This window comes from Cupressus sempervirens, chromosome 5 (genome assembly GCF_028749045.1).
Source record: "Cupressus sempervirens isolate cs-2001-9-10 chromosome 5, ASM2874904v1, whole genome shotgun sequence".
NCBI classification, from domain to species: Eukaryota; Viridiplantae; Streptophyta; class Pinopsida; order Cupressales; family Cupressaceae; genus Cupressus; species Cupressus sempervirens.
Window position 1 is genome coordinate 791,383,162 of NC_143122.1, and position 72,089 is coordinate 791,455,250.

The following is a 72,089-nucleotide window of genomic DNA, read 5'->3' on the forward strand; positions in this document are numbered from 1 at the left end:
ATCATGGTTTTTTGGAAGAAGTAAGGTGCACTAGGAGTCTTAATCTATTCCAATTTTTGTTAGGCATCTCGGTCTACCCTATTCCAATATGATGGTTGGGTCATGGTTTTTCATCTCCTTCCTTGGCTAGGAGTTTTTGGTTGGCTTTTGTTATATTCATAAGTTCTATATTTCCAATAAGTTCATAAGTATCCTTAGTTCTTGCTCCAATTGTTCCAGTTAGCTATCTACTAGCCCTTAATAAGGTCTTTGTTTCGGCTGTAAATCTTCTGTAATACTATATCAGAATGTATCCAAAGGATGTGTAGACTAGTTTCATTTTATTTTGAAGATACTTTTGCATACTTGTAATTAGTTGTACTCATTATATGTATGTCAATATTAATGAATAGTATGTTATACTTTCAGTTTGTCTGCTATGACATTTGATAGTTACAATCTTTTATGTAATGTTTATCATGATCTCCATTATGATTTGGTTATTCTGAGAAAAGTAGGATTAAAAAGTGGCATTCTAATTCTTAGTTGAGTAGATTAATTATTTGCATCCAAGATTTAACAACTAGTGTTAATCATAGCAAGGTGAAATATCTGTACTTAGAAGAGTACTTTGTTATTAAAACCCTAAACTGGATGGTTTGTTTTGATGTATTCCTTGTTCAATCCAATTCAATTGTTTGCTGACTTACCTAATCAAGCTTAGCATGTTAGTATTAAGTCTTATGAGATAGTTGTATGGGGAATGGATTTAAATATAGCTTAGGTCTTTCGTTTCGGCTTAAGCCTATCTCAGCTAGCTTTGTTTGGCCTTCTTGAACAATTTTTGCTTTGTTTGTAGCTTGATGTTTTAGTTATGTTTCTTTGGTGGCTTGGTAGGAAGAGATTAATATATTGTGTTCTTTAGAGGAAGCTAGGGTTTACCTTTAGTCTTTGATATCATAGGAATTGAAATGTGGTAATAGGATAATTTAGGATAGGAAAGGTTATTTAAGAAAGTATTGAATTCAATTACAACCCCAAAGTGTAATTATTTTTTGGAAGGCATTGCCTACTACTAATCTGATGATGACTTTATGGATTCATTAAATGAAGAATGGTAAGATAATTAATATTAAATGAGGTAGATGACATTGTTTAAATTATTGTAGGATGTAATAACTAATAAGTCTAAAAGAAAAGGTATACTATTTTATCCCTTCCAGGTTATCTTAATTTTCATATTTGATGAGATAGTTAATTTCATTGCTATTATTAACCAATCTAATTGTCAAGGTAGTAAGGCAGTGGTGAGTTTAGCTTTCAGCAATGGATGGGTGCATAGTGTAGTGGCTAGTATGGTTCTCCGACAACAGGTCTATGTTTGATATAAGAGTCAACATATTACTCACATTTATTGGACTACAATCCACTTTATTGTATAATAACATTTGTAGTAATTTAACTAGGGTATGCCCCTTTTATGTTGTAATAATAAAGGACCATGGTCATGGGCTAGACTGGAGGTTTTCTTCTCCATTATTTCCTACTAGTGCCTGTTTGAACAGAGGTACTTTGATGTAGTTTTATTTTTTATTTATTTTTTTAATCAATATAATCAAGGCTTAGGCCATTTACTGATCAAAAAGAAATTTAAAAATTTAAAAATAAAACTTTACCTTTAAAATAAAAAAAACATGTTTTATTGAATTAAATATAACAATTCAAAAATAAAACATTAAATTTTAAATAGAAAACCTATTTTATTGTTTAAAGTTTAATGAATTAAATTTAACAATTTAAAAATAAAGCTTTACCTTTAAAATAAAAAAACCTATTTTATTGAATTAAATATAACAATTAAAAAAATAAAACATTACATTTCAATTTTAAAAATAAAATATTACATTTCAAAAATTAAAAAACCTATTTACATTACATTTCAAAAATAAAAGAACATATTTTATTGTTTAAAATAAAAAATCTATTTTATTGTTTAAACCTACGTGAATTAAACCCGCTCATGCATGTGACCTTGCGTAGGAAATTTTTTTGTTGTACTGATCCAGTTGGACCCAATCCAGCCAAATCTGGTATGGTCAAATTGGATCCGGCCAGAACTGTCTATGCATCATCTGATGTGGCGCTTCCTTTCATGTTTTTTGCAATTCTAAAGAACTTAACACTTCAGAGGCCAATTTCATCATGAGAATTAGGGTATCAAAAAAAATAAAAAATACCATTGGATAGAACTTGAAGTTATAATTATGTCAATATATTTTTTTTTTATAGGTGACCCAATATCGATTACAATAATTGCAAAATAATGCAAGTAGGTATTTCAACATTGAAGATGATGCACATTCAGAAAAATATTAAACTTAGTAGATGGTAACGAAAAAATTTAAAAATGATGCATTGTTCTAGAGGACAGAGTCCTCTTTAATAATATATAACATTTGTAATGGTTAACATAGATTTACTAGGGAAAATATGGTGGGAACTAAAAACTGTTAAATTATGAATAGTTCAACTTTAAATAGCTATAACAGACAAAATATACACTATTTTGAAAATTTATTTTTATAGTTCTAGGTACATATGTCATCAACAACATAGTTCAAATTTAGATGAAAATACATTTATTTGCAGTTATTTCTATGGTGGGAACTATAACCCCTAATTTGCTCAATTTTTTACACTATAAAAAAAGGTCATTGAAAATTATAAAAACATACTATTTTTATTTTTTTAATTTTTTTAAAAATAACATACATAAAATTTATCCTTTTATACACATTTCATCAATTTACACCAACTTAAAATTCGAAACAGAAATATGACTTTTACATTGTTGAAGTTTAACACTTTTTTTGATGTTAGCCTTTTCCTTTGTAAAAGGGTGACACATGTTTGTACTTTTACCTAGTGATGGCATTTTCATTTCACAAGCTAAGTATTTGAAAGACTTGTTGGAAAGGTTTGGATTGGAAAGTTGTAAGTTTTTTGGTACACCAATGATAACTGATCACGAGTTATCTAGCAAAGATGAGACACCTATAGTTGAACAAAAGAAGTACAAATCCATGATTGGAGGTTTGCAATATCTGACTCACAATAGACTAAATTTAGAAAATGCAGTTAGGATTGTAGCTAGATTTCAAGCTAATTGTAAGGAGTATCATTATGCAGTAGTAAAGAGGATATTCAGATATTTGAAAGGAACATCATATTATGGCCAGATATGGTATGACAGATCAAGTGATTTCACTTTGTGTGGTTATACTAATGTAGATTGGGCAAGTAGTATGGATGACAGAAAAAGCACCAGTGGTGGAGAATTCTTTCTTGGAGGAAGTTTGGTTTCTTGGCTAAGTAAGAAAAAGGATTATATTTGGTAGATTAGAGCTAAGGTAGAGTATGTTGTAGTAGTAAATAATTGTAATTAGGTTATTTGGATGAAACAAATGTTCAAGAATATCTAGATTGATTTTTTAGAACCTATTGTTATATATTATGATAACACAAGTACAGTAAGTATGTCTAAGCATCTTGAATTGCATTCTAAAACTAATCATATTTCTATTAAGTATCATGTTTTGAGAGAGAATTTTGTAGAAAAGGAGATTAAATTGGAGTATGTTAGTACTAAAGATCAGATTGCAAATATCTTTACAAATCCTTTACCTAAAGATACATTTGGGTACTTGAGAGGTATGCTTTGCTTTATGCCCTTGCCTACTTTAGAGTAGATGATGCAAAGATTGCATCATTCTAGTGGTACATAACACTAATGTTGATGCTTCCCATATGGGGGAGTAACTAAGATGAGAAGAGTCATTAAGGGCTCTTGGTAATTGGTCTTGAACTGTGTCTTTGGACACTTGAGTGGGTTGAAGACTTCGAGAAGAGAATTGACATAATGAGGCCTTTTCCATTGATGTTAATGGGGGAGGTATGTACATGAAAATAATTCTCTAGTTGAATGGGGGAGAGATAATTGAACATCATATTCATGTAAGGAGAAGGAATATCTCTGTGGGGGAGATATAAAGAATGAAGCACTATGATGTATAGAGGAGAAGATGAGAGTTGTTTAAGTGTGTGAACAACTAATGCTAATCCTAGAAGATACAGAATAGAGTAGTGTTCTAGAGAATTTAAAATTTGAGTGATGAAGAAGATTTGAAAATATGAGAATACTAGCAACAACAGAGTATTGTTTGGTATTCTTGGAACCTAGATGTTTTTTATCTATGTTGTCATTAATGCCAAAGGAGGAGATTGTTAGCATGAATGCTGATGGTATTCCTTTGAGGGAGTATCCTAAGCATTTGAGAGCATGTAGCAGTATTGGCATGTTTTATTCATGACTATGTTTGTCATTGGTGTCAACATAGCAGTAATTATGTGAAGACTAACAAAGTAGCAGATAGAGATCATGATTGTATGGATAGAGTTTTGATTGTCAGGTGACGTGTAGTTAAGGACATGTTCTATACTATGTCCTAATGATAACTAATTCACCCCACCCCCCTCCCTCTCATTTACATTGGTAGACTTTATATTCTAACATTCATAGCATAATAAAGAAACCATACTCTTACCTCTATCAAAAACATAGTATGAACCATAATATACAATATTAAAAGTATCAACTTGTATGTTTTTAAACTGAAAGTAAACATGAATGCTTAGAAATGCAAGGCTAGTAATAAAAGTCTTGTTTAAATTTTAAAAAAAATTATATAGACTTTTTCTAACAAGAAAGAAAAAATTATGAGAAAACATAGAAACTAATTTTTAGAATTTCCTCCCAACCACTTGTATAGGAGCATAGCAATTCATTCCTCCTTGAGTTGTAGTCCTCATCTCTCTTGGCCTTAGTTCCAATAATTTTCTCCTACAACATATAGAGAGTGACAAGCATGCATGCATGACCTTGATAGAAAACTTGTTAGAGTCTACCTAGTGAACCCATCCACCTCCTTTTACTCATGAACAATATCTTCAAACATCACCAACTAATTTTTATCTTTCCTAGCATCCCTCCCACATTAAGGAATATAGTGTCCATCTCTTGTTATGACATGTTAGTTGTTATGACAATTAACATTCTTGAGTATATTAGGACATGAATTGAATCCTTTGATGATATATTTGAACACACTTACAGTGATAAATTCTAGTGTGATAATGGATTTTGTAAACTAGATCCAAATATTCCATTTTTAATATAAATATAATATACATGAATTCTTTGACTCTTTCAGCTGCATTTTGGCTTTAAAAATAAATCCTTTCTTTGAAAATGTGTAATCCTAACAACATTTCCTAGCTTAAAATTTGTGTAAATCTAATAAATTTTCTATCAAATTTTCTTCAATGTATTGATATTTTAACCATTACAATGCACCATGTAGGGATACAATATATAGAGAACACAATAATTTAATGGAAGACCAAGATCAGCCAAAACCAAAAGTAGCCAGATGTACAAATGATGAGTTATGAAGAGTGGATACATGATGAAGAATTTAATAATGAAAAACATAAGAGCTCACTTGAATATACTAAGCCTAGGTCCTAAAACTCAAGAAGAGGCCTAAATTATAGATTGTGAAATTGAATTCTAGACTAAATTAAATTGATGCATGACTACACCCCTTTAATTGGGCTCTTTGGTCAAGCCAACCAATCTTCAGAAGGACTTTAAGGAATATTTGTGAATTGGGCCCTCTTGTGTGATAATTAAGTTTCAAATAAACAAAAGTGTTTAACAGATTTAATGAAATATGTTTGGTCAAAGTAGGACCATAACAATATGTTTGTTTGTATTAATAGGCGTCATGTGTGTGTGTGTTTGTGTGTGTGTGTGTGTGTGTGATTTTCATTTAGTTTATATGAATGAAATATTTATTTATAGATGATTAATAACAAGAAATCAAGAGTACACAATTCCCTTTCCTCTTTTTTAATATAAAAAAATCAGTTGGACTATTCATAAACAAAAAACTAAACCAACTATTCAAAATAGAACTATAGTATAACCAAATGGTCTTATAGATCATCACAGTAGTAAAGATTACCAACATTCTACTACTACTACACAAGTTATTAGTAAAAATAGTATCTAAAGTATTCATAGTCATGCAAGGTAGAAAGACTAGAACAAAAACAACAAATCAAAATACCATGACTCATTTCTTTTTAGCAGAAGTTTTAAAAAGTTTGGAGAGTAAAACTCTCAACTAGTCATCAAACAAGAACCTTTTATGAACCAACTATAAATATGTTAGATACATTAAGGATAAAAACCTTTTTTCATATAAGTCGAAAGTGATAGTATAGAAAAAGGATCAATTTATTTTGTCTTGGCCTTTTAGTCAAGTCTAAACCTTAACATTGACCAATTTTCCCCAATGTTAAATTAGTTAATCATTTGTCAACTAAGAATGTATAATTTATATAGATATGTCTGAGATCATTAATATATATTAATCTTACATTGAAGAAAAAATGAAAATCCAATACCCATAACATAAATTACTTTGCTTTAATATTTAGAATGTTAAATTATGTTGTATTATATTGTCATTGGTTGATTTAAACATCATATGTTAATGAGTGACTCCTAGATTTAAAGTGTTAAATAGTCAAAATTAACTATTTATTTCCAAGCTTTATTTTTTTCTAAGCTTATTTTAAATTAATTTTTATAATAAAAATATTAAATAATCAAAATTAACTTATTTTTTCCAAAATATTTTTTTTTAAATTTTAGAATGATCATACTTTATTTGACACCTTTCTTTTTACCTTTCATTTAAAAAGAGTAATAGAAATTGAAGAATTCTCTCATTTTAAGGGTATTTTTTATTTCATTGATAAGAACAACTTGTTATTTTCGGCTGCTATACTCCATTCTACACAAAGTCTAGTGCAAAAGCAAGATAGAGAATCAACAAAGAGAGCATTAGAAGAACATAGTAGTGGATAATACTTAATTTTATAAAGTGAGAGAAACTAATATATACGAACTGGTTATTGAGGAATGGATTTTTTTAAAAAAAAGTTGTGGAGTGGTAATTGGTTTTTAAGCATGCATTATTATGTGTATATATTTATTTATCATATTAGATTTATTTGGAAAGGGATATTCACTCCCAATTCAAAGAGTAACACTTGACTTCCTTGTTGAAGTTGTAGTTGAACCATTAAGAAATTCATAACAGGATATTTATTTTCTATATAAATTAAAAATTAGTAAGGTAAAGAGAAGTAAATTTAGTATTATGAAATGGTATTCTTGTATTCTTGAATCAGAGATAACTTAGGCCTCATTTGGTTGTAGGAATTCGGGTAGAATAAGAAATTCCCAATTTGTGCATTCACCAATATCGTGTTTGTTTGCAATGCACCAAATTAGAATTAAAATTCAACTCTCCTCATTTGACCTCAAATTGGGAAGAGCGAGATAACTAAAAAGCCATGGAATAAGAATAAGCTATGCTTATTCCATATTTTTAAAAACTCAATTACATGTCTTGTCAGGTTCGTGAAAAAGAAAGGCAAAGCGAGATTTTCCTTCTTTTGCCACTCAATGCTAAATTGGAGTTTTTGACATTCATCATCATTGAAGATTTGTACAAGGTTCATTTCATGGAGGTATTTTCTTTTGTTGCCAACCAGAGTCGACATGGTTTTTTCCGAGGAATAGAAGCAAAGGTGTTGGTTTACTTGCAAGATTTATTGATTTCTAGGAGATATATGCATAGAGGAAGTATTCATCTACAACTAGGGTTCCCTATACTCTCTAGGCTCCAGGTATGATGGTATAACTAAGCTAAGGTTTGTGTTATACAAGAAAATATCATACATTGGGAGAAAGGACTAGGGTTTGTACTAGTTTCTCAAAATGTTTATTATTTATAAATTCATAAAGGGTGAAGGGCCATGGGAAGCATGCGTGCCATTTTTCTATTTAGTTGTTGTTGTATGCTCTAGAAGTGGTGACTATAATTGCTGCTATTTATCTCAGGTTGATAAGACCTCATGAATATATATGTATTTTCTATAGTTGTGAACTCATTTGTTGGTGCAATAAATTAAATATTATGTGCTTCAATTTATATGATGAAGTCATTGTGTTTTATTCAATGCATTTTTCTATTTCTATTTGATCATTTAAACCATCAAACAAATTATTGACAAAAAATTATTCAGAGGGAATATTGCAAAGGATTGGTGTGATGATCACTCTGGGGCAATACATGGAATGCTACTATGATATTATTATAGTTCCATTGACATAATTTTAATTGTACAAATGTGAATGGGTAAAACACAAGTAGAGGCTTGGGTAATACTAGGGGGTGATATTAGCCATATACAGTGCAAGATCCAAACTTTTAAAGCTTTTTTGGGGTTTTTGTTTACTTTGGATTTATACAATTAAGATTAAACCCATTAGTTAGTAAATAAAAATGATGTCTATGCTATTTCATATTTTAGCTACCTAACAATGCTTTCTAAGCATAAAACTTAAAATAATTTGTGATAACTTATTAAATAAAGAAATTTATTTATAGTGGTCATAAATTTTATTATTATTTTATGTGATGCCTCCATTTAGAGAACTTCACTAGAAAGGAGATAAATATCTTGTTTTCCAAAAAAATTGTATATAGTTTAAAAATTGTTCTATTGGAAAATTGTTTTAGGTGTTATTACTATTAATTTTTAGACAATTGTTTACAACTGCAACAAGGTCGTTAGGGTTCAATTGTTATACTGATATATTAGACAATCAATCTTCATGCGATTTAAAGTTAAACATAAGCCATTGATTAAGATGACAGTTTAAATTAAAAGGACTAAAGATTTGTCAGTTTTCTAATGTATGGAGAAAGAGTTCCAAACAAACTCTTGTTGGGCATTAACCTGCCATTTTTAGGGTTTTCTTCTTCTTATTGGTAGCTGCTATAGGTGCAGTACTCTTTTTAAGCACCAATATAAGAGATCAATCTTTCGCATAAGTTTTAGTTTCTAATGGTTGTGTTGGTGACCATAGCATGGATTGTGCATTTCTTTTGGTCTTATGCTATGCTCAATTATTTATCTAAAATGTCACAATCTTTCATTTGCTCCTGCTGAATTGATTTTCTTTGCAATTTTGGCAAGCCAATAAACACATTTTTTCAAAATTGATGATAAATATTATAAAATCAAACTTGAAAGTAGTTATTAATAATTGGTAAATTAGATTGTGAAGTATGCACTATTGATCACACTTTATAGACAATGATTATGGAACTTCAATATTAGAGGTTTTCTCTTTAAAAGCCACCTCCAAAGATTTCACTTCCAAAGATGTTTGTTCCTTGTTTCTCAAGAATTCCAAAGATCTCACCTCCAAATATTTCTCTTTATTGATTCCTGAGAATTCACAGTCATATCCATGAATCTATTTTTCCTTCAACTTTTTGACATCAGCTTGTTGTTTGGATTTGAAGTACTCCTCATATAACTATGGCATTAAAAGCAAGCTGAGTGGCATTCAATAAAGAGTATGTGGAGAGAGGAATATAAGAGACTCCCCATGCATCCATGTAATCTTCCATCCCTAAAAATCACCCCAATCGCACAACAAGCAAGGAAATGGTGGAAAGTAAGATGTTGAAGATGTGGGTGCCTTTTGTATCTTATGAGGAGAGGCAAAATGACAATGGGAAACCCTGTTGTTTCTAGCCAAGAACACAATCATCTACTAGAACCACCATGGATGAAGTAAAACTTGCGTGACAATGGCCCTACTGTAGTCCCAATGCACAAGGCCAAGCAGTTCAACAACATCACCATCCACTCCATCAAGCACTTCCTTTTCTCTACCTAGCTCACCTTTAGATCCATTGTTTCTATATCCAAGGATGGAGGGTGGTCCTAATACCCTCTATAGCCTACAACATTGATGGATTTAATCAATACGATTCAGGGATTCCTATAAACAAAGGATTTCCTTAGTTCTTGTCAACACTAAAGCCCAGTAGTCCCCTGGCTATATAGCATGTTGAACCCTAACAAAGATCCATGTTTTTCATTTGGTTGATCTCTAAGATGCCTATATTTCCACACTTAATTTATTATATCTTCTATAAAACATTTAGGCCCATGCCATCTACACAATCATATCTGTCACTCTAAATTTTCTTCACTTAAATGAAAAACAATGGAGACTCTAATTACAAACATCTAGGTTTCAAAAATGACAAAAATGAAGTAGCTAAAAAACCTATATGTTAGCTTGCATTGTTGTGACAAAACATTTGCTCTTTTTCTCAAAATAGTGATTTCACTAATCCCAAAACTAAATTAAAAATAATAGGTTATGCTACACTCTCATTGCCATGACAGATCCATCAGTTGCACAACTGATTGTGCTCCAACTTCAAGGGTCCATAGAGTTTATGTCCCACTCTCTCAACACATTGTTTGTGTCTAAGTGCATCTCTAATGTAAATTAGAGCTAAAAATGTAGAAGGGGTTAAATTAAAAACCCAGTTCAAATTCTGACTGAAACATAGATTTGAATACCTTCATAGTTTATTCCCTTCTTACATAGGGATGCCAAAGTCTCAATCACCCCTAGCAGGATTAAATATATCACAAGAATGAAAGAACATGTGTACCAGTCATCCATTGTAAATGTCAAAATGCTATGCAACCCTACTTAAGAGACATAGAACTTACATTCAATAACGTAGTAAATGCAAGCATCCCATTACAAAACTTTCATTATTCTTAATGTGGGTATGTTGTACAATTTATACCACTCCATTAAGCTAAGCTAATCAAGCTTAGTTGATTCAATTAATTGGTCTTGGTATTGATGATGTTTGGACCTAAAGGCTACTCCCATGTTTGTCATTATGTCACTCTTACTACCTATCCTCTCCTCTCCTCTCCTCTGCCTCATCTTATTATGTTTTGATTAATAATCTCGATGTCAGATTGAAAAGTGAGGGGTTGAGTGTCACATTTCTCCTTTCCTTGATGAATTGTTATAGATGTCGTACATTGGCAATGTACATGTTACTTTCAAATCTCCACTAAATATTTTCAACTTTTAGATGGACTTTATGCTGAGCATTTCTTGCAAATTGTCATTAATTCCATTCAATGAACCAACTCTCATCCCATCATTCAAATCATTTTTGGCATGGCCATAGGATCATACTTGGCCACTTAAGTATTTTTCTATCAATTATGTTTTAGACAATTCATCATGCAAGCTGAGGGAGATATCATTTTCTTTGGAATCTTGAGGCCCCATTTGTGAACTAAGAATGTGTGGTTGGTTTGACATTTGGATGGATGATAATGCCCTTCCAATGATAATTGTTAGCATTGTTTCTTAATTATAAAACCCAATACTTCAGCCATAAGAACTCAAATCCTTCCACCCTTGGACTAGACTTCACTTGCTACATGATTAGGTCTAGAGGTGAACTAACTAATAGCTATGAAATGTGAATCTTAATGTAAAGTATGACATTAGTTGTGTTATGGTATTGTTTGAGTTCTATGTCACTATATTGTTGCACATTCATTGCTGACCTTTAGTTTCATTAATATAACAGAAAGTTGGGTGTATACAAAATTGCCTTCTAAATATAATAATAACTTATATAACCTATTAAAATGTATAGGGAAAGCTTATAATTTAAAGGTTAATATTAATGTTAGCAAACTAGTTTTTGTTTCATATTTCACTCTCCTTATCTTTGGCACTAATTTTTATCTTGGTCATTGAGGGATCTTGCTAATGATCCAAGGATTCATGGTCTCATTGGTAGGAGGACTAGAATCATGCTTGCTCTTATACCTGATCTTGTTGACCTTACAATATCCATTGTGGCATCTGCACAAGAAGCAAGAAGAGAGAGGCATAAGCACAGAAGAGATGAAATCACATTTTATAGGTGTATTATTCATTCAAATGAGATTGATTTCCATGACTAACTTCATATGAGTAGAACAACCTTATTTCATCTATCCATTATTCTTAGGAAGTAAGGAATCATTAGAGATTCTTGCAACATCACATTAGAATAACAACTAGTGATGTTCCTCCACACACTTGGGCATAATTTGAGGAATTGTAAGATTACACATAATTTTGGTCACTCGGAAGAGACAATTAGTAGATACTTCCACAAGGTCTTGCGGGTTATCTTAGTGCTCCATGCTAATTATATGTTACTTGCTAAGCTAAATGTTGCTCCTCAAATTCTTGGGAAGGATCATTTTTATCCCTACTTCAAGGTACATCTCCTATTTCCACATATTTGTTATGTTGATTATTACTCATAATAATATATATTTTAATGCAAATTTGTGATTTGGAGGATTGTATTGGAGCAATAGATGGAACCCATATACCAATTACTATTGATGTCAACAACCAAGCTAAATATCATGATAGAAAAGGAAACCTATCATTGAATGTTATGGGTGTGTGTTCCTTTGATTATAAGTTTCAATACATTCTTGCTAGTTGGGAAGTGTCTGCAACAGATAGTCACATTCTTGCTTCTACTTTATCTAGATCATATCCACTAGTAGTTCCCCCCAATATGTGCAATCAACTTGTTAATTTTTAGTTCCTTTGATTTTATGAGAGACGTGACAAGGTTATAACAATATACTTTTGGTACATTTGTGTAGGAAAATTTTATTTGGTTGGTGCGAGATATCCAAATGTACTTGGATTTCTAGCCCCTTATCAATGTACATGCTACCATCTAAAGGACTTTTGCAGAGAAATTCCAATTAACTTTCCACAAGTGCTATTTAATCACTAACACTCCTCACTTCAAAATACAATAGAATGAACATTTGGCATTCTAAAGCAATGTTTTCCTATCTTGAGGCATGCAACATTGTATCAAATCATGACATAGACTAAGATTTTCTTAGCATGTTGCATGTTGCATAACTTCATTATGATAGAGGATGACATTCCTTGTCAAGTTGAAATTGAAGAGGATGAGTGTGATGAGATAAATGTACCCATACTTGAGACATATGGGATATCTTAGTGAGATAGAGATGATTGGGGAAAATTTTGAGATGAAATAGCTCGGAGGATTGGGAAGATTATAGAGTACATGCTTAGTTTTAGTTGGAACATTACATTTTGTTGTAGAATATATATAGATATTTTTGATATATATAAATTGACACTTGTGTGGTATTTCAAATGAATGAATTATGTGATATTTTTGTCATTATTATGGTAGTTAAAGATGAGTGAATGAATGAGTTTTTTTTCTCAACTTGTATGGTTATTGTAATGGGAACCATTCTCATGTTTCTTTAGCTTACAGGTCTAGTGTTTAATAACTCCTTTCATCCTCTTAATTGAATTTGAAAAGATCTCTCTCGTATAGCCTTTTAAATCTGATGCATATATCTGATTTCTTATTATACTTTTGGCACACATATTTTTCATATTTGATGTAGTCTTTTTTTGATTTATGGATACATAACGTGGCTATAAGTATATTGACTATTGTGAGTTTGTATGATATTTGTTTATTTTATCATCTTCAATGCATACATTGTTATCTTATGACTGGTGTCTTCAATGATATTTATTTTTCATATTTGATGCAATCTATGTTGAATTTTTGGATACATAATGTGGATGTATGTATATTGATTGGTGTGAGTTTGTATGACATTTATTTATTTGACCACCTTCAATGCATACTATGGTCTCAAAACTTCTTATGTAGTTTTTTAAATCTAATGCATATATCTAGTTTCTGATTATAGTTTCACAGGTATGATTATAGTTTATCGTTTCATTTTTCCATACACATTATTAAGGTCTAATATTATATGGTCAAGTATTTTTTACCTCTTTTTGTTTTGTTCATTAGCATGGCTCAAGAAATGCAAGTCAGCAATGCACCTTCTTCTATGAATAGGGTGCTATGGACTAGGGATATGGTGCTAAAATTCCTTAAGTTACTTCAAGAGCAAGTACAACTTGGTCGAAAAGGTGAAGGTGGTTTCAAAAAGGAAGCTTAAACTACCATTGAAAGGCAGTTCAATGATGAGCTAAAGCAAAATCTGACAAGGATAATTTGAAGAATAAATTGAAAACATGGAAAGTGGGATTAGAGTAATGAAAGATTTAAGAAATACAAGTGGCTTTGCTTGGAATGAAGGTACACAATGCATGGATGCTAAAGACAATGTTTAGAATGAGTTTTTGAAGGTAAAATGGTATTTAATATTCATTTTGTTTAAGTATAAATTTATATTTGTAAAGTTAGTATTGAAAGACAACTAACCATTTCAATTATTTCGCAAAATTTAGAGGAAAGAATTCAAAAATAAAAAAGTGTATAAAAGGTATTCATTCCAATACTATAATGAGTTAGCCTTCATTGTGGGAAATGGCATGGTAGAAGGTACTACATCTACCACAGCTCAGGGAACAGAAGAAGGGAACATTATGGATGAGGTCATCAACCCTTATGATGATGGGGATTTCAGTATACCAATTGATCTTGATAGTCATTTGGATGAATACTTTCCTCAATCCAACTAATCAAGTACAAGTGGCAGTCAAAGAATATCACCATCTTTGTCAAGGAAGGAAAAGAGAAAGAAGGTGAGCATGGCTGGTTTGATGGATACCATTTGTGGAGCCATGAATAGGATCCATGAGGGCATGTTAAAGCCTTACATTGTCAAAGTTGATGAAGAGGATTCTGAATCTATTGCAAAGAGAATATATGATACCCTCAAAAGCATTCTTGGGATTAGTGAAGATTCAATGATAAAGGCCTATGATAATCTTTTGGTTGAAACTCAAAGAGAAAAAGGCTTTTTGAGAATGACTGAGGGGGTGAGAGTGAAATACATACAACTTAAGTATGGAAGGCTCTAGAGTGTTTGTTAAAACTATTTTAATTTACAATTACATTTATATTTGGCTACTTCATAGCATGCCTTATGACAATTTGCATGATTTTTAATTAGCTTTATATATGATTTCTTTTAAATTTGATTGTACAAGTAGATAACATGTTAACAAGGATTGTGGTTATTCACCTTACATCTATCAGTTGCACATAAACAATTACTATAACACATCCAACAAATCTATTATGTGCATTCCCTATTATTACTTCCTTCTAATATGTTTTTTCCTTTGAGTGTCCTATTACAAACTCAAGTTTGATCTAGTAGTTTGTAGAGCAATATATTAGGTGCTAGGTTGTGGCTTGCAAGAGTGCATGCTTTGCATCCTAGTTCTTTAGCTCTTATTTGGTCAAGTTCTAATTATTTAGCCATTGTAAGGATTGGCAGGTGGACATGGTAGTGAGTTTGGAAAAGGGGATGTGGATGAGGCTATTAGAATTTTACATAGAGTAAAAAGGTTAAGAATTTAGAAATGGGATACATTATAAGGGCATGGACTTTTCCTTGATCCAAAAATTATAGACTTATTTATAAACCCAACAATACTAAATAAAACTAAAGGGTCTTTCTCTTTGTGTTCTTAAGCCTTATTTAATTGATTTGTAGTAGGAGACGTTATCAAACATTTTAGTTGATTGGGCTATTGATTAGAATAAGTTTTATGGCTAGTTCAGCTAGAACATTAGCCACACAATTGTCATATACTTATGAATTTGTATATTTGAATCAATATGGGTCACATGATTTGCATCATCTAGTTTGTATTCCATTTGTTTGTTTGGTAAATTATTTGTTGATTTTCTAGTTTGGAGCCTCCTTCAATTATTAGCTTGGTTACTTTCATTTTGTAACCAAGAAGAACGCTTTGAACTATTAGATTGAAGCTTTTCCATGTAAACCTTGTTTGTTTATGTAGGGATCTTTTGTAAGCAATTAAGAATTTTTTGGTGGTTTTTGATAACCTCACCTATACCAATTGGATAAAGATTAGAAGCAAAATATTTGTCAAAATGCACTTAAAACTAACCTCTAGGAGGTGGGTCCCAATGATTGAACTAGGGGTCACTGTGATTATAGAGTGTTTGAACTCACAAGGGTTGATTTAATGTGATATTATTTTTGGTTCCAATATATTTGTTGTTTTGAAATGGTTATTTATTCTCTAGGTAATGCAGGTGCACTATAACTATTCTAATTAGTGCATGTTCCATTTTTTGGCATTCTATTTGTCATTATCAAAATTATCTTTTTGATATAACTTGGAACCAGTTGAACACTCATTATGCAAAACATAAAAAAATACGTTTTCCTCATGTTGTTGTGTCAAATACTTGCAAAGAATGCTTTGTAAGAGATTGACTAAATAATGTTCAAATCAATAGAAATGAGAACTAACCTTTACACAGGAAGCCCTTTGGATATTGATATTGCTTTTCAATCATTAGTACATTCTAAACACATTCTAAAGATAGCTTTGAGACAAAGAATCAATATTAGAGTGGAATAGAGAAACAAAAAATCACATATATATAAGCTCCTAGACACATTGAAAAGATTTAAGGATTACATGTTTTCTTCACAACCTCTCACAGTATTATTTTCAGCTTTGTCTCCAATATAAATATTTTTCAATGAATATTTAATGGAAGTCTTGTTAAGTTTTTTTAGCCCATGAATTAAAGATAATCAACAATAATGAAGCACAAGCCTAGTGATGACTAAGGAATCAATCCTACTATAAAGATCAAGGTCACCAAAGAATCTATCATAATACATTTTCATTTGCTTGTATTGATATTGAGGAAAGAAGGAAACAAGATTTGATCTTGACATATTACAGTTCAAAATATCAAGGCTTTGGATCTCTACTTAATGTTGGGGACCCATGAGATAATTGCAGTGAATACTAGATGTATTATAGGTCATGTATATCCTTTGAACATATTAATAACCCCACAATTTGACTTGTGCAAATGAACTACTAAAATCAAAAGAAGTATCTAAGATATAAAAAAATATGCTTCCTCCATCTCCATCCCATCTTCTTTTGGGCTTTCATTTTTCACCACAAGCACCCCCTCATCAGCTTCTATTTCATGAATCTTTCTAGTTGGTAGATATCAAGGGATCACACTTACAACACCCTATAATTGATCTTAATTGGCTCTGATTGCTTGATTATTAATGTGAACATTTTGAAATTGGATGGAAGATTTTTGAAACATTAATGCACAATGGATTCCATTAATTTCAAAGAGGTTTGTTGTCTATTCTTAACACATGATTGTGCAAAGGATAGTAGATGTTTCAAAGCAATACCATTGGGTTTCTCAATAGCTCTGTTCACTATAAATTTAGTCTCTCGAGAGAATCCGGCCTTATATTAGAAGTTCAAAATTCATCCTAATAAGGGAAAAAAGACTGACATGACACTTGACCTTCAAACTACTGTTAATTGTTGTGAAGTAGTAGAATAAGCAATTTTGTACATCTTTTATAAGATTTGCAAGAGATAGATAAATAATTTAATCTTTGTCTTTAGTTACATGTAACATTAGAAACTAATGAGAAAGGATTTAGGACATCAATTGTATAACTTTATAGATTTAATTATATAAATTGATATTTAAATAGGCTTTTAATAATGATTATAAAGATTCTATATAGTGATTTATAAGACTTTTATTAAAGTATGTGTATTTTCATATGACTAATGTATTTTTGATGTTGTAGGGTTGATGGCTTTAATTAATGTGCCAATATGTCAATGTGGTGTTGGCCCTTGTTTGTTAAAAATCTCTAACATACCAAAAAATCCTAGGTGTAAATTTTGGCATTGCCTGAATAAGAAAAAGGATTTTAATACTTAATTTTGTTAGAAATTAGTGTAATGAATAATTAATTATTATACTAGGAACTAATGAAGATTTCTTATTGTAGGGATATGATAGATGTGGACTCTTTGATTGGGCTAGTGATGCACCAACAACAAGTACAATGCGTGATGATGGAGTAGAGTGCAAGTGTTGCAATAGTTAGAAGGCTGAAATTTACTTTTTAGGACATCTTGTTTGCCTTTTAATTGCATTTTTTGTTGGGAACATATGAGAAAAAAGGCATAGCTATAATTGGCATAAGGATTTTTATCGATAACAAAATGACTAATATCAGACTTGATATCTATTATAAACTTTTGTTAAAATTATCTTTACAAATAAACCTTATCTTTAGCCTTCTAAATAAGACTATGTTCAAATATCGTATTTTTTTATATATTTAAAAATAAAATGATTATGTTCATAGAAAAGGAGAGACAGTTGGCATCTCTCTTTATAAGGATGGGAATAGTCTTCGGACTTTCCTTCACTCACAAGTGAAGGCTATCTATCATTGACGAATCTTACCCAAAAATTAAATGATTTTATTGTTGATATTATATTCAAATTTAGTTATATTTAAGAATAGTATTTATAATCAAATTCTTGAAATCTAATTAAAATTTTTAAAAATGTTGTCAAATATTTATAATTTATAATTTTAACTTTTGACTTCGTTAATTATATATATATATATATATATATATATATATATATATATATATATATATATATATATATAAAATGAATTATTAAAATATGATCTAAAACACCAATTAGAATTCATTTTATTTATTTATTTTACATGAATACTATGTTTTTAGAAACTACTTTATAATTTTTCTAAATTAATTTTCTATTTTTAATTGATTGATTGAATTCAAGTCTTATATCCCAATTTCTTCATATATAATTTTTATTATTACATTATTATGTTATTAAATATTATTTTTAACTTGCTTATTTTATCATTGAAGTAATTTTTTTACTTTTAATATTATAGTTTGTTAGAATGTAATTTTCATCATTCATCAATATATATATATATATATAATCTTATGTGAAAAAAAATAAAAAAATATTTTTTTGATAGGTAAACGGTCGAAGCCTAGGTTATTTATTATTATTAAGATTAATTATTATTATGTGTTAATCGTGAGTAGATTTGAACCCAAGACCATCCAGATTAGAGGCTCATAATTTACCGATGCGTTATAGGCTTTTGCCTCTTATGTGAATTTTATTATTTATTATTTAAAAAAAATTATTATATTGATATAATAATTTATGTATAATATAATAGTACCATACGATCTAAATTAATTATATTGACTAATAATTAATAATTAGTTATATAATTAAAATATTTTATATACTATACTAAATTTATTAAATTAAAATTATATCTATACTAAAACTAAAATCGTGTCATGATCTCTGCACAATCTTTTTTCTCCTTTTCTGAGGATCAAGATTTGCCTGTCATTCCCCTGTCAGATGTCACTTTATCTGATCACTATCCTATTTATTTTGGTATTACTTGGAAAAAAATTGTCCCCAAGGTAGCTAAGTCTCAGTTTTACCTCAACACGTCAGTGCTGATGCATGCTTCCACCATCTCACATATCCTACGTGTCTGGAATTTGGAGCCACGTCCACACTCTCAAAGGGGATGGATTCAATGGTGGAATGATGCCATTGCCAGAACTGCATGATTCATGTGCATCTATGGGCATCAAGTCGCCATTTTCAGAAAAAGGGCTTATGCAACTAACAACCTTGCCCTCAGGTAAGCTTCCGAGGCTCTCTCTCTTAACCCCTTTGATATGGATCTGCAAGTTCATCTTACCAAGATTTGACATAACAAGCAAGTTACTGACAACTATGCTTCCTGTGGAGCTCAACTCAAGGCTCATCTACACTGGTTGAAGGTTGGAGACAAAGCCTCAAAGGAATTTTTTCATTCTCTTCGAGCCCGTCATACCAAAGTTGGGATTCAGAAACTCAAATAGGGTACAATTGTTTTGTCCAATCTCCCCGACATCTTGCAAGCATTTTTTCATCATTATGAGAACGTCTTTGCTTTGTAGGGAAATTCAGTTGCCCAGGAAGATGCTCTCCGAAAATCATCTCTGTTACTCCCAACCGCCTTGCGAGGAAGCAACATGCTTTCTGTGAGAAACTTCTTTCCCTCAGTGATCTTAAAGAGGCTACCTTTTCTATGGTAGATGACAAATCCCCTGGGTGTGATGGATTTCCCTGTGAGTTTTACAAGAAATCTCTGGGAGCAAATTGGCCCTGATTTGTACAGAGTCTATCTTGAAGCATATCATTCTACAGGCTTAAGAGCCATTATAAATAAAGGAAATATTAAATGCATACCTAAGGCTAGTGATCTGGAGGACATATACAATTGGAGGCCCATCACCCTTCTGAATGTGGCTTATAAGATAATTGCCATTGTACTCTCTCTCAAAATTAGGCACATGCTACCTCTAATTGTGCGGTCTGAGAAAACTAGCTTCATCAAATCTAGATACATTCTTGATAACATTATTGCTATCTAGGAAGGGATGGAATGGGCTCGCAAGTCCAAACAAAAGGCCATCTTTCTAAAGATAGATTTTGCCAAAGCATATGACCGCATTGAATGGCCCTTCATCCTAGCTATGCTCCAGGCCCTGGGATTTGGTCCCAACTTTATTCAATCCGTGGAGATGCTTTTTGGTGCTGCTAATTCTTGCATTACCATTAATAATTTGTAGTCTGAGGCCTTTGGGCTCTTTTGCTCCATTAGGCAATGTTGCCCTTTAGCTCCAATGCTTTGCATTCTTGCTGCTGAAGGGTTTGGGTTCCTGCTTGCTCATTCTATTTCCTCAAGATTGGTTTGTGGCATTACCTTACCTGATTCTACTTCCCATCTTGTCAATGGGCATTTTGCTAATGATTCCTTCCTTACTCTTCTTGAAGAGGAGGAAAGCATCAACAATGCCCTATCTTGTCTGAGGACTTTTTGTCAAGCCTCTGGCTCTGCCATTCAATGGCATAAAATGCTTTGCTATCGCCGGTCTTTTTTGCAAGCTCCACACTAGCTCAACCAGTTTGAGTGGAAATGGGTCACTCGCAGTGAAGTTTTTCATTTTCTTGGCATCCCTTTTGCCTTTTAGGCTTCCCCTCTAGAGCTTTGGATAATTGTCCTTGCTAAGATTGCAAAAAATCTTGATTACTGGATTACCAAGCCGTTCTCTCTTGCTGGTAAATTCCATATTTGTTCTAAGATTTTTGTGGCCACCCATGTTTTTTATTCTTCCTATTGGGCTCCTTCCAAAGCTTCTTATCTTAAGCTGGAATGCTTGCTCAAAGATTTCCTTTGGGCTTCTGGTTTCGATCATCATGGATTTCATAGAGTCACTTGGGAATTTTATTGCCTCCCTAAAGAATCTAGTGGCCTTAGTCTACTTTCCACTCACAAACAAGGCCTTACTCTTTGTGCCAAGTGGATCATTCAAGCTATTATTGGAGATGAATCTTGGAAGATTCTAGCTTTCCATTGCATTTCTTCTAGCTTCCCTGTCAATGGACCTGCGTGGAAGGGGATTGGTTTTCAAACCCTTCTCATCATGTGTGATCTTGTTGTCATACAGGGGTCATTTTTTATCAAGAGCATCTGGAAAGCCTGGGAGGCTGTCAAGCCCTGGCTTCATTGGGTTGGGGATGACTTTTGTAATGGTCTCTCCTTGAATCAATAGAATATTTGGTGGTCTCCCCTATTTGTCATTCAGGGTAACCCTCTTTCTAAGACCCAAGGTGCCAGTGCTCTTTTCTTTTTCAAACATGGCATCAAAATTGTCAAAGATCTCTTTTCTAGAGTCACTATGAGTTTCAGGACCTAGTAAGACATCCAGGTTCAGTACCACTTTATCCATGCAGATCAGTAGACTTTTGACCTATTGCTTTCCTCCATCCCTATACATCTAGTGCACAAGGTTGGAATTCAGACTGAGCGTATCTTGACACTCCTTTTGCCAACTACAAGCCCAATAAGGGATACTGATGGCTTTTGCCCCATCTTCGGATGGTAGACACGCTCAACAAGAGATGGCATTTGCAATCTTCACTTTCTCAATGGTGAAAATGCTTCAATACCATCTGGTGCACTATTGCTGATCCAAAGATCACCCACTTTGCTTGGTGTCTTGCCTTCCAAGGTCTTCCCCTAGGGCCTCGGCTCAACCACATAGGGGTTCCTGATCCTAGATGTCCCTTCTGTGGTCAACCTAAGTCCTTTCTACATATTTTCTAGTTTTGTAAACATGCACAGAATTACTGGCACTAGATTCATGATTTTTTCAAGCCTTTTAGGCCCAAACCATTTTCATGGCACGTGATCTTGCTGGGTGATTCCCCCAAAATTCCTAGAAAGTACTCCCAGATCTGGCATACATTTAGGATGGAAATTTTTTTTACTCTATGGAAAGATAGAAATGTTGTTTTATTCACACACAGCTTTTTGGATGTTAACATTGCAATGTACACTAAAGCTTGTATTTGTAACAATGTTATTATGCAGATACAAGTGCAAGCTAATAAAGTTTCCCTAGAAGTTTCTCACCTGCAGGAGCTGCTCAACCACTAGGGAAATGCCCCTTGCACTATGGCTCGAGTACCTCCAGATGCCTTGGCAGACACCTCAAAGCCTTGTGGGTGTCAGCAGCGGTGTCACTCCTTAGGCCACCACTCGCACACTTTGCACTCGCAGGCCTCCAGCCATCACTCTCCCAATGGTGGGGCTGGTAGCTGGAGGTGCCGCTCTGCCTCCCCACCCCATGGTGGCTCTGGCTGGTCCCCACCTCCTCCTCTTGTCTCTTGTCAAGATAATGCTGGCAAATGGCCCCGCCTAGCGCTGGCAATTTCTCCTCCGTGGCCTGATTTCAAAGATGCAGAGGCTGCCACTGATTCCCCTACTACTGTGCTCCTGATGATGGCTAGTTTGTGCCCAACCTGCCCCCCAATCCCAAAAATGATTGGGGTTTCAATGACAAAGATGATCCTCTGCCCTCGGCTACTACTGCTTTGGCAGCTTGAGGTTGCTATATATGTTTTTTAATATTATGAATAGTTGCTTTTTCTGGCTAATGTCGTGTGTTTAGTTCTGGCTTAGGCCGCTTGAACTCTCTCACGGGGTGATCTTGTATCCCTCGACCCCTTTTTTGTGAATTGTATTCTAATTATATTTTTTAATAGAATAGGACTATTCATCAAAACTAAAATCAAGTACTAAGCCACTATGTGGCACTTGTTTAATTTACAATTTTCCAATTTATTTACAATTCAATTACATTCTTGAATATGGAATCTAAAGTATGAGAAAATTGCAATTCATTCACATTCTTAAATATAGAATCTTAAGTATGAGAAAATTACAATTCATTCACATTCTTGAATATGAAATCATACATTTCTTTCTATTTTATTTTATGATATTTAATAATGCTTTCTTTTGTAATTGATGTTAATCATGTGACCAAAAAAGATAGGAAATGATAGGGACTTAGATAGAAATTTTCAAATCAACTTGGAAGTCTCATTTGTTTTGGATATAAATAGAAGTCAAAATAAGGGGGTTGGCCCTAGTATATTACCATGGATAAACCATTTAATTAAAACACATTAACAACATAGACATTACTAGCACATTAATAGTCCTTCCCTTAATATGAAAACAACTTACCCAACTCAATAATAGTGAACTAGATATTTACTAACATAGTATCCCATCTACTAGTAATGGAAATAAAATTACTAGCAAACCACATATTATTTTTCCAACTTGAAATCATATTAACTATACTACTACCTTGATATATCTACTGAAATATTTTAACAAAAATATAAACTAATCTTTGAAGCCCAATAGTCAAATAGGATAAGTAAAGGATGGTTTAGACCTGTGGCATAGGTCCATAGAGAATAACATAAAATAAAAAGCAAAGGCCTAAATTTTGGCCTTTTTCTTTCCATTCTTGGAATTTTGGCCCCGTCATTGGCTAGAAACCCATACAATTTCTTGGAGTCCTCCCCACCAAGACCATCATCTTAATTTTCCTAATGTAGCGACTAGAGAGTAGTGCCAGAGATATGAGCCACTTTAAAAGAAAACTTGGAGACAGTTGCAAATATCTCATCTAAAGCATTAAACTAGGCATTAAGTGCATTCATCTCTCATTTTTTGTCCTTAACCAGACCAAACATCTCCTAGCACCCATCACAATTTCTTTTTTCTATCTCCATCACCTACACATGCATCACTATAGGGTTAGCGGAAATATAATTTTTTCTTATTTCTTCGTGCGCACAATGTAGGTAGTTATCATTGGAAAATTAGCCTTTGTTGTCCCCAGGAAAGGGATAGCCTTGGAGGTGAAGTCTACTGTAATCATAGTCAAGCTTGCAAACACATGAGTTGTTTCTTAACTAACTTTTTTTCTTTTTCTTCTTTTTGATTTTAACCTCCTCTAAAGAAGAGCTATTATCCTATGTTTGTGTTCACACATCTTCTTTCTCCTTCTACATTCTTTTCTTCTCATTCCCCTCTTTCTTCTTGTTGGCTTCGGATTATGTCTCTTCAAAGATTTTTAAATTCCTAGAATCTTTTTGTTTCATTCTAGCCCTACTTTTGGCTAATCTCTCTAATCTCCTTTCACCCCATAATTATCATCCCTAAAGTTAAAAAGGTGAATTTCATCCATCTTTTTTGTTTTTGGCTTTTTTTCATTTTGGGTCTCATCCAAATTATTGGAATTCTTATTAGGTTTTCCCAAAGCGCTAGAGAAAGGGGAAGGTTAAGGATTAGGAGCCATAGAACAACCCCACCATTTCCAGTGGGATTAAGTGAGGCTTGGTTATTATCTAAGGCAACACAATAAGGAGGAGAAATGGCTAGGGTGAAATTATAGAGGTGAAGGATAAGGCCCTGATGGAAAATAGTATAACTTTTCCCTTTTTCCATTCTATCCCCAACATCAACAATAGTAGCTTCAAAATCATGTAAAATAAACAATGGAATGGAAAATTTATCATGGTGTCTAAAATGATTTAGAAGTGGGAAATAGTAGTAATAATAGACATCAAATCTATCTCCCAAGGTTAGATATTTCATAAGAATAAAACATACCTCATTCCATGGGGCCAAAAGGATTCCACAACTAAACACACCTCTGAATCTCATAGGTTGTTCATCTTTTTTAAAGAATCTATTCATGGTCATTTCATTAGAGACTTTTGTCACCCTTTGCCACTTTTGAGCATCCATAGATAAACCGGTAGCCATGGCAATAATATCCTCATTCAAATGGAAGGAAATGACATTAATGATTAATCTTCTATATGTTTAGGAATAAACTAATTGTAATGAAAAGTTATCATCATAACCAACCATGGCTTCCATAAAAAGAACAAGGCCTCCATAAATATTCGTCTAGGTGTAGGAATTTCTAGCATAATCTTCAATCCTAGATGGTTCAATATGGACCATGTCACCTCCCATTTCAAAGCCTTGATCAGATTTCTCTAAAAACTCTAGGTTGCAAATTCTTAAATGCCCTTACTCGCACATTTCTTCCTTAGATTTTTTTTTTTTTGTCGTGTAATGAAGTTAAAGGCAAGGATACTATACTTATTACAATGAGTGCAACTAAAATCTATCCCTTTGACAGAGAATAGACACATGTGTACTATTGTTTGTCCCTTCACTCAAATGACACCTAAGCCTCTGAAGATCATGCACAATAAAGCAATTTGAAAGGTTAATGCATATACAATTAATACTCCTACCTTTTCTACCACTGACACAACAATTTAAAATATTTTTCATATTTCGTCCATTGAATCTCATTATGTCAACATAGTACTTTTTTTATCCTCTATCTCATCATTAAAATTATAACCTTTGTAACCTTTATGATTTAGATCCAAGTTTAAAATAATATTTTTCTTCAATGTAAGAATTTCCCACATAGGCCAATAATAATAAATATTATTTAAATTGTTTGTCATTCCCCTTATCTATTTGTTTTCCCTTATAAGAAGGGAATGAGCCTTAGTCGTGAGGGAAACCATCTGCCTCCAACACCTTAATCCATGGACATGCATCCCCTAACTTTCCATCACATCAGCCACCACATTGCCCTCCTAATAAGTGTGTTGGATATCATAACTTTCCATCTTAGCAAGGAGGTGCCAAATATCTCCTATGATATCAATTATTGACCAACCCATGTCTATATTCCCTTTAACTATTTTCACCACCAGCATAGAACCACCTTCTATGCTAATGTTATTACACCCTAAGATGACAATCAAATTTTGACCCCAAAAGTGTGTTATAGCTTCTATAAAATTATTTGAGGTGTTACCTAAGTTACTCGCATAGGCCATTAGTTGTCAACCAACTTGGTCCCTAACAATACCTATGTGCTTATAGCATGTTTGTTCCTAGCAATGCCATTAAATTTTAGTTTCACCTTGGGGTGTATAGGGGTCTTTCACTTAGTATTCCTTCTCATATAAGTCTTATAATTGTCATACTTATACAAAGAATGGCTTGGTGAACCCACAATATTGGGTTACATTTTTTTCCTAAACATATACTGAACTTTAAATTTTCAAAAAAAAACTTTTTCTTTCAGATGCAAATTATTGTTTAACAGTTAAGAATTTGAAGATAAAGTAAACTAGAGTGTTCTAGGATTTTCAATATAGATTATATTTATATAGAATTTTTTTTCACCCACGAAGATTGGTATGTTGTCCAAAAACTTATTCTTAAAGAGTTGCACAAGTTTTGACTACCATAACATTTTTTCTACACTAGATATCAATACATGATTCTTTTGAATTTAGTTTTTTAACATCCATATTGAACTCATGAGGGTGGTTTGATGTCCTTAGCCTTAGTGTTTCATATTTTATTGGTGTTCAAAGTTTACCTAACTCTAATTTTGACATACATTGTTTTCGATGCATGTAAATTACTCTATATATATTTATGTATGTATGTATGTATGTATGTATGTATATGTATATATATATATATACATGTATGTATATGTATATATATATATGTATGTATATGTATATATATATGTATGTATATGTATATATATATGTATGTATATGTATATATACATATACATACATACATACATATATATATATATATATATGTATGTATGTATATGTATATATACATATATATATCTACATATACATACATATATATATATACATATACATACATATATATATGTGTGTATATATGTATGTATGTATGTATGTATCTATGTATCTATGTATGTATGTATGTATTCCACTTTCAATTTTTTTTTTTCTTATTGAAAAAGTAATCAAATACAGATCTTTTAGTTATTTTTTGAAAAAAAAATCTCTTAGTTACTATTTTTTCATGAGTGTCCAATATGGAGGTTTATTTTGGATAATGAACCTCTATCCAATTCATGTTTTAAAAAGTGTACCTAAATTTTCAAAATATATCAAATCAATAGTCATTAGAAATATCATTCTAATTACTTGTGTCATGCAAAATGGCATACTTTCAGTGAATTCTATCTTAACATAGTAATTGAGCCTGAAAGCCATGAAAACAACTGAAATCTCATGCCCTTTCCAAATATCTCTTGTTTGCTAATTTCAATAGAAACCTACTTTCTATCAAAACTATCTTGTAAATTTTGATAGAAACACCCTTTAGGTAGTTTCAACCAAAACTACCTAGCATGATTAATTGCAGGTTAAATGCTAGCTTGTTATTTTGGATCAAAACCCAGGTTGGCCTTTTTAGGTTTTTCTTTCCAATTCTGTGGTTCCCATATAAATAACTAATCAATTATTTCATTTTACAATTATGATTAACCAAATAATTTTCATTTTAATTGGAAGGAAATGTACTCAATTTATCTTTCTTCAATTTTTTTAAAAGAATTTGTGATGGGACAAAAAAATAAAAGTGCAAGTCTACACAAAATAGAATAGAGGAACAAAAAGAAGAAAATTGTTTTAAAAGTTTAGTAGAATACTATACAAGGAAGCAAGGTACATATGTACAATCTTTTTCCCAATACATGTATTTTTTATAGTAAAATCTATTTAGAGTTTTATATATTTAAGATTAAAGTTTTTTGTTTATGGTCACATTAAAGAAATTAAGCTTAGGATTAGGGTTTAGAATTTAGCAGGTGCATGTCATTTAAGATTAGGGTTTAAAATTAGGATTATCATTTAACTTAATCTATCTAGGATCTAGGTTTATAATTTATACTAATATGCGGTTTATTAAATTAGGAATATGGTTTAGCAATTAGTGTTACTATTAAAGGTATCCCTATTTGGAGTTAAGGATTTTTATTTATGATTACATGATGATGCTTCACAATTAGGATAAGAATTATAAATTAAGGTTAGGTTTGTATAGGTCTATATAAGCATCATGATAAATAGCATTAGCATTTTAAGATTAAGTATAAAAATTTATGATAAGGGCATCAATTAAGGTTATCAATAAGGTTTACGGTTTTGGAGGTATAATTTTATTTCTATATTTGAATCAATTTTGTAAATGTCAAGTTTGAACAATTTTTTTTAATTATGGTTATGGTTTAAAATTATTTAATATATACATAAGGGTTTAGTTCAGTTTAGTGTCTATATGAGGGTGCAGTTTAGTATATAGCTAATTTTCAAAGCTATTTTATGTTCTAGGGGTTTTCATTATAGTTAGCATTAGGATTAGGTCTTAACATTCAGGATTGGGAAATTAATTAGGATTAAAGTTGATATTGTTTATCATTTTAGATATATGTTTAATTTTATGTTAAGTAAATGACCTATTTTAGAGTTAAGGTTAGGGGTACATTTAAATAATGTGAGGGTCTAATTTCGTTAAAAGTGTTAGGTCTAGGATTCAATTTAGTAAAAAGAGTTAAGATTCAAAGTGGTTTAATGACTAAAATACTTATGTACATGTACATTTGTAGAATGTACATAGGAGAATGATCATCCCAAGCTCAAATAGGTACACACATCTCTCACAAGTATAATCTCTCTCTAGATTTAGGCAAGCTTTCTAACTTTAAGACATAGTTTAGAGACCTTTCCCCTTAAAAGTTCTTTATTTTAGTTGTTATCTTGTGTGTATTAGTCGATGATGGAAATCATGCACATGAAGAAATTGAATTTGAAGCAATGGATATTGAAGAAGGTTCATCACATGGTCAAAGAAGTGTGTGCATCGAACTCTTTAGTTCATTAAAAACTAAATTTATAATATTTATACATATTGGGATCTAGACAAAAGTATATAATATTTCCAGTTATGTATGTATATATGTCCCCATAAAATAATATTTAAAAAAAAAAAATTATAAAAAAAAATTCCAACCCAAGATCAAGCAACAAATGAGAATGTTAATTAAGCTCAAAGATTAAAGAGAAATATTAATCATAGAAACATAGATCATCTAATTTAAATGGATGTTAAAAAATTGAGAGAATATGTTAGTCAACCTACACATACTATGAAGAGGATATTGAATAAAAAATCTAAGGAAATAATTGCATGATTTGAGAATCTTGATACAGTGGAGAAAACTCAATTATTTTCAATTTCACTTCCTTAAAGATGAATGAAAAGAGCCATTAAAATTGTTGGGTATATATAAAAGTATGAAAAAGAGGAGGACCTATAACTTACAAAAAAATATGGTTGAAAGTGTTAAGAAAGGATTGCATTTCATAGGGAAAATAACTAGATCTACAGATAGATCCATTTCACAAAGAGTGATATTGACATCTATTTTAAATAAGAAAATATCCCAAAAAAGAGAGATCTCTTCACTTTCATCCTATATTAGGTATAGTCAGAAGATAGCATCACTTTATTTGAAAAGGAGAAACAATTTGGATGATACTGCATTAGAAGGCAATTGGTTGCTAATGTGTAGAACTCCTTAATCTAATAGAATTAGAAAAATGGTTAAGAACTTGGTTATTCAATTTTGGATTGATAATACTCATCCTTCATGAAATAGAAGAGATATCATCAATCAGAGGAATGGACCTAACAAATATTTTTAACATGCAAAACATTGACTGCATGTCACACAACATGAACTGTATTTCTCATTTTATAATTTAAATCCTGACATAAAGATTGGAAAAACAATGTTTGAAAGATTGAAGCCCTATTTTGTGAAGATAAATAAATCTTTTGAAACTTTTTTTGTCGATATCATGTTGAATTTGATTTTTACTATCAAGAGTTCTAAAAAATGATAGAAGAAAGTGGTGGTTCTCAAAATTATTTTGCTAAATGACCAAGCAGTCAATTCATAACATCAATCTTATGTGACAAATTAGATGATCATGCACTAGGTGAAATAGATTGCATAAGAGGAACTTGTGAAACATATGGTAATCTGACTAAATTTCCTTTGAGATATGAAGATACTGATATTATGAGGATGGTAAAATGTAAGAGATATAAGTACATAAAGTCTAAAATAAAAGTTGGGAAAGAATCGACAAGGTTGGCATATGTAGAGGACAAGATACCTATTGCAGAATTTATGTAATTTTTTTTGTAAATTGATTCAACCATATATAGGTTGTTCCATTTTTTCTAAGTGTCAAGAATGTTGAGATAATGGGTGTTGCACACATTGCATAATATTGTTATTTTATTATTTTATTTTATTATGTAATGTTCCACCTAGATGGACGTGCAACATGTAAAGATTCCCATGAAATATTCTTGGTGAGTTGTATTGTAACATTGTGAAAATATTTTATGTAATTATTTAATATTGGGGAAAAGAATTAAATGCCCAATATTAAATGTGGGGTCAGTGGGTTAGGTAGCACATGGTTTTAGCACATGGTTTATGTAATACCACTTAGTGGTTTTGTGGGACTTGCTACTATATAAGCAGCCACAAGGGTAGTTGTTGTAGAGTAAGAGTGAGAAAGGCAAGAGTCGAGCAGGACAAGGCTTGACAGGTTAGCCAAGGGAGCATTTGTGAAGGTTGGAAGCATGGCATGGGATGTGTGGATTCATGCTTGTTCACATAGTTTGCTCAGTTGTGGCTATGGCCATGAAGGCTTCCATGGTTGTATGGCAATGGTATTTTTGCTGAATAATACATGGTGATGGATGCTTTTGGAGGCTGAGTTTTTCCCTCAATGAGGGTTTCCCAGGGTATATCTTGTGTCACATTTTATGGGTATGTTGTCTATTCTCTTGCATGTGGATTTTAATTTCGTATTTATTTCAGATCTATTATGGGTAATGTGGAAACGGTTATATTCTTTGTTGCCAAGTTTCCTCACAAAGAAATAAAATTCATACACTAAGAGAAACTTTTCCACTTGGAACAATTTTATCTATTGTTGATTTTGTAGAGAATTACTATTTCATTTCTCAAAAACAATGTCAAGTGAAATACTACTTTATAGAACATGTCACTATTATGGTCTAAGTGCCTTATTGACATGCACAAATCTTTGAATGGTGTAGAAAGTACAGATCAAGCATGAGTTATTAAAAAGAGTATCACTTTTACATTATTGATGATATAAAGCATGACACACATTTTGTGGAACATTTTTCAAAGACATTTTTTGAATTTTTGGAAAACAAAGGCATAAAAATAGAAAATTATTTTGTATGGTCAAATGGATGTGCAAATCAACTAGGCCATTTTATGTATTATGTTGATATCATTGATACCAAAATATACCACACATTTGGAGGTTCTTTTAGAGTGGACATGGAAAGGGTGAGCATGATGATGTAGGAGCTTGTATCAAACACTCTTCAAACAAGTACCAAATGGACTATCAAGGATATCATATTAATAATTCTCATGAAGTGGTTGAGTGGTGTAAGATGCACTTTACGGTGGCAAGTATAGATAATATGTCATCACAAGAGGATTGATTCATACCATTCAAAGTGTTTTGTGAGTTATTAACTATAGATGTAGCACATGTTAAATTAATTTGAAATAAATTGAATCAAATTTGTATTTAATATGTTAGGTGGATAAATTATTTTGAATATTCATATATTTGTATATACATTTTTAACTCATTTTTAATACATGTGTGGACCTTACATTCAGGTTTTGATAAAGAATAATGCATGCATGCAAAAGAGTAGAGAAGACACGATCTTTGTATTAGATGTAAGTATAGATAGTAATGTGTGGTCATTGTACACTAGAGATTACTAAATTTTTTTGTTGATTCCATTAATCAAAACTATGGTGGTTGTGTTAATCAAGAATGTGGATATGTCGATGAATGAACTTTGGTGCCACTAAATGTTATTGTTGTCACAAAATTTTGTACCCTTGTCCAAAGTTTTTACCCAAGGACAACCTTGTAAAACATGCAAACAACCTCCAAGTTGTGGGACTTGAACTATGAGGTTGAGTTTTTGGAGAAGGCCAGCTTCTTTTACTATCAAGGTGCACCTAACTACACTTGGAGAGAAGGGAGAAGGAATGCATGAAATAAAATCTACTTACTCTAACCTAAGGGGTAATGCACCAAAATAGAGTGTTCAAACCAATCTCTACCCATATCTGCACACTTCAACTATCATGACACCAAAAAAATACACATCCAAACTTTTTTTAATCTAAAAGTCACATGCAGATCAAAAGACCCAAATAAATGACACAAGGAAGATGAAATTCACTCATATATCATTCATAGGTCAAAGAGATACAATCATGCAAAATTGCAAATATCCATAATTATTGGAAATATAGATGAAGTAACTAAGAGGGGAGGGGTGAATTAGTTATGACAAAAAAAAATTCAAAAATTCGTTAGATGTCTATAAAGCTTACTTACTGCTGATACTTAGTAAATAGTGCAGGAATACTATAACTCAATAGGTTAACTAGTTATTAATCATCTAGCATTCATAGTTATTAATATTCATGCAAAGGTTAAATAAATGAACACAAGAGACACTAGATTTAACGTGGAAACCCAATATGGAAAAAATCACCAAGTAACTAGTCACCAATTTTCACTCTTCTAAAGTGAGCCCTGTTAGGAGCCAACCCTGTTAAAGGTTACAATTCACACTGTTAGGTGTGACCTTGTTACAGGATTTAATCACCTTGTTAGGTGTGGCTTGGTTAAAGCTCTTTAGAACAATTCAACTAAACTATCACCTTGTTAGAGGATTTACAAAATGGCTGTTAAACCAATTTTGTAAAGAGATTCTGGATTCACTGTTACAATGATTAGAAAGCAACAATGAAATGACCTAAATGATATGCAACTTATCTTTTGCTAATTACAGATCTCTATTCTACTTTACTAGATCCTTACTGATCGAATACAACTTTGTAGCTCCTCCAAGATATCTAATCCTTCATCAGAATTAGCTAAATATTTTCTTATTCCATCTTCATTCAAATATCTACACACTCCCTTTTAATTCACAACTTGAACATATATATATACCTTTCAGATTATCAAGTCAGCTCAAATATAAGTTACAACAATTGAAAAGATCATTACATCAGTCGGCTACACTTATTGCATGAAACAATTGAACTTATTATCAAAACAATAAAATCCTTCGCTGGCCGACCCAGCTCGATAACCACTGCTCAGAATGGTTTTCTAGTGTTAACCAAGTGAAGCTTGGCAAATACTGCAAACCCTGCAAAAATCTTTTGGAGACCGAGTGAGCTTGGTTAACACTGACCTTCCTTTGCTGACCTTGTGAGCTTCGTAATAACTAACTTTCTGCCACATTATCTTTGATCACTGAGTGAGCTTGGTAGACATTGACTTTTCTTCGATAACCTTGGGAGCTCGGTTAACACTAACTTTCTGCTACAAAATCCTTTGATGCCTAAGTGAGCTTGGTAGACATTGACTTTTCTTCGTTAACCTTGGGAGCTCAGTTAACACTAACTTTCTGTTACAAAATCCTTTGATTCCTGAGTGAGCTCGGTAAGAATTGACTTTATTGTGTAATGTTTAGGAACATTCAGTAGACACTGTAAATTTCTTTGCTAATCATCTGAGCTCGGTAGACTCTATCTGATGACTGATATGACATTTGTGTAACATCAAAGACAATGCATAATTAATAATTTTATCCAACAATCTCCTTCTTTGGCATTGATGGCAACACAACATGTCATAGCAGAATGAAATTTGAAAACAAGTCTAACAAGTCTTTTTCTATCAGAAAAACTTTCTCTATTATATAGAAAACTCTCCCTCTTTCAATAATCTCCCTCTAAGAAGGAATTACATAGCAAACTCTCCCTCTTTGACAACACATGCAAAAGACAACACAACTCAAATGAATTTTAATTTACTTTAGTACTGATTCATATGCAATATTTCCTGATTATGTTGCATCAACTAATAGATCTTCAACTTGGTATGCATTAATGCATCACTAAAACTTCATTTTAGTGAACTTCAAATAGGGGGTTGATCCCTAACTTACCTCTTAGATACAAGAATTCATCCTTAGGTAATGGTTTTGTGAATATGTCAACAATTTGTTCCTTTGTATGGACATATTCCAATCTAATCTCCTTATCTTGCACCAATTCTCTGAAAAAATGATATTTTATTGCAATGTGATTGGTTTTGGAATGCATCACTGGATTCTTAGATATGTTGATTGCACTTGTATTATCATAGAACATAACAACTGGTTCTTTGATTTCCACCTTCATGCCTTCCAACAACTGCTTAAACCAAACAATATTAGAACTGTTTACTACTGCAGCAACATACTCTACCTCTGCTGTAGATTGGGATGTACAATTCTTCTTTTTGCTTGTCCAAGAAACCAGCCTCTTTCCAAGAAACAATGCTCCTCCACTTGTACGTTTTCTGTCATCAAGGTTCCCTACCCAATCAACATTAGTAAACACTTTCAAATCCAGATTACCTTCAAATTTGTACCATAAACCATAATCTTCAGTTCCTTTCGAATATCTCATTATTCTTTTGATTGCCATCATGTGATTTTCTCTTGGTTTTTCTGAAAATCTTGCTACAATACCAACTACAAGGGCAATATCTGGCCTACTATGAACCACATACTGCAACTTTCCAATCATAGATCTATACAATGTTTGATCTACTTCTTTTGATTCATCTTCTTTGGTAAGTTTTAATCCAGTACACATAGGAGTCCCAACTGGTTTACAATCTTCCATACCAAACTTTTTCAATATCTCCTTGATGTATTTTTATTGAGTGATGTAGATACCATTTTTATTCTGCTAAATTTGAAGACGAAAAAAGAATTTGATTTCACCAAAAATAGACATTTCAAATTCCTTCTTCATTTTCTCTAAAAATTCTTTGCAAAGATCATTATTCCCTATGAAAATAGTATCATCTACAAATATTTATGCCAAGACAATCTTATTATCTGGTCCTTCCCTTATATACAAGCTACTGTTATCATTAGTTCTTTGAAAACCAATCTAAATAGGATAGTTATGCAATCATTCATACCATGCTCTAGGGGCTTGTTTCAGACCATAAAATGCCTTGTGTAATTTGCAGACCATATTCTTCTTATTTGGATCAACAAAACTTTCAAGTTGTTCAATGTAAACTTCTTCATCCAAGATACCATTGAGGAATGCTGACTTGGCATCCATCTAATAAACTTTGAATCTTTTGTGAGCAGCATATGCAAGTAAGGTTCCGATTCCTTCTAATCTTGCAATAGGAGCAAAGGTTTCTCCATAGTCTATTCCTTCTTCTTGAGCATATCCTTTGCATACTAGTCTAGCTTTATTTCTTGATACCTTACCATCTTCAGTCAACTTGTTTTTGAATATCCACTTAGTTCCAATCACATTTTTATCTTTAAGCCTAGGTACAAGAGTCCATGTCCTGTTTTTCTCTATCTGCTCTATTTCTTCATTCATGGCCTCAATCAAACTATCATTTCCCAATGCATCTTTGATATTTCTAGGTTCAAAATCAGCAAGTAAATAGGTAACTTTCAAATTACTTCTTGTCATGGTTCCTTCAGATTTATCTCCGATGATCTGATCTACTAAATGATGTCTCCTGACATATTTTGCTAATATAGGTTCCTTGCCTTTTGAATGAATTTCATTGTTATCCTCTTGCACTTCAACTTTAGGTTCTGGCTATTCTAGCTTAGTAGATATTGGCTCGGGTCCTTCAAACTTGGTAGACACTTGCTTGGTAGTATCTGAATGTAACTCATGTTGTTGTAGCTCGGTTTGAACTTCCTGTGACTCAGTTACTAATGACTTAGGAGTAGAAGATTCTTGATTGATTGGTACTATATCTGGTTCAATGAAAAAAAACCTTCTAGAATCTTCTGGTTCTCTTTTGCTTTCTTCTCTAGTCCTTTCTGCAAACTCATCAACTTTCACATGTGCACTTTCTATGACTTTGTAAGTAGACAAGTTCAAACATCTATATGCTTTACTTTTGCAAGTGTATCCCAAAAATATTCTTTCATCACTTTTCACACCAAATTTTCCTTTTCTAAATTCTTTCAAAATGTAACATTTACTTCCAAATACTTTTAGATAACTTACATTAGGTTTATAGCCATACCATAGCTCATAGGGAGTTTTGAATGAGTCCTTTTTTAGCTGTACTCAGTTTAAGGTATGAACTACAGTTTTGATAGCTTCCTTCTAGTATTTGATAGCAATTCTCTTTTTAATCATTAAGGTTCTTGGACAATCCATGATAGATCTGTTCCTCCTTTTGGCTATTCCATTTTGCTCAGGAGTTCCAGGGGCTAATACCTATCTTTTGATTCCTCTTTCAATGCAAAAGTTATTGAACTCGTGTGAAATTAATTCTCCACCTCTGTCTGACCTTAAGCATTTCAATCTTTTCCCTATTTCCTTTTCTACTCTGGCCAAATACCATTTGAATTTCTCAAATGCCTCTGATTTGTTCCTTAGATATATGACAATCATCATTCTTGAGTAATCATCAACAAAAAGAATGAAGAAATTTTCTCCAGTATAGTTTTCAATTGCAATGGGTCCACATAAATCAGTATGCACAATTTCTAATATATCGTTAGACTGATAGTTTTTACTTTTAAAACTAGTCTTTCCCATTTTACCAATTTGACAATTCTTGCATAGACCGACCTCAAGTTTCTTTATGTTAGGAATGCCTCTTACTTTCTTGAATTTTCTTATCTTCACCAAATTATCAAACTTGACATGACACAAACTTTTATGCCATAACCAAATTTCTTCAATTTAAGCAATAAAACATGAACATTCACCTAGTTCAAGATAGAACAAGTTACCTTTAGTTTGAGTGCCTGATCCAATCAGCTTTCTTTTGCAATCCAAAAGTCTTTCTTTTCTATGCATGAATTCTACTTTGAATCTATTATTGAGTAGCTATGCCACACTCAAAAAATTATGCTTTAGTCCTTCTACCCAATAAGCATTATCACATCGAAGTTCTTTGTTTAGAGAGATTCTTCCTCTTCCTTTTATACAACAAGGTTCATTGTTACCAAATCTTACACTGCCACCATCATAGTCTTCAAAGTATTCAAACTTAGTTTTATCACTACAAATGTAATGAGAACAACCACTATCTATGATCCATGTATCATTTTTGCTCATATGAGAAATGAGTGCCATTTCCTCGTCATTATCAAAATCATCTTTCATAGCAATGTAGACAATTTCATCTTCTTCTTCATCATTAGAATCATTAGAATCTTTAGCCATAAAACATGTTTTCTTACCTTTATCCTTGAATGATTTGAAGTCTTTCTTGCCATTGTACTTGTAACCTTTCTTCTCATCCTTTTTTTGCGTGTTTGGGCACCTAGCAGCAATATGACCAACTTCTTCACATGAAAAATAGATTAGAGAAAATTTAACTTTATATTTTCCTCTGCCTCTAGAATATTTTCTTGCTAGTAGAGCTTCAATCACCTCAAGATCATTGTTTGAACTTTGGTTTGATTCATCTTCACTTCCTGATTGAGATTCCTTTTTCTTTTTGCTTTTCTCCTTGAGTGAAAGCTTGGCTTCAAATGCTGATTCAATGTTCTTGGAAGCTGGAACATAGTTGTCAAAGTTGTCTAGTTCAAATGCAGTTAATCTTCCAACTATGGCCTCTAGATTTATCTTATGATTTGCTTCACATCTTCTTTCTTGAATTGCAAAAACTCTAATTGCATAAATGGGAAGTAGAGTTCTAAGAACTTTACTTATAATTGTCTCCTCTTTGATATCTCCTCCAGATGCTTTGATTGCACCGACGCATGCTTTGACTCTTTCAACATATTTTGCAATGTTTTCATCCTCTCTCATCCTCATCTGATCAAATTGTCCTCTCAAACTTTTTTCTTTGGCTCTTCTTACATTATCATCTCCTCCATAGATTTCTTTTAGCTTTTCTCACATTTCAAAGGCTGATTTGCAGTCCTTGATGTCATCAAATTCTTCATAACTTAGAGCAGATGCTATATCTATCATCATAATGTTGTGGGCCTTCTTTTCAGCAATATCATTGACAAATAGTGTACCAACTAGTTCTGCATATTTTTCATCAAGGTATTTTAGTCTTGTCTCTCCAATATAAGCTAGATGAAGTCTCATCAACCCTTGCCATGCTGAGAAGTTGTCCCTGTTAAGTCTTGGAATTTCCCTCTTATAAGACATCCTAATCTTTGGCTTAGATCCTTGAAATCTTATCCTGTAAGCACCAAAAGCTCTGATACCAATTGTTGGAAATATAGATGAAGTAACTGAGAGGGGAGGAGTGAATCAGTTACCAATAAAACAATTCCAAAAATCCCTTAGATGTTTATAAAGCTTACTTACTGTTGATACTCGATAAATAGTGCAGGAATACTATAACTTGGTAGGTTAACTAGTTATTAATCATCTAGCATTCATAGTTATTAATATGCATGTAAAGGTTAAATAAATGAACACAAGAGACACTAGATTTAATGTGAAAACCCAATATGGAAAAAACCACCAAGTAACTAGTCACCAATTTTCACTCTTCTGAAGTGAGCCCTGTTAGGAGCCAACCCTGTTAAAGGTTACAATACACACTGTTAGGTGTGACCTTGTTAGAGGATTTAATCACCCTATTAGGACTGGACTGGTTAGAGGTCTTTAGAACAATTCAACTGAGTTTTCACCTTGTTAGAGGATTTACAAAATGGCTATTAAACCAACTCTATAAAGAGATTCTAGATTCACTATTACAATGATTAGAAAGCAACAATGAAATGACTTGAACGATATGCAACTTATCTTTTGTTGATTACAGATCTCTATTCTACTTTACTGGATCCTTACTGATCGAATACAACTTTGTAGCTCCTCCAGGATATCTAATCCTTCATCAGAATTTGCTCAATATTTGCGTATTCCATCTTGATTCATATATCTACACAATACCTTTTAATTCACAACTTGAACATATATATATATATATACCTTTCAGATTATCAAGTCGGCTCAAATATAAGTTACAACAACTAAAAATATCATTACATCAGTCAGCTACACTTATTGCACAAAACAATTGAACTTATTATCAAAACAATAAAATCCTTCGCTGGCCAACCCAGCTCAGTAACCACTGCTCAGAGTGGTTTTCTAGTGTTAACCAAGTGAAGCTTGGTAAACACTGCAAACCCTACAAAAATCCTTTGGAGACCGAGTGAACTTGGTTAACACTAACCTTCCTTTGCTGACCTTGCGAGCTCGGTAAAAACTTTCTGCCACATTATCTTTGATGACCAAGTGAGCTCGGTAGACATTGACTTTTCTTCATTAGCCTTGGGAGCTCAGTTAACACTAACTTTCTGCTACAAAATCCTTTGATTCTCGAGTGAGCTCGGTAGACATTGACTTTTCTTTGTTAACCTTAGGAGCTCGATTAACACTAACTTTCTATTACAAAATCCTTTGATGCCCGAGTGAGCTCGGTAAGAACTGACTTTACTTTGTAATGTTCAAGAACATTTGGTAGACACTGTAAATTGCTTTGCTGATCATCTGAGCTCGGTAGACTCTATCTGATGACTGATATGACATTTGTGTAGCATCAAAGATAATACACAATTAAGAATTGTATCCAACACATAATACACTAATGAGAGGTAAATAGTTCTTGCACAATACATCAATGACTAAAGGAGATAAGGAAGAATGCCATATAGTTCAAAGGCAAAGGGGATTCATAGTAGCATGCTAGAGCAATGTCAAAGAAATAGAGAGGGTATGAACTTAAAAAGAATTACAACCTTGCTTTTATAGTTCAAGCATAACTGAGACATTTCTCACTGAAAGTTACTCCACAACCACTAGCATTAATTTCTTAGGGAACAATCAAGGTGATCCAAACAAAACATCTAATCTGGTACACTTGCAGAGGCATGAAAATCATGGAAACCCTGATTAGAGCAAACCTAAAGTGATAGAAATGACACCAATTAATGTCATAGTTCCTCAAAATGGACAATTAGGTAGTGGAAAGAGTGCCCCTGCATCGTTTGTAGTGCGACAATAACTTTGGAGTGGTTGTGATTGATTAAAAGAGATTAGATCATGCAAAAAACCCTATTTTTCCTTATTTCTAGCTTATAAAATCAGAAAGGTCAGCAAGTCAACCCATTCAAGCAACCAAAAACCTTTACATGGACTAACCATGTTATTTCTTTTTTCCACCTTATGGAGTCTTCATGTGTTTGACCGCATCATTAACTAACTGTACCACTCTTCAAAACTTGACCACAACAGCTTGTAATATTGTTGATTTTAATTGTGATGTTAACCTAATTGTGCTTGCCTTACTTGGCCCACTAGGACATGTGGCAAGACCTTGCTATGTCACTATGACTAAAGCTTGATCATTTTCTTGTAGAGAAATAGCGAGAGACATTGATCTTCTTTCATTCGATGGCCCTAAAGGTACACCCAACCTATCAGTTGACCAACTAATAGAAATGCAACCCTTTGCCAACCTGTCTGACACTAACCCACCACATTGTAGCCCACAAAAGGAAAGGACCCACCTGCCACATGGCAAGTGCTCACTATGTTGCATGAAATAACTATCTTTCAACTCCGCAAGCTGACATAGCAACAACCATAGATGATCCTTGATCTGATGGCAAGTAAAATGTACTAAAGGAACTAACCCACACCTTACACAGTCATTACCTTAGCTAATGATAAACTAATAAACTACCAACATTTTCTAACAACTATCTAGTTTCTCTAACAAAGAGGGTCCTTTGAAATCCATGCTACAAGTTTTCGTTTTGTCACATAAAATAACTCCCTTGCAACTCTTCATAGTAACAAAGTGACAACTATAGATCATGAAAAGATCTGATGATGGGGAAGTTGTGGGCCCACAGAAATATTTAAAGTGTGTGGTCACTTAGGAATAAGGAAATACATTAAAGTTTTATTTCATTTATTTTTCATATTTTGATTGAATATTTAATATAAAAAGTGGGATGTGACCGTTGGGTGGACCTATCATTTGAATTCAAATATTTGCCTGGGGGGAAAATATGGTTAATAGTTATTAATACGAATGGGTTTGGGGATGAAAATTTTGATGATATTCCATTGATTTCTACTAATTATGACCATGTTTTAGGATTAATTGGAGTTCGTATGTACATATAATTTTTTTATATATAAATTTTCTTAATTTATAATTTATAATTTATACTTATGTACATGAAATTTATATGTATACTTTGTGTAGGCAATTTTTTTGTAGTCATGGTAGAATTTGACAATGTTGAAGGTGTTAGCTATTATTAATTGTGTTTCATCATGGAAAGAGAGAAGCTAATGGAGACTAAAATAAGTGGTTTCCCACAAGTTCATATAGTTGAAGATACATCTATGTTTTCAATGAATTCAAATTTATTGACTTATATGATTGATGTACATGGATATGTGGACATATATTTAGTAAGTAATTAACACTATGATATTTTTAAAATTTGTATGCAAGTTCTTCTGTTATACAGTAAACTTATTTGAAGCAAAGAAGAGTAATTAAAAATGAGACTCATTTCATTGATTATCAACCTAATAGAAAGGTTTATCACTATGGAAACCATATAATTTCCACTGCTCTATCTCTTCATCTAGTCAAAGGACCTGGAATACATAAGTGGAGGCTCAATATTGATGATCATGAGAGAATATTATATGTTATGCAACAATGAGTTGACCCACTTGATACAAGATAGAAACAATTTGTAATATATATTACATGTTTTCTTGAGCTATGCACAGAATTTGGTTGAACTATTTGAAATTAGGATGTGTGTTAAGTGGGTGAACTATATTACAATATTATTTTTAGTCTTTCATTTAACTACTCAAGTTCATATTGTATTTTGTAACTAATTACAACATGTGTCTCAAGGGGATGAAATTAGTATTTGTCATAAGGGGATGAAATTAGGATGTGTCTTAACGGGATGAAATTAGGACATGTTCTAAGGGGATGAAGTATATTTCAATACAAATTTCACTCTTTTATTTAAGTACTCAAGATCAAATTGTGATTTGTAACTAATTATTTAAATTAGGACATGTGTCTTAAGGGGAAAAAATAGAACATTTGTCTTAAGGGGTTGAAATTAGAATGTTTGTTAAGGGGGTAAACTATATTGCAATATTATTTTTACACTTTCATTTAACTACTCACGTTCAATTTATGATTTGTAACTAATTAGAATATGTGTCTTAAGGAGAAGAAATTAGGAAATGTGACTTAAGGGGATGAAATTAGTACATGTCTTAAGGGAATGAACTATATTTATTCTTTCATTTAATTACTCAAGTTCAAATTTTATTTTGTATCTAATTATTCAAATTAGCATACGTAACTAATTAGGACATGTGTATAAAGGGGAAGAAATTAGAATGTTTGTCTTACGAGGATGAAATTAGGACATGTCTTAAGGGGATGAACTATACATTTACTCTTTCATTTAACTACTCAAGTTAAAATTGTGTTTTGCATCTAATTGTTCAAATTAGGATAAGTAACTAGTTAATACATGTGTATTAAGGGGAATAAATTATAATATTTGTCTTAAGGGGATGACATTAGGACATATCTTAAAGGGATGAACTATATATTTACTCTTTCATTTAACTACTCAAGTTCAAATCATATTTTGTAACTAATTATTCAAATTAGGAAATGTAACTAATTAGAACATGTATCTTAAGGAGATGAAATGAGGATGCGTCTTAAGGGGATGAAATCAGGACATGTCTTAAGGGGATGAAGTATATTGAAATACAAATTTAATCTTTCATTTAAATACTCAAGATCAAATTATGATTTGTAATTAATTATTTAAATTGGGATATCTAACTGATTAGGACAATGTGTCTTAAGGGGAAGAAATTAGAACTTTTTTCTTAAGGGGATGAAATTAGAATGTTTGTTAAGGGGGTGAACTATATTGCAATACTATTTTTAATCTTTTATTTAACTACTCAAGTTCAAACTATTATTTGTAACTAATTAGGACATGTTTCTTAAGGGGAATTGTAAGAATTTGTCTTAGGGAAAATTCACCCAAGATCAAGGAACTCAAATGCAAGCACAATAGTAGACCAAAGAGTATTATCAAAATGACAATATAATATTCATTCAATGTGTATAAAAGTACACTAAGAGTGTCTATATATAAAGGCCTCTGGAATGCTTCTAGAATGCATAGAAGTTAGCAACATGATAAGTCATACAACCAAGCACATGTCCACCAAAAGTGGGTTATCCTCCATTAAGCACAAAAGTAAGTGCGATGATGAGAGGATAAGCCTAGAAAGGTGTAGCACGCAAAATAATGTTGTAGACACCATGTGCTAAATTAGGAGTGCTAATAACTATGTTGTCTACATGACAACATAGTTAATTATGCAAACTCCAATGTTGTCAACATGACAACTCATAAGATCAGTACACAAAATCCTAAGTGTCTCACTAAAGAAATAATAAAATAATGCATTAACCTAAGTAAACTTAAGTAGTGTAATAAGTAAATACTTATTTACAACAACCCCCCCCCCCCCCCCCCCCTTAAGTCAAACTTAGGGGAATGCTCTTAAGCTTATGAAGGCTATGATGAAATGCATGATGGGTCCAGGCTACTAGGCCATGTTAGGTACCCATGTACATAATGCAATGCAATATTTTATAAAGTTGAGAAAGAGGGAAAACCTCATGGGAAAAACCATCCCCCCAAAAAGAGAGATGAAGATGTGTGGATGGATGGAGTAATTAAGACTCCCCCATTACAACATACATCAAGTATATACAAGAGAGAAATAGAAGATGAAGAGAGACAAGGAAGTACCTCCACCAAGTGAAGAGTGTCAATTAATGATAGCCACTTCGATGTAGAAGCTAATCCAGGAATGTTGAATATTGTTCCTCCCCTTTGGAAGAAACAATAGAAAAGGTACTAATGAGATGCTTCCCCTGTGTGTAGAAAAAATCTTGATGATCAATGATGGCTTTGAAACCTGCTCAAATGTCCTTGTGTCAATACTGACTATCACCCCTTCCAATGTTACCTAAAAGAATAATGTTAGATCTTGCAAGGATGAATGTAGAACCTATCCCAAAGAGTGAACTATCTCCTCAAATGATAAAGAGACCTCCTAGAACTAACATAAGGATCCACAATCACATCAACTTGTGAAGATCGATCATGTAGAGAATGGACTTGAGGGTCAAAGTGGTCCCTGCAACAACTGAAGAAGGATCTTCTCCATCAAAGAGAAGATCTATATCATCAATGTCATCCCCCAAATCTGTGATGTGTGACTTCATGAACAAACCTACAATGTCTACCAAGAAGTCATCCACTAATGTTGGAGCTAGAAGACAAGGTGTATTCTATTGTCCTAGACCTATCAGTGTGGCACTATACGCATGTGGAAAATGTTGATGCCATGACCTCTTACTACAACTGTCAATAGAACCCCATGTATCTGAATCTGTTGAAGCACTATCACTAGTGTCACTATTAGTTTCCACAATGTATGATGTGCGGAGAAGATTAGAGTATAAGTTGGGTAAAATTTTCTCAAGGTGAACATCCTTCTCCACAAAGATCTCATGTGTCTCAAGATCCATAAGTCTGTATGCCTTCACACTGTCTTCATATCCGATGAAAGTAAAAGGCCTAGGTGGTGGTGCCTTGCATCCCCTAGAAGATATATTTGCCCATGATGGACAACCAAAGACTCTGAAGTGTGTCACAACTAGTCGCACCATGCCTCAAAAGGTGTTTTTCCATCTAAGGAATTATGAGGAGACATGTTAAGTATGTGATTGGCACTGCTAATTGCTTTGACTTCAAGTGATGGATTTAGAAACTTGGCTTGTATCATGCAACTTTTCATAGACTTAAGAGTTTGTATCCTTAGTGCTACAACATTTGTCTTATGAGGACTAAATTCTGGTAGATTCTAAAGATCAATACCCTCAAGTTTGTAAAGGTCTTTAAGTCTTATGTTTACATATTTGCTTTCATTGTCCATTCTTAGAACTTTGATGGCTTTCCTTGATTGCTTTTCTACATGAGCCTTGAAGGATAGAAACTTGTCCAACACTTCATTCTTGTGATGAAGAAAGTAGATCCAAGTGTAGTGTGAAAAGTCATCAATGAAAGCAAGTATGTAGCAACCCTAGCTAACTGATGTCATTGCAAAAGGACCTACTAGTACCATGTGAACTACTTGAAGAACCATTGGTGCTCTTGAAGACTTTCCTTTATGTAACTTCTCCTCTGGATGGATATCCACTAAACATATTGAACATTAACCTTTGGAAAAATTGATTTTAGGTAGACCTTTGGCCATTTTCTTTGAGCAAAGTTTCTGAAGATAGCAGAAGGCAAGATGACCATACCACTCATGCCATAATTTGATGTGTGAATTGGATTGTGTCAATAAGGCTTGTGAAGGAGAATTGGGCACAAAGTGGGAGATAGAATACAACCTTTTGTCATGATTAACTTTCCCCACTACAACCAATGAATCATCTTTTAGACTATGCACCTTTACTAAGTCAGGAAGGAACTCAACTTTATGGCCATCTCCAAGGTGAGTGATTTGGTAAATTGAGAGGAGATTACAACTTAGGTTTGGAACATAGAGAACCTCTTTGAACTCTCCATTTTCCATGTCCACATTTCCTTTCCCTTCAACTTCTATTTTGATGTGTGGTACCTTAGAGTGCTTCAATGAAGAAAAGTCCCCTTTTGAAGAACCCATATGATATGAGGCACCTAAGTCAAGAATCTATTCCAATGAAGAACTTGAATTTGTCATGAGTGCTTACCCTTTTCCCTTTGAAGCTGAAGATGAAGATCCTTTATAAGAATTAGGCAGTGGAACATTGTGTTTCTTTATGATGTTCGTTAATTCATCAATCCTTTTATGATAATACTCATGTTCTTCATGACCCATTTTCTTGCAATAGGCACACTTTTCCTTCTCCTTATTATTGTCCCCCTTCTTTTTTTAATTTAAGGAAGACTTGCCTTGTTGATTTGATGATGGTGTTGTCTTTTCTACATCCTTTGATTTGTTATTCTTACACTTCTTATTCTTTCCCTTTCGTTTAATTGAAGATGGACCAGCTGCATTTTGAGAACCCTCGTTATTGGCCACCAATGTCTTTGACTTTGGTGAATTAAGAATCCCCATTGATTTCAACTTCTTTTCTTCTTCATCCAATAGTATAGCATAGTGATCAAAAGAGACATTCTGATAGGTAGACCCTAATGTAGTTTTTGAGGTGTTATAAGAAGAAACAAATGTGGAGTACTTAGACGATAGCTTATTATGAATAAGATAGATTAGCTCGTCATCTTTCATAGGACTCCCACAACCATCAAGTGTCATTCTTAATTCATTCACCTTTATGATAAAATCCTGTATGGAATCAAATGCCTTAGGATCTAAGGAGAGAAGCTCATCTTCAATTTTGAAAACATCTTCCTTAGACACTTTACCATATAGGTTTTGGAGGGTATCCCAAGCTTCCTTGGATGTAGGAGACTTCTTAATCTGATATATGATCTTGTCTTCAACCCCCAAACAAATATCACCTAGATCTTTCTTATCCATTATTTTCCAATCAGTTATTTCACTTGTAGATACTTGATCACCTATTGGTTTAGGAAGGGTAATATCTACATATTGAGAAACTCCTTTATGCATTAAGTGACACAACATTTTAATGGACCATGTAGCATAGTTATGTGGAGTTAATTTTGGAAACTTAAAATGTCCCATGATGCAGAAAATGAAATAAAATAGTAGGAAAAGAGGAACACAACACTAAGAATAGCCCCCTTTTTCACTCAATCAAGAAAACCCCCCAAATAAGATACTTTTGGCACTTTATATGTAGTGCTTTTACAATGGCCACTTGCCAATTTTGGCCTTAGTGGACTTTTGATTTTTCTATTTACAACCTCTTTATAGATTACAAATCTAAAACTTTGTAATGTAGTACAATTTTGAAGCAATACAAAGCAAAGAGAGGACCTATTTCTGAAAGTGATACATTTGTCCACACAACCCAATAATCTGATTGCAAATCTAGAAAGTAGACAAAAAATAACACACTTTTCAAAAAAAATAGAACCTCTTTTCGAGTCTAGATGAGCCCATATGGAGCAATTGAAGTTGCAAAAAGTAGGATTGGACAGGTATAGTCTCCAAAAGATGCAATTTCTAACAAATTCATACACCAAAATTAGAAAAGAACTACACCACTAAAAAATTTACGAAATTTTATCCAAAATAAAAAAAATTCACCCCTAATTTGGAGTCCAGATGATGACATATGGCCTCCCAAAGTTGGACTGCAAAATAAAATATCAATCTGGAGAGGGGTTGGATCAGCAGAAGACAGGGTTAAATTTGACAATCATATGGCCATCATTATAGTTCAAATTTTCCCCTGGATGATGGTTAGATGGCCATCAAATTTAGGCTAGTGAACTTGATGACGTTAGCAATTTTCACCTTGTGATGATGTCAACATGACATCATTAGTACAAAAAAGTACAATCATATGGTACTGTACAAATTGGGAAGTCATGTCCACTTGAGTGGCATACAAATGGCTAACTAGATTTGCATAGGATGTATCATGTGATGACATATATGTGGACAGTTGTTTGCCTACGCTGGTAAAGATCTGCTCACTGTACCTGATGAAATGGGTGCCATCAGTGTCTCGCATGGTAGGATTACACTGGGCCACGTGGTGAAGTTCTGTAAGTGTCGCATGGTAGCCTACTATCCTGATCTCCATCATGGCTAGCTTAAAATATTAATGCAGTAGTTGGATAATAGTTTTTAGGTGTCGAAATGTACTTTCTTATGGCCAAAATTATGTGGGGTTTATCCCACATTAACTATGGGAAAGCCTTGTAGGTTGCATAAAAGAAACAGCCTGCAGCTCTAAAAATAAGAAAGCCATAGCTAGGGTGTTTGGTGGGGCTGGTCTAGTTGGAATTTGTTTGTTGGTGAAAATTTGTGTAGTTGCCAAAAAAATTGTGAGTAGTGCCTGGATTAGATTTTGCTAGATTTAATGTGAAATTTGTTGGATAATGTGAATAGCCTGTCGATCAATGAATATTCCTCCCAAATTGCAGTGTCAGGGTGTGATTGCCTAGTTCTACAAAAAAAAAAAAAAAATCTCTGATAGCCCAACTGGGCAAAAGAAATATCCTAAAATACCCATAAATTCAAGAAAATGTAGAGAATAAATTAAAAATTAGATCAGAACAATAGATTAACAGATTGATTAAATGACCATACCTGGTTCGCAAATTGGTGCCTTCGACTGTTGGCTTGCAAAAAAAATCTGCCTCACGATCAACTTTAGCCCAACATAGGAAAATTTATAGCTGATTTTCATCAAATTGATGTTATGAATGCAATGGTGAGGTCCAATTTGACTCTAGACACTCCCAATTTCTATAGATTCTTCAGATTCAAGTTGAGGTGTTGAAGCAACTATGGTCTTGAACAGCTATTGTAGAGAATCTCCCATGGCTTTGATACCATGTAAGAATTCGTCGTAGGGAAAATTCACCCAAGATCAAGGAAGTCAAGCACAATCACAACAGTAGACCAAAGAGTATGATCAAAATGGAAATATAATATTCATTCAATGTGTATAAAAGTACACTAGGTCTACGTGTATATAAAGGCCTCTAGAATGCTTCGAGAATGTATAGAAGTTAGCAACATGATAAGTCCTACAACCAAGCACATGTCCAACAAAAGTGGGTTATCCTCCATTAAGCACAGGAGTAAGTGTGATGACGAGAGGATAAGCCTGCAAAGGTGTAGCATGTAAAATAATGTTATAGACACCATGTGCTAAATTAGGAGTGTTAATAACTATGTTTTCTACATGAAAACTTAGTTAATTATGCAAACTCCACTGTTGTTAGCATGACAACTCATGAGAGTAAACAAACTCCTAAGTGTCTCACTAAAGAAATAATAAAATAATGCAATATGATAAAATAATGCATTAACCTAAGTAAACTTAAGTAAAGTGTAATAATTAAATACTTATTTACACCAATAGGAATAAATTAGAACATTTTTCTTAAGGGGGTGAACTATATTGCAATATTATTTTTATATTGCAATATTATTTTTACACTTTCATTTAACTACTCAAGTTCAAATTATGATTTGTAACTAATTAGAATATGTGTCTTAAGGAGAAGAAATTAGGACATGTATCTTAAGGGGATGAAATTATTACATGTCTTTAAGAATGAGCTATTTTTATTCTTTCATTTAATTACTCTAGTTCAAATTTTATTTTGTATCTAATTATTCAAATTAGCATACATAACTAATTAGGACATCTGTATAAAGGGGAAGAAATTAGAATGTTTGTCTTACAAGGATGAAATTAGGACATGTCTTAAGGGGATGAACTATATATTTACTCTTTCATTTAACTACTAAAGTTCAAATTGTGTTTTGCATCTAATTGGTCAAATTAGGATATGTAACTAGTTAATACATGTGTATTAAGGGGAAGAAATTAGAATACTTTTTTTAAGGGGATGAAATTAGGACATATCTTAAAGGGATGAACTATATATTTACTCTTTCATTTAACTACTCAAGTTCAAATCATATTTTGTAACTAATTATTCAAATTGGGAAATGTAACTAATTAGAACATGTATCTTAAGGGGATGAAATGAGGATACATTTTATGGAAATGAAATTGGGACGTGCCTTAAGGGGATGAAGTATATTGCAATAAAAAATTTACTCTTTCATTTAACTACTCAAGATCAAATTATCATTTGTAATTAATTATTTAAAGTGGGATATCTAACTAATTAGGACATGTGTCTTAAGGGAGAGAAATTAGAACATTTTTCTTAAAGGGGTGAAATTAGAATGTTTGCTAAGGGGGTGAACTATATTGCAATACTATTTTTTAATCTTTTATTTAACTACTCAAGTTCAAATTATGATTTGTAGCTAATTAGGACATGTGTCTTAAGGAGAATAAATTAGGACATGTGTCTTAAGGGGATGAAATTAGAATATTTGTTAAGGAGGTGTACTATATTGCAATACTATTTTTAATCTTTTATTTAACTACTCAAGTTCAAATTATGATTTGTAACTAATTAGAATATGTGTCTTAAGGGGATGAAATTGGGAAGTGCCTTAAGGGGATGAATTATATTGCAATACAACTTTTACTCTTTCATTTAACTACTCAAGATCAAATTATGATTTGTAACTAATTATTTAAATTGGGATATCTAACTAATTAGGACATTTGTTTTAAGGGGAAGAAATTAGAACATTTTTCTTAAGGGGGCAAAATTAGAATGTGTTAAGGGGCTGAACTATATTGCAATACTATTTTGAATCTTTCATTTAACTACTCAAGTTCAAATTATGATTTGTAGCTAAGTAGAATATGTGTCTTAAGGGGAATAAAATAGGACATGTATATTAAGGGGAAGAAATTAGGGTGTGTTTTAAGGGGGTGAAAAATATTTATTCTTTCATTTAACTACTCAAGTTCATATTGTGTTTTGCATCTAATTGTTTAAATTAGGACATGTGAATTAAGGGGAAGAAGTTAGAACATTCATCTTGAGGGGATCAAATTAGGGTGTGTCTTAAGGGGATGAACTATATATTTACTCTTTCATTTAACTTCTCAAGTTCAAATTGTGTTTTGTATCTAATTATTCAAATTAGGAAACATAACCAATTAAGACATGTGTATTAAGGGTAAGAAATTAGAACATTTTTATTAAGGGGATGAACTATATAAATTTACTCTTTCATTCTACTACTCAAGGTCAAATTGTGGTTTGTATCTAATTATTCAAATTGGGATATGTAACTAATTAGGATATATGTAGATTACTCAAAAGACATACAAAAAAAGAAATGTTTATACAATGTTTAGGACACATGACTTAAGGGAGTGAAACTAAATTAATTACTAGTTCAAACTAGGATATGTAATCACTTGTTCAAATTAGGACATAAATTACATTATCAAACATGTATTTAACTTAAATTAAATTAAATATATCTAATTTTTAAAGATTGTCGGTAGTGCCTCTCCCATTTGACTTTTGTAAGTCATCCTAATGGGTGCAACCTTGTTGATCTTTTGTTGTGATGGATCATGAGTGTGACCATGAGTGGTTTACACCATTGACGTGATTGGATGTATGTTTCTGTTAAGTTGCTTTGATTATGCTTATGGCTGATTTATGAGATTATGATGTGATTTATGGTTCACTGAGGTTTGTGCTAGTGGTTACTAGGATCGATGTGGTATCATGAGGTTGTTTTGTGATTACCTTGAGATGTGTGCAAAGATTGCACTGTGTACTATTGCCATGCTACACTGGACTAGGTTCCTGTAGTAGTGGTTAGTCATGTTTATGACTGTGTTCAATTATGTGTTTTATGTGACCTTTGTTGTTGTTGCTTAAAAAACCATTAATAAATGCTTAAATGATTAGAAATGGGTTCTCCATGTTGGATTCATTAGTTATGTGCTGCAGATATTTACTTGTTATTTTTTGATATGAGAGATATTGTTACTTATATTATGTTTTACATGTGAGATGACCTGAGGGTCAGATGTGTACCTTGATTTCAGTATCATAGATGTTAAACTACTATGTTGTTTAGTTGATCATATTGCATGACGATGCCATTTTGAGATGATAGTGTGTTTTATGATGTTATCTAGTTATCTTGTATTTGGGCATATCACTAATTATGTTATGTGATGGGTTTAATGTTATGGTTATTTACTTCATTCCTGCATTGTTATGCTTTATGCTAATGTGAGTGATGTAAATATATTATTTTAATATAATTAAATAAATGGTTAAATTTGGTGACTTAATGCATTTATTTCTTGGGCTATGTTATTATATGCAATTTCTCTTGATCGTGTTGTTCAGCATGTAGGATTTATATCCCTGGCAGTGGTACATGCAGTTAGTGATTTGTTAGGAACCTGTGTGTTCCTTCTATTTATTTTGTTAGAGTAGAGTTGTTGGACGCATATGCTTTGTAAGTCGTCCCGTGAGTTTATTTTATTATCCCACATGCATAGGTAGTATTACTTTTCTAGATCGTACCCAGTATATAAGAATAGGTTGAGGCCCTTGATGGGCACGGACGAATTTATTGTATTGAGCTTGCTCAAAGGAGGTTACCCCCTCGAAGTGGCCTGCGATCAGTAGATTTATTCTGAGTTCTGCTATCACTTTGTATTCTGTTATTTCGAGCATTCTCACGATATTGCTATAAGGAGGTTCTTCTCATCTGGTATCAGAGCACTCTCTTGGGCTCGCTGGGTGGAAATTACATCAAATTTTTTTCTGTCATGGCCTTCAGGTTCCTCTCACTTCTAATATCTCTTGTTATTGCAATAACTCTTTTCAGTTGTTCTGTCTGTGAGTGAATTTTTCTAAGTCGACTATTCAGAAAAAAAAAAAAAAAAAACGAGTAAAATTTTTTCTGGTTTTTAGTCGTAGCTTCCTTGTTTGCTTTCTGTTTCTGCTCATACTTTCGCAGAACGTCTGCAATATCATTTCGCATACTTCCTTCCTTGGCGACCCAACCCCAAATTTTACATATCAAAGCCCTAAATCCCTCATTTATCTAATTTTAGGGTTTGCCCTATCTTTTTCACCTCTCATCCAATCGCCACCAAACTGAGCCACAAGATTCAATTCCTCATTTTGCTCCCTTATCCCTCTTGGACTGTTCGCCTCATTTCGCCTCCCTACCCTTGAAACCCTCATTTTTCTTTTTCCCTTGTCCCCAGATAGTCTCCCACCACCCGTCGAACACCCATTTCCTATATGAGTTTTACCCAAATCCAAGTTTGCCGTAACTAAAAAAGTTTTTGTTTCTCATCTTCTACCCATTTCAAAAAAAAAAAAAAAAAAAAAAAAAAAACCTTGTTTTATGGTTGTTACGCGTACAGGAGCAAAAATCATGGAAGAGGAAATTGCATCCCTCAAAACCAGACTTCAAGATCTGGATGACAAAATTCTGGGTCTTAACTTTCAGCAGTCAGCCATGAGCCGAAACCATTCAGGAGATACTGGGTCCTCTTCTGGCAATTTTCGTGGACCAAAGCTTGATTTTCCACGCTTCGATGGTTCTGATCCGACTGGATGGATCTATAGGGCAGAGCAGTATTTCAGCTTCCATAATACTTTGGATAACCACAAAGTCTCCCTTGCATCTTTTCATTTGGAACATGAAGCTCTTCAATGGTTCCGTTGGTACATCAAGGCTAATGTAGGCCCAACGTGGAGCGAATTGTGCACCCTCATTTTGGAGCGCTTTGGCCCTAGTTCCTTTGATGATTTCACAGGAGCACTCACTAAACTGCGTCAAACAGGCACTGTAAGAGAATACCAGATAGAGTTTGAAAAATTAGCTAATCACACAGAGGGCTTGTCTGATGAATTCTTCCGTAGTTGTTTTGTCAGTGGTCTGAAGGATGCACTTCGCTCAGAAGTCAAAATGTTTCGACCTACTACAATGATGGAAGCCCTTGGGTTGGCTAAGTTAGCGGAAGACAAGATTAGTGCTCTACAACGCTCCAGATCTAATTTTGTTCCATTCAGAAATACAGGTTCTCACAACCCTCCAGTCATACCAGCTCCCAGAACTACTCCGATCAAGCACTTGTCTGAAACAGAGATGCGAGTTAGGCGAGACAAAGGGCTTTGTTATAATTGTGATGAGAAATGGTCTCGGGGCCATAGATGTGTTCAGCAAAAGCTCTATCTCTTGGATGTGGATTCTCCACCGGAACTGGAAGAATATGTAGATGCTCAGGAAACAGTGGATGCTGAGGTTGAGCCTCACCAGCCTGAACCTCCTTCCCCAGAAGCTCCACCAGAGATATCTGTCCATGCTTTGGCAGGAGTCACTACTCCACAAACCATGCGGGTCCAGGGTTTCTTCAAGAAGATCCCTCTTACTATACTCATTGATTCTGGTAGCACTCATAACTTCATTGATCCACGAATAGCCAAACAGGCTGATTGCTTTATCCATCCCTGCTCTAGCTTTGAAGTCATGATTGCCAATGGGGGAACTTTACCTTGTAAAGGGAAATGTCGCAATGTGCGTCTCTCTATTGGAGATTATAACATGCGCTCTGACATGTTTGCCTTACCCTTAGGTGGCTGTGATGTGGTTTTGGGTGCCCAATGGTTACGCACTCTTGGCCCCATTCTCTGGGATTTTGCTGAACTTTGGATGCAGTTTTCAGCCGAGGGGCACCAACACACTTTGAAAGGCTTACAACCAGGGTCTCTCAGCATCATCAGTTCACACCGTATGGAAAAACTTCTTAAGAAGAATTCACATGGTGTCATCGCTCAGCTCCATTCCATTCAGATGCAGCCATCAGCAGTCTCTAGCACTCCTGCCGATCTCCAACACATTTTGGACAAGTATTCTGGTATATTTGCTGAACCTGTGGGATTACCTCCTTCTCGTCCAGAGGACCACCGTATTCAGCTCCTTCCTGGCAGTGTTCCGCCCAACATCAGGCCCTACCGCTACCCATTTCATCAGAAGACCGAAATCGAGATACTTGTCCGTGACTTACTGAAGCAAGGTATTATTCGCCCTAGTACCAGTTCCTTTTCTTCTCCAGTTCTGCTTGTTCGCAAAAAAGATGGGTCATGGCGACTCTGCATTGATTTTCGAGCACTTAATCATCTCACTATAAAGGACAAGTTTCCCATTCCAGTTGTTGATGAACTTCTTGATGAACTTCATGGGGCTCATTTTTTCTCCAAGTTAGATCTTCGTTCTGGGTATCATCAAATTCGGGTTAATGAGGAGGATATACCTAAAACTGCCTTCCGCACACATGATGGTCACTATGAATTTTTAGTCATGCCCTTTGGCCTCACGAATGCTCCTTCAACATTTCAGGCACTGATGAATAACATATTTCGACCATACCTCCGGAAATTCATTCTGGTCTTCTTTGATGATATCCTCATATATAGCAAAACTTGGGCTGAGCATCTCCATCATCTGGAGCTTGTCTTGCAACTTCTCTCTGATCATCAACTCTATGCAAAACTATCTAAATGTGTGTTTGGCCAGGAGGAAGTGGAGTATCTCGGGCATATTGTTGCACACCATGGAGTGCGGGTGGATCCTACAAAAATAGATGCCATGAAAACTTGGCCGCATCCTAAAACTCTCAAGAGCCTTCGGGGTTTTTTGGGGTTGACTGGCTACTACTGCAAGTTTGTCAAAGATTACGGGAAAATTGCAGCACCATTGACAGCTCTGTTAAAAAAGGATGCCTTCTCCTGGACCCCTGTTGCTGAGACTGCATTTGAACAACTGAAACAGGCTATGTGCAGTACACCTGTTCTCGCGATGCCAGATTTTTCCAAACCCTTCACTATTGAGAGTGATGCTTGCGGCAATGGATTGGGTGCTGTTCTCCTGCAAGATGACCATCCTATTGCGTTCACTAGCAAAGCCCTCTCTGGTAAGAATCTAGCCCTCTCTACTTATGAAAAAGAAATGATGGCTATTTTGCATGCTGTACAGAAGTGGCGGCCATACCTCTTAGGGAGTCATTTTTGCATCAGAACCGATCACCAAAGTCTGAAATACTTCCTAGAACAACGGGTATCCTCTCCTACACAACAGAAATGGGTCAGCAAACTCATGGGGTATGATTATGAGATCACCTACAAGAAGGGTAAGGAGAATATTGTGGCAGATGCTCTTTCTCGCACATTTGATAATCAAGCTTCCCTTTCCGCTATTTCTAAGCCCATTCCCAATTGGTTAGTGTCTGTTCAGCAGGGCTATGACAGTGACTCTTCTTTATCTCAAATCATTCACCAGCTAGCCAATAATCCTTCTGCTATACCACATTACTCTTGGGATGGTGCTTCTCTTCGATACAAGGGTCGGCTAGTGCTTCCTCAGAACCCAGCTCTACATCAGGCTATTTTTTATGAACTCCATGCTTCTCCTTCAGCAGGGCACTCAGGCTTCCTCAAAACTTATGAGCGAGCAAGGAGAAACTTCTTTTGGAAAGGAATGAAACAGACGATTCAACAGATGGTGGCTGAATGTGATACTTGCCAACGCCACAAGGGTGAAACGACCCTCCTTCCTGGCTTGCTCGAACCATTGCCCATCCCTACACGGATTTGGACTGATATTTCTATGGATTTCATTGAAGGGCTTCCTAAATCCGGTGGCAAGACAGTGATCTTGGTTGTGGTTGATCGTCTCTCGAAATATAGTCATTTTTGTGCCCTCAGCCACCCCTATACTGCCTCCTCTGTTGCACAAATCTTCATGGACCAGATATTTCGTCTTCATGGACTCCCTTCTTCCATTGTCTCTGATCGTGATGCAACTTTTACCAGTCATTTTTGGACTGAACTGTTTCAGAAAACTGGCACCAAACTGAAGATGAGTTCGGGCTATCACCCACAAACTGATGGTCAAACGGAAATTGTCAATAAATGCTTGGAAACTTATCTTCGTTGCTTCACTTCCGAACAGCAACATCAGTGGGCCAAGTGGCTCCCTTTAGCTGAATGGTGGTACAATACCTCTTACCACACTGCCTCTAAAATGACTCCATATGAAGCAGTCTATGGTCAGGCACCTCCAGTGCTCCTTCCCTACACTCCCAACAGCTCACCAGTCCAGGCAGTTGACATAGTTCTCTGCAGCAGGGATCAGATTCTTCGTACCTTACAGGATAATCTTCACATGGCCCGTAATCGGATGAAACAGCAAGCAGATCAACACCGTTCTGAGCGCTCATTTCAAGTTGGGGATATGGTTTTTCTTCGTCTACAGCCATACAAACAATCCTCCCTAAAGCTGAAAGGGCGTCATAAGCTGGCCCCAAAATTTTATGGGCCTTATCAGGTTCTGCAGAAGATTGGTTCAGTTGCTTATAAACTGGAACTTCCTCCTTCTTCCCGCATTCATCCAGTTTTTCATGTTTCTTGTCTAAAGAAAGTTCTGGGTACCACTGTCAGAGCACAAACTACTCTCCCTGAAATGGATACGGAAGGATCCATTATCCTGGAGCCGGTGGCAATCATTGACCAGCGCACTCGCCAGCTTCGCTCTCGCTCCATCTCTGAGGTCTTGATTCAGTGGCATGGCATGCAACCAGAGGATGCTACCTGGGAACCCCTTCTTCAGATTCAACAACAATTTCCACACCTTAAGCTTTGAGGACAAAGCTTTTTTCTAAGGGAGAGGGGATGTTAGGAACCTGTGTGTTCCTTCTGTTTATTTTGTTAGAGTAGAGTTGTTGGACGCATATGCTTTGTAAGTCGTCTCGTGAGTTTATTTTATTATCCCACATGCATAGGTAGTATTACTTTTCTAGATCGTACCCAGTATATAAGAATAGGTTGAGGCCCTTGATGGGCACGGACGAATTTATTGTATTGAGCTTGCTCAAAGGAGGTTACCCCCTCGAAGTGGCCTGCGATCAGTAGATTTATTCTGAGTTCTGCTATCACTTTGTATTCTGTTATTTCGAGCATTCTCACGATATTGCTATAAGGAGGTTCTTCTCATGATTCAGTCATTCATATTTCACCAATGTCATCCCTGTATCGTCAACGTATGCTTAATTAAATGTCTAAAATTAAACCTTTCGGTGATTATTAAATCCAAACTCATTTGCATTATGTGATTAGACTAGTGAGCGTATCTGTGCATTTAGAGGTTCGCATTGTCATGAAAGTTGTTAAGGAAATTTATGTGTTTTTGGGCTTTTTGGCTTTTAATTGATTTATTTTAATTTCTAGCATCTTTGTCATTAATGAATTCATATTTCTAGGAATAGCCTATTTTTGTTTGAGTTGGTTCGGGGTTTAACTAAGTTGGCTAGTTATTTGCCCTAATCAATTATTCACTCGAAAAGTGAATAAGTATCCAAAATAGAATTTAATTCCTCACTTCTCACTTTTGAATTAGAAAGTTGGAGAGTAAAACCCAAAATCCTCTTCATGAGGATTTACTGTTTTGTTCATTCTGGGAGCTACAGGCATGGGATTTTCGTCAGGTTTAGCTCATTGGATCTAGCTCAAGAAAACCTTTGATTGCTGCAATTTTTAGCTACTTATGTGGGCTATTTATTTTTTGGTTTAGATTCCCATTTTTCCCTTTTGGCTGTGAGGTAGGGCTCTCTCATTTTATTGTTTCTACTCCATTTCTGCTTCTATTTTTTGTAGCCATTTGTTTGGAGGCTGAGAACTAGTGTTTCCCTCCATTTGTGTATGCTAGCTCTACCTGGTTGGGCTGGTATGAGCATTTCCCTATTTTTCAAGTTGAGGGTTTGGTGTTTTACACCGTTATGCTGGCTATTTTTGCATATGGTGTCCAAACTTATTTATTTTTAGATTTTTGGGGTTTTTGTACCCAAAGGCCAAATGGGTTTTAATTTTGAAGTTTTCCAAAATTTTGGGGTTTTTACCTCATTTTGTGTACCACCTTATATTCTCAAGTTTTCTTGGCACAATGTGGGTCATGGACCTAGATGATTCATTTGGATATCAGTCAAACCACTATTGCACTTTTATGTTGCATTGGGATGCATGTTGCACCTATACTCCCAACTTTGTGTTTAGTTGAGTGATTTTATACCTGGTGTTATCATTTCTTTTGGACCTTTGCTTTTGTTTCAAGGACACTAGGATTTGTATAGAATCCATGCTCTCAGATTGAGGCCAGTTGGATGATTTCATGATGTCTTGTTTTATTGGTTCTTGGGATTCATGTAGAATCCATCCTCCCGAGTTGTTTTCAGTTGAGTTTTGTTTGCATTATTTTTTCATCTAGTCCTTATTTTATGATCTTCGTGATGGTGGTGCACCACACATGATTACATGCATGTACATTTGTCAAGTGACTTGCGAGGCCCAATCTTCTGTGGTACTTCCAAAAATTATGATCATTAGGATTGGGTTGGGAATATGCATGCCCATGGGCACTTATCATAGGATGAGCATGGGTAGGGTAGGGTAGCATATGGAGGGGGCTTCTATCTCATAGCTTGGTCACCTCAGTCCCATAGGGTTGGCAGAGGAAGTTTTAATCAAGTGATAATTAAAGAAAATATGTGACTGGTAATAAAACTTAAGATAATAAAATGTATGTGCTGAGACTTTCCATTAACCGATGTTGTATCCACACAATCCAAGCTTTGGGCTTGTTGATGCTAAGTGACTCTCCATGATGTCAGCCCCTACTTAGTAGCCTATTGATTATTTGACTAGGACCTGTACTCCTTGCATTATCTTAGATTATTGGCTATAGCCATCATACTATCTAGTGTGAGTGTTAACCATGGATGTTGTTTTGTGTGTTTGTGGTTGGATCTTTGTCTCCATTAGCATGGCGGGTGTGGACCTATGGGTGCCACATGGTTGGGAGGCATAGCTACCTTCACCACTACTAGAGACCAGTGTACAGAGATGGTCTTTTATCCTAGTGCAACCATGTTGGATGTTTTCACTTGATGCTTTAAGTTCTGTAGTATGCTTTCTTTTGATTTATGCTTTCATTGGAATGCTTGGATATCATGTTTAGATGATGTTAGTTTATTTGATGCATTCCCATATTATCATGTTTAGCATATGACTAGATGATGTGAATTGTTGTATTGGATTATCTATTGCTTATTGGTTTAACATGTTAGATTTCCTTATTATGATAATTAGCATGTGATAGGTGATGTTATCTACTGATAGGATTATCTTATGCTTTACTACTAGCATGTTAGATTTCTTTATGCTTATATTGTAGCATATTTTAGTAGTGATGTCCCTATTATGATAGTACCAAAAATATGATTAGTGGCTTGGGATGTTACGTGCGGGGGATGGCTAGGATCCATGGTCTTATGATGCTATTGATAGTTGGGAGGAACTTGGTACTTAGTTTGGTTATTTTGCTCATTGTGATGTTTCTTTTGTACACTAGGATGTTTACTCCAATATTTTTCCCTTTACTACTTGTTAGATGGTTAGATGTAGCTTACATCTTCTAGTAGTGTGTTCGAGTGTTCATGCCTTGAATTGTGGATTTGGTACTCCCCAATGTGGATGTTCTAAACTTAGTTTTAGTCTGTTGTTTGTCTTTAAGTTTTTTCTTGAGTTTCCTTGGTGACCATTTATTATTATGGTGGGATACAATATTGTATCCTACGTCCATTGAAATTGTGTTGTGTGTCCCCTGATTCTATCACATGCCTCTTGGAGAAATGTCATGTGATACTTTCTAGTATCGCACCTCCTTGTAAGAACTATTGTATGATACCCTTAAAGTATCACACACCTTTGAGAGAAGTATCACCCAGTCCCTTAAAGTGTTGCCCTCCTTCTTTAGGAATGTCGCACGATAGTTTCTTGTGTTATATTAAAGTATCACTTGGAATTTTACAAAAAACCTATGCGGGTAGGTAGTGCGCACTTTTTGGGAGATTTTTGGGGTACCCTCTTAGGCATTTTTCAATCCTTTGGTGTCACATTTTGAATTCAAAATGTGTTCAATTCGAATGCAATTATGTGTTTGTCCTCATCAGTCGTTTTGGTCAATAGTGGTGTTTGGAGATTCGTTGGTTGCTGGGATGGTGGGTAAGTCTTCTATTGCAATCTTTGTGATTTGTGTATGTTGTTATCATGTACATTTACACTTATCTTTATAAAAAAAATTGGCTTGTATTTCATCCTTGTTTCCAAGGATCTCCGAGCGGGGCATTACATTGTCTTGAACATGTTTCAAACAAAATACCATTGTACATACACATGTACACACATTATAAATTCTAGATCAAATGTCATTTAATCATATCTAAATATCACTTACATAGAATAAAATTAATCACATATGTATATAGCAATCATCATATATATATATACACATATACATATATATACACACACACACACACACACACACACACACACACACACACACACACACACACACACCCACACCCACACACACACACACACACACACACATGAAAATAATCCAACATGTAAAAGAAATATCTAGAATGTATATATGTAGATCAATCATCAAATGTATATGAACTAGAACACAATCACGTGTGCCTATAATGTCCCCACTATTAGGGTTATTTTGGGATAAGTAATACCTACTAAATAATGGTTAGAATCACATTAATAACAAAACTAACTATATTAATCCACCCTCTAATTTAACCCTAATCTTAAGGAGATCTTAATATCTCGCATGCTCCATGCTTTGAGTATCGTTAATCTTCATGGTGTTAATCCCATGAGCTAACATAATATCATCCACAAGTATGATTCATTAATATAAATAAATTCATAAATATAATTAAACAAATATAATCCATAAACATACCTTTCTTACTTTCTTCCTTTCTTGGTCCATGTAACTCTATCCTTAGTCGGCCCTTCAATGAATTATTCCTTCTAGATTATCTCAACTCTACATTTACTTTCTAAAATTATTACTTTTCTAATTATAAGGAAATGACAAAATATACCTTTTTGTTTCTTCTTTTCCAAGAGTCACAACCTTTCATAATACAAATCCTTTGAAAAGTCACAACACTTCATTGTTATAATCTTTTCAAAAAGTCACAACATTTTATTAATAAAATTCTTTGGAAAAGTCTCAATACTTTATAATCACAATATTTTTGAAGAGTCACCACTATTCATAAAAATGGCCATTTCAAAGGTTCACATCCTTTCAATATCATTGATACCTTTTCAGAAAGTCACTTCCTTAATTTTTTTCATATTACTTTCCTGTTCTATTTTTCCTTTTTGAACTCCTCCCTTCTCTTCTTTTTTTCTTCTCTCTAAAATAAACTCTCCCCCCTTCTAAATCTCAATTTCAAAGAATTGTGTCTATTTGTTAAATATATCTTGAATTTTCATTAGACTTAGTTAATTTATATTATTACATATTATATTATTTATTTACTTACTTATTTTTTAATTAATATTTATTATTAAATTCTATTTAGAAAGTTAACATACTTTCTGCAATATTTTCTCTTGTATTTTATTTTATTTCTTTATATACCCATTGGAATTTTATTTTATTTTTATTATTTAAAATATCATACTAAATATTATTTCATTAATAATATACATTACATAATTAGTATTTCCTAGTTTTATATTTTAGTATTAGTTTTAATATAACTTTATTATTGTTATTTATTTAATAACATTTTATTATCTAATTATTATTAAAATTCTATCTAAAAATGGGATATGATAGTCTGCCCTTCATCAAATTGTTTGTCCTCAAGCAATTAGATAATTTCTTCTCTTGAGTTGAAATATATATTTCTTTTAGTCCAAATTCTTAAGTTTCTATCTTGGATATGTTTGCATCCTTTCTAATAGTCATTAACTTTATACATTAGTCTTTCATATAAATTATTTTTCTAGATCCCCTTTAACCCTATAGGATGGCAAGATCATGCTCTGATACCATTGTAATATCTCCAGTATTAGAGTTAGTTTTGGACAAGTAATACTTGCAAAATAATGGTTAAAATCACAACAATAGCAAAACTAACTATATTATTCTACCCTCTAATTTAACCCCAATCTTAAGGACATCTCTCAATCAAGCTTCCTAGCTCATAGCTACCTTGTCATCTTCTTGGGAGCATGCCCCTCAAGATTCTTCTTGGCTGGACATCCTCTATTCAAGGCCAATCACATATGCATGTGTTGGCAACATCTGAATATTCTGGCACATTAATACTATGTCATGGTGAACAATGAAGATCTTAATATCTCACATGCTCCTTGCTTTGAGTCTCATTCATCTCCATGGCATTAACCCCATGAGATAACACAATATTATCCACAAGTATGATTCATTAATATAAATAAATTCATAAATATAATTAAACAAATATAATCCATAAGCATACCTTTCTTACCTTCTTCCTTTCTTATTCCATGTGGCTCTACCCTTAGTAGGTCCTTCAATGAATTATTCCTTCTAGATTATCTCAACTCTATATTCACTTTCTAAAATTCTTACTTTTCTTATTATAAAGAAAGGAAAAAAATATACTTTTTTGTTTCTTCTTTTGCAAGAGTCACCACCTTTCATAATACAAATTCTTTGAAAAGTCACAACACTATATAATTAAAATCCTTTGGAAAAGTCTCAATACTTTATAATCACAATATTTTTGAAGAGTCACAACTATTCATAATTATGACCATTTTGAAGGTTCACATCCTTTCAATATCATTAATGCCTTTTTAGAAAGTTGCTTCCTCATTTCCTTCATATTGGTTTCCTCTTCTATTTTTCCTCTTTAGACTCCTCTCTTCTCCTCTTCTTTTTTCTTCTCTCTAAAATAAACTCTTCTTCCTTTTATAACTTAATTTTAAGTAGTCATGTCTATTTGTTAAACATCTCTTGACTTTTCATTAGATTTAGTTAATTTATATTATTCTATGTTATATTATTTATTTACTTACTTATTTGTGTTTATTATTATTTATTATTAAATTCTATTTGGAAAGTTAACATACTTTGTACAATATTTTCTCTTGTATTTAATTTTATTTCTTTATTTACTGATTGAAATTTTATTAGTTTTTAATTATTTAAGATATCATACTAAATATTATTTCATTAATAATATAGATTAAATGATTATTATTTCTTAGTTTTATATTTTAGTATTAGTTTTAATATAACTTTATTATCATTATTTATTTAATAAATTGTATTATCTAATTATTATTAAAAGTCTATCTTAAATAGGGATATGATAGTGTCAAACATCATTCTCAAGTCTACAATATGTCAATCATCGAACATATGACATAAAAGTATCTATCTAGATGTTAGAAGATAATATTAAATATAAATGGTGTGCATATACATCTATAGATCAAATAAAATATAAATAACATGCATATAAAGTGTCTATCTAATCTATGACTATCTCTGTAGATGAAAGTAGATCAAATAATCTATAAAAAAACACTATGGATTATCAAGTGCATAAGTCTCATTGTGATGTCTCCTCACAATGTAGTTTGAAGACTACCTATCAAGATTCTCTGAAGGATGTGTTGACCCCTATATATTAAAGAGAAAGTGATATCAATGTATAATCATAAATAAAATAAATGTGTAGAACTTGTGCATTTTATGCATGTATGTGTGTCTAATGAAACATTTAAAACTCACTTGTTCACTACTAACATCATCTAGTAAGTCTCAATGATGTACACTATCAGGCATCAAAGATAGAGTAATAAGAGGTATGTCCCCCTATAATACATATGTACAAAAATTCAAATTAAAAATTGTATACTTAAAAATGGTCTGGACATAAATTATTTTTAAAGAAATAAAAAAATTATTTACAAAAAAAATAAGATTTACCTTTGTAGAGGTTGACATTTGATAATACTCAGACTGACTAGCATCGATCGTGTCCACCAATATATCCATATTTTTTTGAGCCTCATCAAGCCCCACCTCTATATCTAGTAGAATATTACTAGTGATCAACACATGTCATAATAATGATGACCCAAGTGGACTAACCAAATGAGAAGGCATAGAAGTAAAATCCTCATGCATTGACAAGTCTATCCATCCTATGGTTCACAAGCTGAAATCAACATCATCAAGACCCATATCTAAAGTCTGAGCATGTCATGCACTAGCTAAAGGGTTTATAGTATATGTATGTCCCTTTGTAGCTAGATCATGACATGCACTACCACTTTGACCACCACCTGACTGATGAGAAGAATGTGGCTAGGGATGCAACCTAGTACTACCCACATGAGCTCAAACATCTAATATGGGTATACCGAGATCCACTACTATAAATTTATATAAATCTAATAGATTCTTAGCCAAACCAATCAATGTGTATTATGCTAGCACAGTAGTTAGAAAATCTAAGATGGCTAGTGAAGGGATGCCTATTGTACTATACAAGTTTGTTGAAGATGAAACATTTGATGACATAGAATGTCAATGAGGTGTCAAGTATTGTCCAACCTCATCACTTGATATATATTTGACAACTATGAAAATGTCCCCAAATCCCTAAATCACCCCTCACAACTAGGTTCTATGCATAGCCTCATCGACTGAGGGACCCAACGCAAGGGAAATAGCAAGTGTCCTCTCTCCAAAAATTATCCTTTGTTCCAATGCATGATGGTCTACCTATAAATAAGCATCATGTTAGCTAGTCTATATGCCCCTATGCTAAAATTCCCTTATAAATCAGTTTAATTTGCCACCCAATGTAAGTGAACCTCAACATAAAACTATTTTGCAAAATAGAGTAGAATCTAGTCATTATTTGGATAACGACCATGGCCAGTAAGGAAGCATGGGTATATCCATGTAGCTATGTGGATCTATACACTTTATAACCTGATACCTCTTCACAAACCTTTGTGAAACATAATGAGGGAAATCTTCCCTCTTTATGGTCTCTTTGGTAACTAAGCCTTGTACCTCCTATAAAGAAAGACTCAAAGAGACCTCTTGTCTCTTACTATCAAGGATTTCATGTATGGAATGTGAAATGTATGGAGAAATACCATGATTCTCATATCAAATGTAAGCTAGGCTACATAAAATACTCTAACATGTACTACTGTGTATGCTAGAGAATGTACCACTAGTCATGAATTCCTAAAGTCTTTGAATCTCCTAGTTATTGTGATCATATAGATTTTGAGGTAGAACAGGCTTCTATTGGGGTAGAATAGAAGCCTTCTTCGAGGGGATAGAATCCTAATGGGCTGGGGAATAGGTTTTTGTTGAGGTGGAATAGGAGTGTGTTGGAGAGGATAGGAGCCTATTAGGGGGGATAGGTTGTTGATAGGTTGTTTCTGGGGTGGTATAGGAGCTTTCTTGGGGGAGAGTGGGGATAGGTTACTGAGGTGGAATAGGTTGACCTACCATTTTTTGAGCTCTAGTATGTAAATATATGTATGTGTGTACCTGTAATTTATTAAAGTAACATTTACAAAACTACATAACAACATGTAAGTATATGTATAAGTCCTAAACATGAAATGAGAATACACATATACATCATATACATGTGACATAAGCATACACATATATAACTCCTAGACATGAAATGAACATACATTTGTAAATTGTCCTTTAAACATAAAATGAACATACACTTGTTTAAATTAGGATATGCAAATGAATTAACACATGTATAATTTTTTTAATTAAACATGAAATGAACATACAAATAGATCATTTATATGAAAATTAAACATGGAATATGTACATATAATTACTATACATACATAAAATTAGCATATACACATATAAGTCTTATACATACATGAAATAGACATACACATATCATGTACATGCATGCACAAAGGGGTCCTACTAGGATGTATGTCTTAAGGGAAAAATCTAAAATAGAAATTAAATATATCATAATGTTGAAAGGGGTGTTGATGTTAAAGGATGGCTTAAGGGGAAAAATAAAATCAAACATCAATCTAGATCATAATTTATCAAACTATGGATGATGATCTCTAGTTTATACATTCATATGGACATTTGAAGGTCGTAATAGGATCACTTAATGGGATAATCTAAAATTTAACATGTATTGAACTAGATAATAATAATGCACGGGGTCCTAATAAGATGTCTTGAAATGGGATAACCTAAAACCAAACCTTAATCAATCATAATTTTGTAAACTAGATCATCTATATAGTTCATACATGTATGCGTGTGGATGTATAAAGGGGCTCTGATAGGATGGCTTAAGGAGTGAAATCTAAAATAAAATGTTTAATAAATAATAATGGTGAAATGGGTGCTAAAAGGATTGGCTTAAAATGATACAGTTTTATAGAAGTCCTAATAGGGTGGATAAAGGAGAAAGTCTAAAATCAAACATCAATCTATCATTAATGTTGAAAAGGACCTATTGGCCATTTTGGACCTCCATTCAGCCCATCATCAATAACCGATCCGAGAGATCTTCAATGGGCTAGATTCTTTGATGTGGGTTAACATGCTTCTAGGTCGGGTTAACATCTTGTGTTAACTCAGATTCTTCATGTGTTGAGTTGGGTCATTTTCCTTAATGTGTCAAGTTGCAAGTTAACATCTCGTGTTAGCATAGTTCCTTCATATGCCAAGCTAGTTCAGTCCCTTCATTGACTGAGTTGGCTCACAATTCCTTCATGTGCTAAGTTGTGGGTTAATGTGCATTTCTACTGGGGTTAACATTGCATGTTAATCATGGTCACTATGTCACAATGCAAAGTTCCAAGGTAATTTTTTCATGCGACATAGTGACCACTTGCCAAGTTGGCTCATTTTTTCTTCATGAGCTGAGTTGTGAGTTATCACGTGTTTTCACACCAGGTTAACATTTTGCATTTTTGCTATTTTGAGAAGTGACTTTTCTTGCTTCCACAAAATTGTGAAATTGCATCCTGCCTCTTTGACTGTGTATTGGAGAACATACCAATGAATGAATTACTGCCAAGTGGTGGGTCAGTTCCTTTAGTACATTTTACTCACCATCAGATCAAGTTTCATCAAGGGTGGTTGCTTTGTCGCTTTGGGGAGTTGCTCAATCTTTAGTTCATGTGACAAAGAGACTGGTTGAAACATGGTAGGTGGGCCCTTTTTTCTTATGGGTCACAGTGTGGAGGATTTTTTTCTTGTTGGACCACTTTTGATCTAATGGTTCTCATGCTTTTGCATCCTTCCTTGTGCCTTTTGCAAAAATATGATGGTCATCAAATTTAGATGCATTGTTTGGAGATTCTTTGCTTCATCTCAACTATCTATGTGGTTAGGTGAGGAATCTTGATCGAGGGTTATGTTTTAATCAGTGTTGGAGATATTCATTGCAACATCTGAGTTGTCCATAATCAAATGAAAATCTACATCAACGACTCACACCTTTTCTAGGTAGATCAAATTGATTCCATGTAGTCAACTCTATATTTTTGTAGCGGGTTAATGTGTGTGTTATCCCATCCCATGTTTTCTTTCATAGTGGAGCAGATTTATTTGTGGTAGTCATGGAAAGTTGCAAGGATCGTTTCTTCAAAAATACTAACATTTTGGGTCTTGTTCCATGGCATTAATACATCTCTATGCCTCTTTATTGCATTTAATGATCAAATCTTTTGGATTTTGATCTCTTAAAGATGGATACATTGATTTTTCATTATTGTTACATCTAGAGTTGTTCCATGATCAAATTTTCTTCTAGATTTATAGTAACTACTTGGTATAGTGGTTGAGTTTGGTTTAGGATATAAAATATCTTAGTCATGCCTAAGCTATAAAGGCAGATTTTGTAAATTTTGTTAAGGTTAAACCCTCTCTATTTATTTGGCATTTCTTTGGCTTGCCATTGTAAATCCTCTTTGCCTTTGAATTGTATGACATTCTACCTTATCTCCTTTAGCAATTGATGTATAGTGCAAGAACTATTTTCCTCTCATTGGTGTATTGTGAATATTTGCAATCTTGCATGACTATATCTCTTTTGGCCTATGAATGATATATAAATGAATCTCATTTTCCTTGCATCATTTATTTGGATTTTCTGATCTAGATTTTATTGGTGGATTAAAACAAGTCTAGATGTGTATATCTTTTTGTGTCATTATGGTTCAAAAGTGCATATATATGTAGAGATTGATTTGAACACTTTTTTTTGGTGCATCACCCCTTAGGTTAGAATAGGTAGATTTTCTTTCTTGCATCTCCTTCTCCCTTTTCCTCTCCAAGTGTAGTTAGGTGCATTCGAATAGCAAAGGAAACCAGCCTTCTCTGGAGATTCAACCTCAAAGCACAAGTCCCACACTTGGAGGTTATTTCCATGTTTCACAAGGTTTTCCTTAGGTAAAAACTTTGGACAACGGTGCAAACTTTTGTGACGATAGTTTTTGGCACACTTAGTGGGACATAGATTTCAGCATCATAAGTCCACTAGATGAACAGTTGTAATCTTATACACTAAAAAATTGGGTGTTATTCTTAGTGCCATCAGCCTTGAGAGGAATTTATCTAACACCATGGTGACTCTATTGCATATCCACTAGTTTTAGGATGAAATAGTGTTGGTATGTAAAGATCAACTTTGATCTTTTGTGATTTTTAATTTTTTCTATGAAATTGTAGTTTTTATGAAGCCCTAGCCATGGATCAATATCATGGAAATAGCTACTATTCCCCCCAATATCACGACAATGCTATTCCTAAGACCTCATATTCCTAATTCTAATCTCAGTCCCAAGCTATCTATAGTCCTTCTGCTCAAAATTATTACTCCCCTCCCACCCCTGTTCCACCAGTTCCAACATCCTCATATGATAAGCTTAAAGATATGATGTTGGATTTTGAAAGGTAGATTGACTACAAGTTCCATGTGATGGATGCATGGGATAAGAAAGTGGATGAAATCCATGAGCAATTGTTGGCCTATGATAGGTAGCTTGATGAGATTGCAATGCAATAGGATAGTGAAAGATAGTAGAAGGAGATGGCATACCAAGCCTATCTCTAACAAGAAGAAGAAGAGAGATAGAGATAGAGACATTTTGAGTAGAATCTTGCAAGGTAAGTTTCTAAAACAAGAGAAGAGGAAGTGAGGCTATAATTTTCCCATTTTCAGACCGAAGAAGCAAAGGCAACCCCTTCTCTAAAATATATCATTCCAAGCTTTAGAAAGCCCCCTCCATTGCATGAGCATGTTGTTGTAACTTCTCCACTCCCTATGTGAGAACACTAGTTGGGTCATGAGCCTTCCAAACCTATCACCATTTCACTCTTTAAGGGTGAACCAATAGTATGGACTCTTGATGGCCAAAACATGGAGTTTTGGGAGAGTGAAACAAAGCCCACAAAACCACCAAGGGAGGAGTTACAGCCTACTGAGGAGGCAAAGGAGGTAGCTATTGAGAAGAAGTAAGAGGATCCAATCCTCTTATTTAAAGAGCTTCCCTCTTTTTTTGAGGAAGAAAAGGAAGAGAAGGTTGTTCCTTTCTTTGAGGAACAAATCATGGCTTTTGAGCCTCTACAAGAAGATGAGGATCTATTGCTAGAGAAGGAAGAAGAGAACTATTTCTTGTAGTAGATAGTCATCCATGATGTGGAGGATGGAAATTAGAGCCTCAAGGATAGCTCTATCCTTGAGGAGTAACATGCTAATATGCATGAGGTTGTCCCTCAACCTATACATATTATTACAACAAAGAAAGAGGATTCTAATGAGGAGACTTTTTGGAATGAGCTAGAGATGTTTTGTTCATCCTTGGACATGAAATAGTCTACTCCTTTATTAGATAATCATGAGTTGCAACAATAGCAAGTGGAGAGTCACACCATATTAGTAGCTCCAGAGGAAGTGGTTCATGAGTAGACAAGAGGAGGAGATCTTTTCTTCACAAGAAGAAGAGGAGCCACTTCCAAACTAGTTGGAAGCTACCATTGCAGAGTACAACATGGTCAAGGTTGATTGCCCAGACCATAAGGCATCAAGAAGATGCCTTATCAAGCATCTAGCTCTACAAAAAATCAGCAAGGTGACCCACTCATGCTTATTCCAAAGCGTGAGGGAGAAGACCACAAGGAGGAGCAAGTTTGTCTTGCTCAGAATCAAGGCATCCTAGTGCTAGAGACCTTCATTGTTTTCAACATTGGGAAGGAGGTTTTCCATGTAGTAGCATGTCTATTATGCTTGTTGCTATCTTCATCTACCCACATGCATGGAAGGAAGAATCAACTTGTGAGGAAGGTTAGCTACTATAACAAGCCAGGCAATGGCTTTGTTTAAATTTTGCATTGTGAATACTTGTACATAGTAGAGTAGTTTTTGTTTTTAGTTCTTTCTCATTTTCCAAGTAGTCCACCAACACATCTACTCCTTTTTTTAGAGTTTTCCTAAGCTTTCCAAAGCTCCCTGGAGTTTTTTTTTTTTTGCTAGTTCTAGATTTTTTTGCTAGTCGCAAGTGGAATAACACATCGATTCTTATTAGTGAATCTATGCCCAATGAATTGTTTAAGGCCACTGGTCTATGCTTAGTAGGAAAGCATTCTATCTAAGTCACCAATAATGTTGGCCATTTTTTACCTCCATTCAGCCCATCATTAATAACCGATCTAAGAGATCTTCAATGGGTTGGATTCTTTGATGTGGGTTAACATGCTTCTCGGTTGGGTTAACATATAGGGTTAACTCAGGTTCTTCATGTGCCAACTTTGATCATTTTTCCTTAATGTGCTGAGTTGTGGGTTAACATCTCGTGTTAACATAGTTCCTTCATATGCCGAGCTAGTTCAGTCCATTCATTGATTGAGTTGGCTCACAATTCCTTTATGAGCCAAGTTATGAGTTAATGTGTGTTTCTACTAGGGTCAACATTGCATGTTTACCATGGTTGCTATGTCACTATGCAAA

The 72,089-nt window shown here is 33.7% G+C and overlaps 1 non-coding gene across 1 annotated transcript; it reads left to right on the forward strand.

The window, feature by feature from the left end:
• Nucleotides 1-18,269: 18,269 nt before the first annotated feature.
• LOC149558307 (U6atac minor spliceosomal RNA) lies at nucleotides 18,270-18,391 on the forward strand. Its single transcript, XR_016352520.1, has one exon. It is a non-coding gene; the product is annotated as a U6atac minor spliceosomal RNA (small nuclear RNA).
• The last annotated feature ends 53,698 nt before the right edge of the window (nucleotides 18,392-72,089 follow it).